The 65,445-nt window shown below is 35.7% G+C and overlaps 7 protein-coding genes across 10 annotated transcripts; 3 read left to right on the plus strand and 4 right to left on the minus strand.

The window, feature by feature from the left end:
- Positions 1-788: 788 nt before the first annotated feature.
- Positions 789-2,376, minus strand: LOC111472962 (auxin-responsive protein IAA14-like). Its single transcript, XM_023118557.1, has 5 exons — positions 2,031-2,376; positions 1,724-1,953; positions 1,496-1,631; positions 1,289-1,350; positions 789-1,206 (listed from the first exon to the last, which is right to left on the minus strand). The coding sequence occupies exons 1-5, from the start codon at positions 2,291-2,293 to the stop codon at positions 1,169-1,171; spliced, it is 729 nt and encodes a 242-aa protein (XP_022974325.1). The 5' UTR covers positions 2,294-2,376; the 3' UTR covers positions 789-1,168.
- A 5,449-nt stretch (positions 2,377-7,825) lies between these two features.
- Positions 7,826-13,594, minus strand: LOC111472948. The gene is made up of 3 exons (XM_023118540.1): positions 13,419-13,594; positions 7,993-8,110; positions 7,826-7,906 (listed from the first exon to the last, which is right to left on the minus strand). The coding sequence occupies exons 1-3, from the start codon at positions 13,592-13,594 to the stop codon at positions 7,826-7,828; spliced, it is 375 nt and encodes a 124-aa protein (XP_022974308.1).
- Positions 13,595-15,088: 1,494 nt separating this feature from the next.
- LOC111472949 (auxin-induced protein 22B-like) lies at positions 15,089-15,756 on the plus strand. Its single transcript, XM_023118541.1, has 2 exons — positions 15,089-15,383; positions 15,462-15,756. Exons 1-2 carry the CDS (start codon positions 15,232-15,234, stop codon positions 15,754-15,756), a joined length of 447 nt encoding a protein of 148 aa, XP_022974309.1. The 5' UTR covers positions 15,089-15,231.
- Positions 15,757-48,187: 32,431 nt separating this feature from the next.
- On the plus strand, positions 48,188-49,915 carry LOC111472950 (annexin D8-like). The gene is made up of 5 exons (XM_023118542.1): positions 48,188-48,583; positions 48,651-48,782; positions 49,096-49,314; positions 49,448-49,537; positions 49,669-49,915. The coding sequence occupies exons 1-5, from the start codon at positions 48,188-48,190 to the stop codon at positions 49,876-49,878; spliced, it is 1,047 nt and encodes a 348-aa protein (XP_022974310.1). The 3' UTR covers positions 49,879-49,915.
- A 53-nt stretch (positions 49,916-49,968) lies between these two features.
- LOC111472955 lies at positions 49,969-52,121 on the minus strand. The gene is made up of 10 exons (XM_023118549.1): positions 52,014-52,121; positions 51,761-51,862; positions 51,522-51,638; positions 51,368-51,433; positions 51,218-51,284; positions 51,035-51,088; positions 50,859-50,948; positions 50,622-50,681; positions 50,477-50,503; positions 49,969-50,381 (listed from the first exon to the last, which is right to left on the minus strand). The coding sequence occupies exons 1-10, from the start codon at positions 52,106-52,108 to the stop codon at positions 50,286-50,288; spliced, it is 774 nt and encodes a 257-aa protein (XP_022974317.1). The 5' UTR covers positions 52,109-52,121; the 3' UTR covers positions 49,969-50,285.
- LOC111472951 lies at positions 52,119-53,857 on the minus strand. The gene is made up of 7 exons (XM_023118543.1): positions 53,817-53,857; positions 53,435-53,501; positions 53,327-53,367; positions 52,766-52,825; positions 52,557-52,658; positions 52,282-52,365; positions 52,119-52,199 (listed from the first exon to the last, which is right to left on the minus strand). The coding sequence occupies exons 1-7, from the start codon at positions 53,835-53,837 to the stop codon at positions 52,119-52,121; spliced, it is 456 nt and encodes a 151-aa protein (XP_022974311.1). The 5' UTR covers positions 53,838-53,857.
- Positions 53,858-58,963: 5,106 nt separating this feature from the next.
- LOC111472938 (protein FAR1-RELATED SEQUENCE 11-like) lies at positions 58,964-64,453 on the plus strand. Of its 4 annotated transcripts, XM_023118530.1 has the most exons (5): positions 58,964-59,262; positions 59,443-59,519; positions 59,699-60,713; positions 60,910-61,353; positions 63,502-64,453. In XM_023118530.1, the coding sequence occupies exons 3-5, from the start codon at positions 59,733-59,735 to the stop codon at positions 64,117-64,119; spliced, it is 2,043 nt and encodes a 680-aa protein (XP_022974298.1). In that variant the 5' UTR covers positions 58,964-59,262; positions 59,443-59,519; positions 59,699-59,732; the 3' UTR covers positions 64,120-64,453. The 4 variants fall into 4 exon arrangements, with proteins under 4 accessions (XP_022974298.1, XP_022974295.1, XP_022974296.1 ...); XM_023118527.1 differs by having other exon boundaries at positions 58,964-59,519; XM_023118528.1 differs by having other exon boundaries at positions 59,443-60,713.
- The last annotated feature ends 992 nt before the right edge of the window (positions 64,454-65,445 follow it).

A 65,445-nucleotide genomic window follows, 5' to 3' on the forward strand; every position in this document is an offset into this window, starting at 1 on the left:
TATTGTACAACACATCATGTCATACCACATTTCATATCATGCAACGTATCATATCTTATCATCCAATATATCATATTCTATTGTTCAACATATCATATTATAAACATAATACACATATAAAAAATATGACACGTGCAGGGCCACTAGGCATGTGTCATCATACATAACACAAATCTTTTAATTATATCGACAGTAAGGCCACTTATTTGGTTAGCCTCAACCAACTACCTATCCTATTTTCGAGATTGGCTTGACTTGTCTCTCCAAGTTTGTAATGATCAAAATATGGGGAGTTGACCAAAGAAACCATCTTTTGTTTATTTTATTTATTTATTTATTTTCACTATCGTTACTATTAGCTACCACATAACCATTCCATTAGTTAAATTAACGTCAATTTGTATTAAGGACCTCATAAAAAGCCGCTAGTTATGAACAAAGCAAGGAAAGATCATACCACAGACAGTTTTAGTATATTAATGTCAGATCCAAGAAAATCCCTAATACAATATTAATTTAATACATTGATCCACAGATTAAGTAAAATTTTCATGGGATAGTTTATGATATTCATGTTATTTGATTATAATTATTCCCACCATAGACTATATTATAAAATTAAATTTCCATTAATCAATGCCCCATTAACATGCTAGCACATGCCCTTGTTCCCTCTCAATGGGGTCCCTAAATATTTATACCCTTTTCTTTCTCCTTAGCCTCAAAAAAATGAGTACACAAATACCATAAATTAAGGTATGAAATAATAAAACCAAAAAAGAATCTTCTTTTTCCCTAAATAATACAATTTCATAGAATAAAATACCATTTGACAACCAAACAATGAAATGGGTGTGATTATTAAGCAAAAATAAAAACCCATTTTTGGGAAAATTAATTGGTTGTAATAATAATTAAACATCACAAACAAACCAACCAGACAGACAGTAGGTGAAGGTTTACAGCTTTCCATGTCTCATCCATTACAAATATTGTCCCCAACAGCACATTATTTTGGGGTTTTTTTTTTTTTTTTTTTTTTTTTNTATATACTAATAATTAAAATTTAAAAAAAAAAACATTAAAGAGTGAAAAATACACAGAAAACAACGTGCATGTTTCCAAGCTGGAACCACTCTTCACAAACACTTCTCAATTGCCTTCTCTTCTAGCTTCTGCTTTTGCATTTCTCCATGGCTCTTGGGGCTGTAAAATCAATTTTAATGTAAACAAGTTTTTGTTTTCTTTATAATAATTTCACGATGTTATAAAGTGGAGCGTGAATTACCTAGTCCGATAGCTTCCGAACCTTTCATGATTCTCAAACGCTTGCATGATTCTACAAACATCCTGTACGAAAATATGATTTGGTTAGAATGAAAGGAAACGAAACACAACTGTGAAAGGAATGGAAGAATTGAAACTTACTCCCATGGAACATCACCAACAAGCATCCAATCACCATTGTGAAAGGAATGGAAGAATTGAAACTTACTCCCATGGAACATCACCAACAAGCATCCAATCACCATCTTTATCTTCATAAGTTGGAACAAACTCAGAGCTATTGAGAAGATCCATCAACTTTCTTTCATTCATGAAGTCGATCGTTCCTTCGGTACCATAATCACCTTTAAATAATAATAAAAAACGTACCAAGTGTTAGAAAAAAGAAATTTTTTATTTCAGTTGTGGGTTCGAGTTGTTTTTTTTTTTTTTTTACCCATTGCGAATGAGCTGAACATCTTGGCCAAGGCATCTGAAAGTTCTTGATAGCTTTGGTACATTTTCAAGTCCACCTTGCGAAGATATGGAGCTCCATCCATGCAAACCTTTACGAATGCAGCGGCACTGCCACCGCTCGCTTTCTTCGTTCCTTCTCCGCTCGTGTTCTTCTGCGCCATGGCATTCTTCCGGTACGATCGCACCGGAGGCCAACCCACAGCCTGTGCCCTACAAACCCCACAAATTATTGATGAGAAAAATCATTCAACCTAACCCTTAGTTACGTCTTGGAAGAAGAAATTTACTTGACAGGAGGCTTAGCCGGATCCTTGGAGCCGAGGCTCTTCTGACCGCCAACGTTCGCTGGAATATTCTTAATATTCTCGTTGACATCGACTCCACCGCCAACCTTGCTCTGAATGTTAAGCTTCAGATCAACAGTTTCAGAGAAACCCCTCTTGCCGAAAGCTTTAAGGGTGAGATCTCCGGCGCCGGGTAAGCCGAGGCAGAGCTCAGTCTCCTTCAAGTTTGCAAACTGGTTCGCCATATTCCGGCCGACAGCTTCCATATAGAGAACGAAAAAAAAAAGGTTGTCGTTTTGGGCTTTCTTCTTGTGGTGTCGCCTTCTTGTTGTAATGACTTTAGGCTTTGGTTTAAATTAATAATAGAGACCGCTACCCAATAATATTTAAAACCAAACAAAAATTCACCCTCTTTTATCGGATAGAGTGGTAAAATCAATTTTAACCCCCAACCATATTATTTTATCAAATAATTAATATTTGGTCCCTACTATAAAGTTTTGATTTATTTATTATATATTTAATGCAATACACCATATGATATGTCAATTTGTTTTCTTTCTTTTATACATTACTACGTTACTTATGAATATTGAATTACTTCTAACAGTAAAGACACTATTTCTATAAACCAACACGAATCTTTTTTAAAATTATTCTAAGTATTAGTAAATATGAATTAAATAATATTTTATTATAAATTCGGAAAATTTTATAATAGTTTTTCGAGGAATACCCATGCAAGAGAAATGGTAATTTTAGCATGTGGGGGGATCAATAAGCAATAATAATTTTTATATTGCCAATGTGAAAATTGGAATTTGAAGAGGGTGCCTGATAGTTAGAGTCAGCCATCACATGCAACACACTAATCAACCTTTATTATACACTAAATCACTTAATTAAAGTTATTAATCTTGGATTAAAATTTTCTAATTATATTCATTTTTTAACTACTTTTCAATAATCTAACATTATTACAGATATTGAAGGTAGAAATTCAAAACTAGTAATTAATAAAATATAATTTTGAAATTTATATAATAATAATAATAATAATAATTAAACTAATTTTTTTTCTCTACTAATAATAATAATGTAATATTGAAAAATTATTGAATTCTTTCCCATAACATGTTTCAATAATTATACGAAATAAAAATAAAATTCAATAATTCATTTATAATGATAATAATACATGTTAAATAATTAATGTATTAAATTACTCACATATTCACATCCATATTGTTGTATATTGTAATTTTCAATCTAAAAATGCACTTAATATTTATTTTACTAATTAAACCACAATTGAGCCATTTGGCATTCGATCTTGTGGATCGATGAAAATTATTATTTTAATTATTTTCTTTTAATAAAAAAAGGAAAATGGATTCTTCCATGAACCTTCCTTATGAGCATATATGCACATGAAAATTACATTTTATAATATATCCATAAATAGAGATAATTCCATTATGGTTTGTCTATTGCTTTTTTTTTTATTTATTTATTTATTTTAAAGAAGGATTCGTGATAATCGAGCTCGAAGTTTGTTTTTTTAGGAGGGAAAGACGTCCTCTTGTCAGGCTGATATCAACAAATGATCTACTCAAAGATTATAAAAAAAAAAAAAACTAATATAAAATAGACAAACTATTATTTGGGAGGAGGACTCTGAGTGTTTATTATCATATCCACTCTAACTATTTAAGTCTATAATCGTGTAAATACTTAATAAATGTTCAAGTAATATTCCAGTAAATGTCCTATTCACCCGAATTAAAAAACATTTAAAAATAAAGTAGAGATGCTAAATACATAAGAACATGAAGCAAATGCTATGAGCATCATTAGTTCTAGGAAATAAGATGACATGGTGGTGACTAACAGACAAGTCACATCTAAAGAAGAGGGAGACATTTCTAACCCTAGCTGTGCCCTTGGTGTGTCACAGTCCCCAAAACCCTAACCCTCTATCTCATTCAGAATCACATAGGCTTACAAGAAAACAAATTTATTTTGGCTTTCAATGCCCATACAAACAACTCACTTATCTTCTCTTGAAAGTGACACAACCCACTTGCTTCTCCTATCCATGAAATTTCACAGCTTTGGTGTAGAGCCATTCATGTTCATTCTTTTGTGAATCAAATTGATTGGTTAACTCGACATTACTTTAGAATACGTAGGAACTTCAAATTTTTATATTAAGAAAATTTTAAGGTTTTTTTTTAGTCAAATTAGGGTAAATCTGATTTAAAATGTTACGTAGCTAACCGTAGCTAGATAAGAGAAAAATCGTCGGTACATAACTGAAAGATATTATCTCTAATAGTATTAGACTTTTGAGTGAAACAAAAAATAAAATCACAAGTAAAGATATCCATTTAAACTGTAGGGTCAAGATCGTGTGAGGTTAGAGAAAAGAATTTTGGTTTAAACAGAGAATGGGGTTGGAAGTGGAACGAGAGGATTTTCGTTTAAAGAGAGAATGGGGTTGGAAGTAGGAAAAGATTTGTTTCTCTTAGTTTAATGGGGCTAGAGACCGATTATATTTACGGTCTCCTCCTTGCCCACACATACATAAATCTTTTTAATTATTAGATTTATTAAAACATTTTATACTTTTTTTACGCTCCTATTTTTCACTAAACGCATGCCTTAAATACATATGCAGAAACTCAAAACAAATATTTTTAAAACGCATGCCTTAAATACATATGCAGAAACTCAAAACAAATATTTTTAAAATAAAGACATGAACTTACTGTATTGACTCTAGATTTCTACTAACCTAAAATCATTATCGTTATCATAACATACTATATTATGTGGAAATTAATATTTAAAACTTTATTATAAAACACAGTCATGGACTTACATGTTTAAAACCATTTTTAAAGCAACATAACTAAATACTAAATAAAACAAATAAAACATTAAAATTAAAAACATCTTATACTAACCAAAAGTCTAATAAATGAAGTACTACTATCATATGCATGTGTCAGTCTTTACTTGCTATGTCTTTGTCAACTATATAGAGGTGTCTTGCCCTTTACCTGAAATAGAAGTAGTATGCGGCTTGACTATTTTAAGAAATATTAAGTGAGTGACACCATATAGTACTTTCCTACAGTTTGGACAAAATTGGATGTGCAGTACTTCCCTACACAACCCACACATGCAAGCGTGGATCCCCAGGTGGTTCGCACTCCCCTCGACCCATCATAGTCAAGCTAGCTTTCAGGAGGTCAACAAACCCCTGAGTGTCATACGAGGCATGATCATCATCGTCATAGTGTGCGTCCGTACTCATCATCATAAATGGGGAGGTAACTCGATGTATATGCACGCACAAAATGCATAAGGTCCCTATAGTTTTTATCTTTAAATAATCTTTATGACACAACCCTATACATCTTTTAGATATTACCAAGGTAACATGCATGCATTGGTTTTCGAACGTTCATCATCATTAACCTCATTTAGGGTTATGTCTTAGAAAACTCATTATCATAATACTTCATGACATTTAATACATGCACATAATCTTAATATGAAATATCATCATCTTATATCATCATATCATCATATCATGTCATCATTTCATATCATCATATACATCTTCACGTTATAATATAATGCCACTACATCATCATATAACATTACTACATCATCATATAACGTCATCACATCATCACATAACATAAAGCCTAAATGACACGTGCAAGGGCTATTGGGCACACATCGTCATACATAAGACAAGTCTTTCGTCCGAGCCGATAGTAAGGCAACTTACTTGGTTGGCCTAGGTCATAGCTACTACGACTCCTTGATGCTAGCTTAATGCTGCTCTCTGAAATTTAATTCTATGGGGAATCCAACAATCATAATTAGAATTCTACCATAAGAATTGACTCACTAATTTTTCATACAATAATTTAAACTAACTAAGCCTGATTTCTACTATAGGAATTGACTCACCTAATTTTGCATACAATAATTTAAACTAAGCCTGATTTTACATAAAATAATTTACTTACTGCTAATAATTTAAACTGTTATGCATAAATAATTTAAATTTGACCTCAAAATTTTAAACTAGTTAAAAGGTAGTAATACTAACCTTAAACGTTCCCGAAAAGTTGAAACAAGAAGAAAATGATATGAGCATATCAGACCCAAGTCAGATAAGCCAAAATGTCAATCTTGAGCCATCAAAAAGTGTATTTTTCGACTATCTTAACCTATCTTGATGCATGGATGACGGTGAATGATGCTACCCTTATATTTTCAAATAAAGATAAAACTCTCATGCATGGATGATGGTGAATGGTGCTGCCATGGAAGTCGAGATTGGTCAAAATAGCGCACTGGAATTATTTTAAGTACTAACACTCAAAAATATGAATAAATCTGAAATTATTATTACTCAAAAAAGGCAAAAATATGGAAGACAATACACATAAAAATGAAATATGGAGTGTTGTAAGCTGTATTTTACATACAACAAGACTTCTATTTTAATTGAAATAACTCCAATAAAGACTCACTCCTTTGCACATAACTACTAAAATTGCAACTAATTCAAACCCTTAATAAAAATGAATAACTGGACTAATTCAAACTAGTAATAAGTTGTACTAATTCATTAGTATGTATTTTCTGCAATTCAACATCCTGTGATAACTCTTTTTCTCGAACAAAATGATAATGAGTTTCAATATGTTTCAAACGAGTATGAAACACCGGATTTTCAGCCAGTTTTATTGCACTTTCATTATCACAATTAATTTGAATTGGCTGATTGAAAGTAGTCACCATTTCTTAAATAAGCCTCTTGAGCCACAAACATTCTTGAGTAGTGATTGTAGTAGCTACATATTCTGCTTCACAACTGGACAAATCAATAGTGTTTTGCTTTTATTGCACCCTAAAATTGCAGTAGAGCCTGCTATAAAACAAAAACCTATTGTGGAGCGTCTGTCATTCACGTCACCAACCCAATTAGCATCCACAAAACCACTCAAAAAAATGACTTTGATTTCTCATACATTAATCTATAATTTAAATTGTCTTTGATGTAACAAAGAATCCTTTTTGCTGCAATTAAATGATTCTCATGTGGCTGATCCATAATTAAGGCACAACTCCTATTGCAATGTTGCTTGTGATAGTTAAATAAAATAAACTACCAACAAGTTTTAATAAACTACCAACAAGTTGATGAAAGAATGTAGCATCTTCTAATGACTTCCCTTCATTCCTAGCTAATTTGAGATTTGGTTCTGAGTCATTTTATCTCTTGAATTCTCTATACGTAAAGGATACAATAAACTTATTGCATATCCTTTTTTTAGAGAGAAAATAATTATCACATTCTTAATTTCCAAATCTAGAAAACAATTAGCTTCCCCTAAATCTTTTCATTTCAAAACGAACAGATAAGGCATCTTGGAGACTACTGATTTCAATAATATCATCACCGGTAATAATCATGTCATCAACATAAAGTAAGAGTAGGGTGCATACAGTTGCTGTTTTCTTAACAAATAAGCTCGGATCAGCACATGAAAACTTAAAACCACAAAAATTAAGATATTGAGCAATCTTACTAAACCAAGCACGAGGGGCTTGCTTGAGTCCGTACAATGCCTTTATTAAGATATTGAGCAATCTTACTAAACCAAGCACGAGGGGCTTGCTTGAGTCCGTACAATGCCTTTTTAAGTCTACACACATAATCAAGATATTTTTTAGAGGTAAATCCTTGTGGTTGCTCCATAAAAATATCACATCCAACTCTCATAATCAAGATATTTTTTAGAGGTAAATCCTTGTGGTTGCTCCATAAAAATATCACATCCAACTCTCTGCAAAGGAAAACATTTTTCATATCAAGTTGTCATAATTTCTAGCCTTTACTAGCAGCTAAAGAGATGATTGTCCATAATGTTACCATCCTTGCGACCGGACTAAAAGTCTCATCATAGTCTTGACCATATTGCTGAGAGAACCCACGAGCAACAAGACAAGCTTTGTATCTATCAATTCTACCATCAGCTTTTTTCTTCAACCTGTAAACCCACTTACAAGTAATTAAATCGGCATCATGAGGCTTTGGTACAAGCTCCCAGGAGTCATTTTTTTCAAGTGTTGAAATTTCTTCCATCATTGCATTTTCCCATTCTCAAATACATTTAGCTTTGTTGTACCTCATTTACACTTGTATCTCCCATAAAAAACAAAAAAAAAAAAACAAGATAGAATAGAAAATTGATTAATGTGAACTACAAAATCAGACAACTTCAGCTCAAAAGTGTGAATAAATATGAAATTATTATTACTGACATAGATAAAACTGAAATATGAAGTGTTGTACTGTAACCGAAACTCCTAATAAAAATTAATAACTTGACTAATTCAAACTAGGAATAAGTGTGCACTAAACCTCATATACTCTAATTTACATTTTTCAATAGAATTACATTATCCATTTAAATTTTCTTTTAAAGCAAATATTTTTTTTTAGAAAAATATTAAATAAATTATAAAAAAAAAAAATTCCTTATGAGAACCCAATTATATAAAGAATACTTGGGGAATACTTAGGGAGGTCATGTAAAGAATTTCATAGAGAAGATAGTTGAAATAAGAGATAGAGACAAGGATGGGGATCCGAGGTCATGTAAAGAATTTCATAGAGAAGATAGTTGAAATAAGAGATAGAGACAAGGATGGGGATCCACTCCTCATATCTACCTCACTTTGTTGATATCTCCAATAAGAAGAGCTAGTATCCAAGGTTGCCAATCCCATACCAACAACAATATAATTATGCTAAATGAAGTGATTCTTTGAAAATATTCACTTTTGCAACAGCATAATTATGCTAAATTCTAAATTAAGTGATTGTTTAAAAATATTCACTTTTATTAATTTAACTTTAAAGTTTTATTTTCATTGTATTAAATTTTAACGATGAGCTTATTTAGATGTATTTCTAAATATAGTTCAAGAAATTATTTTTTTTTATTAAATTTTAACGATGAGCTTATTTAGATGTATTTCTAAATATAGTTCAAGAAATTATTTTTTTTGTATGGTTTAGGTATAGATATATTCTCGTATAGGTATGAATCAAAACTTTAACAATCATGGATAGAATCATTACAATGTTAGCTTCCCCAAATAATAATCGGTTTAAGATATTTTCTTTAAAGACATTAATAAATTGTTAGTCCATAAACACAAATAATTTTTTTTTTTTTTGACTTAAATTAGATATTTAAAATTAACAACAAATCAAATCTTCTATGATAGTGATGATCCCCAATTTTGATATTTTTCAAAAGAGCAATTTTATAATATAGTTTTAAAAGTAAAAATTAGGTACCAATAAGACCGTAGTTTATTTGCAGCCATCTCCATAATATTCCAGATGTTCCTTTAATTTAGGACATGGTGGGGACTGCCCTATTCTTTTTACCTAGGAATGTCCAAAAAAAAAAAAAAAAAGACAAGGTATTTCCTTATCCCTAACTATATAATTGCCCATTTATTATTATTTTGTTACAATATTATTATTATTATTACCTAGGTTTACCTTTACATTTGTGAAAGCTTGCAAAAAGAGACCATTTTTGCTTCTCATCTTCAAAGAATATTAATGAAATGTGTATAAACAATGTCAACCATATGGTGGGAGATATCATGTGTCACCTTCTCATTTTTTTTTTAAATTATTATTTGGTATATTCAATTTGATGGTTTGCCAATCTGAACATATCTTAGTAGATAAAATATCAATTATCTTCTTAAACGTTTTATATCAAATAATTATTTTTCTTTTTAAATATCTAAATGAAATAAGTTATACATTAATTAAAATATAATAATATTAAACGGGTGTGATATAGGTTGTTTATATCAATTAAAATTATAACTTAATATTTACGGTTTAGATTGATAATCATCTTGTGCTCGTATCATTATTTAAAATAATAAAACACAAATAAATCATTAAAAAAAAACATGTAAAAGTGTGGTTTTTTATTTGGTAGTTTAATGTCATTGGTATGGAGAAAACGTGATAGTGGGAGTGATCTCAAATCAAAATTAAAACAATTTGGTATCAGTTAGTGGGTGACAAAAGAATCTCAATCTTTTCATTATAAAAATAATAAATTTTCTTTTTTTATATTTAGGGTTTGTCTTTTAAATTATTTCTATTCTCTCCGTAATTAAAAAAATTAAAACACACAGGTATAATATTTTAATATAAGTTTGGATATTATTTTAATCATTATTTAATATTAATATATCAACATACAAATATAAATCTTGAGTTCAAATCCTCTCCTCCATATATTTTAGATAATAAATTTTTAAAAGTTTCAAAAATATTTTTTTTAAAAAATAACTTTTATCATGAAATTTTTGTTTCAATTACCCTTTACTTAAAAAAATAAATAAATAATAAAACACTCCCACTAAAAAAGATTTATTATTTCTCTTAATAAAAATAATAATAAAATTTTTAACCATAATCTTCACTCGTAGTTCTCAACGAAAAAATTAAATTGATATTCGAAAAATCGTATAGATATTATTTAATTTTTCGAATTTAAAAATTAATTTGTTGTGATATAAATATGTAGCTTGAATTTATTTAGCTTATTAGGTTAAAATACAATGACTTGGGAGAAAATTTTAATATAATGTAACCGTAAATAAATTAGAAAACTTTATTTAAAAAAAAAAAAGAAATAGAAAGATAAATAATATGGAAATAAAATAGGAATTTGAGATCAATTATATATTTCATGGCCCACCCAAAGGAGGAAGTCAAATTGGACACGCAACGGAACGCGGTTGCAAAGGGGTAAAACGGCGTCGGACCCAAAGGAGGAAGTCAAATTGGACACGCAACGGAACGCGGTTGCAAAGGGGTAAAACGGCGTCGGCGAGTGGTAAAAAATAAAACCTTTTTTTAAAAAAACAAAATATAATAAAAATATATATACGAATGGTAATGGGTGCAGATACGTGGCACAGCGTTTAAGGCAACAGGTGGCGTGTTTGGCAGGTGAGGACTTTGAATGCCGCTGACAACGCAATCCAACTAAACAGCCTCTTACATCCTCTGGACAGTGGACAGGGCCCCACGTTTCCGCGTCAGCTGTACCACACGTGGACGATGGTCCATAATTACCTCAATTTTACAAATTAAATACAAATTATTTCATTTTTAATTCATTTCATATTATACTCAATACATTAGTTTTTTTAATGTATTAAACTAAAATTTTTCATTTTTAATTCATTTCATATTATACTCAATACATTAGTTTTTTTAATGTATTAAACTAAAATTGAAAGTAGACAAAATTTAAATACATATTAGATATATTTTACGTCAGTAATGATATGTAATATTTTTTAAAATTAAAAAATGAAAAACGAAATGTTAGTAGATAGAGGTGGAGTGACGAGATTCACCAATTATTTTTTTATAATGGAGTATAAGGACGATTCAAAAGTAGGCGATGAATCATGTGGACGCAATGGTGAGAACCATAATTGAAAGATATTTGTTTTAAGTTATAAAGTTATAAGACACTACAAAAATTTAATGAGAGGATACCCATGGATATTAATGCACCCAAGACAAAGTTTCCCACTTAATTTTTTTGTCTCTATGTTGTGTTGTTTTCACTTCCTTAGCTTATTTCATTTATAAGCCCAGCTGTTTGTTTTTTGTCTCTATGTTGTGTTGTTTTCACTTCCTTAGCTTATTTCATTTATAAGCCCAGCTGTTTGTTTTTGTTTATTATTATTATTGATGATGATATTAATTTTGATGGGTGGAATGTCGTCATATGTGCAGGTAGCCGAAGTTTTGGCATTGATTTTGTGTAAGAAAGTGGCTGAGGTCTTGTATGAGTTAAATGCAGGTAGCCGAAGTTTTGGCATTGATTTTGTGTAAGAAAGTGGCTGAGGTCTTGTATGAGTTAAATTATTTGGAAATAATGTGTGTATATGGCGTCCGGATAAGTTTGATATCACTTTGGGATGGATGAAAAATGTGATTTTCAAAGTTGGAAATGCATGAACGTGGTAAATTTGTTAAATGAGACAAACACCTAACCTTGTAAAATACTTAAATTTGTCATACTCGTTTTGATCTCAACGTTTGAGATCAAGAAAATGTGTAAAAAACTTGAACTTAACTCTGTCATAATTATCCATTTATACGAATTTATGTCTCACTTTCTCTTTTAGATTAGACCGAAAGGAGTTGAACCAAACTGGTGGAGATCTACTTTGAGTAAGGAGACGTTAATGGGTTAGGTTGTATTGCCTTTTGGTTCAAGAATTTATTAATGAAGTTTGACAACGACTTATAGAAAAATAAATATATTTTTTTAATATAGTTTTGAATATACTCTTAAATTTTGAAGTTTTATCCATTGTATTTAATATTATAGTATATATTTTTTCTTAAAGAAATATATGTTGATTAGATTTTCTAATAGAAATTATATTGCATAATGGAAATCTTTTATATAAATACATAATAATAATAATAATAATAAAATCTATGTGGAACTCAAGATAGATACACCGAGAGTTTTTTCATCTTACGTCTCATTGTATATATATCTCTAACTATACGTCGTCCTAATCTCTTGAACTTTTGGGCCAAGATATGTATAGGATCTGGTCAATTGGGCACGAAGCTAGGTCAACTTTTTCTCCATTTTGGCCTAGGTCCATGTTTCCATTTTGGTCCTCTCACACTAGTTTTAGTTAGTTCAAAATAATTAATTATTTCCAATTTTCTATACAACATATTATAATCTCTTGATTATATAATATCGGTAGAAATAATTAATTATTTCCAATTTTCTATACAACATATTATAATCTCTTGATTATATAATATCGGTAGATAATATAATAATATAGCATTTAGGCTCGTGTGCCTGATTTAGTAGCCTTACAGAGACAAAAGAGTTAGGCACCGCCCTATGTACTCACCATTAAAGAGTTAGGACAACAATAGCTCATTTATATCTCAGAGTTAGGCACCGCCCTATGTACTCACCATTAAAGAGTTAGGACAACAATAGCTCATTTATATCTCGCTATGTTCTACTCACTTTTATAAAGATAGTTTCACATTAAAAAAAATTATTTTTTAATCGAAAAGTGATTAATTAATGTTAGTAGATATTCAAAATACAATTATTAATGCATAGATAGCTCAGGTACCTAACACAATTTATAGGAAAAAAGATGTAGGAATTCAAAGGAATCCCAGAAAGAACATGAAAAAGAAGCCAAACAGGAAAGGAGTGTTATTATTATGATTCAAGGTACTGAATTGAAGAGCTGTCATATCGGAACCAAGCTGGAAATTCCAGCACGGTGGGGAAGGAGCTGAACGACAGGCAGCTCCATTGACCAAATCTTGATTCCATTGGTTCTGCATCGCTATCTTTCTCATTATTTTTCTTCTTCTTCTTCTTCTTCTTCTTCCATTCATAGATCGCCATGCCTTTGCCCTTTCCACCACAACTTTGTTTCTTTACCTTCTTCTTCCCTTCGTTATCCGTTCGAGTTTAGAATTACGTGTAATAAGTTCATAAATTTTTTTTGAAAAATAGATTTTTAGAATTACGTGTAATAGGTTAGATTTGGGTGTGACATTTTTTTGATCAGTTAATTTGATAAGAGTATTATAAGAATAGTAACATTTGACATGATGTTACCTTAAGGTTTAAAAGAGTATTATTAGATTAAAAATATTTGATATTGGTAACTGATGTTAGTTGTGAATGTTTGATATTTGAAGTTTTAGTTATTAATATAATATGTATTATAAATAAGTAAAATTTTTAAAAAATAATTAAAAAAACAATTTTTCTATGATGTGAATCTCTATCATGATTATTTGAATCACCAACTCAATAACTTGGAAATTTACCGTTCACCTAAAAGAATTTTTTAATACAATTTATGTACATCCTAAAAAAAAGTTATTTTATTTGTGGCTTGAAAATAATGTTAAAATAGTTAAAAGTCACTTTTATCGAATTTAAATTAAAGTTCTAAATCAAACGTCAAGTTGATTTAAAAAAATAAAAAATATAATTCAAAACAATCTTATGTATTCTAAACATGTTTTAATTAAGAATCTTTTTTTTACTTGATTTTTGAAAGTTTGAAATAAAAAAATAATAAGTTGTTTAATAAAAAAGTTGTGAATTTTATATTATAAGTGTCACCCGAATAAAAGAGATATACATAAAAGAACCAATACTACATTTAACAAGAGTAACCGTGACAATAAAATGACTAAAAAAGACTTACAAGAATTGCAAGTCACTATTTACACGAACAAATAAAATGTCGGTGTCTTTGCTTTAGGCTTTCCAAAAGGAATTGCAAGTCACTATTTACACGAACAAATAAAATGTCGGTGTCTTTGCTTTAGGCTTTCCAAAAGAGCTCGGACCCATAGAGATAGTATTCATTAGCCGATGAGAGTTTCATTCAACAATAATAAGTCGGTGGAGATTTGAAAGCAGTAACGAGAAAGAAAGGAAGAGGAAAAGAAAGAAGGAAAAATGAGATGGAAGAGGCACACGAGGTGGGGGAGGATGGGTCCTTTGGTTCATGGGTTTTGGTACACTCTATTCATTTTGATTTACTAGCCAACCAATTGACACCGTGGGACTCAACCACCCCACGCCCACACCAACAACCAAATAAGAAACAAGAAATTAAAATATTATTCAAAATTTAACTTTTTATTTATTTATTTATTTTAATATCTTGGCTAATTTTTGAAGCATAACTCAACTTTGACTTAGTCAACTAATCTTTCCCATGTAATTACAAATTAACTCCTTCTAGAAAGAATATAAATGTTTAAAATTAAATTATTAATAGGCACCCGGATTGCAAAGGGTATGGCCCCCACTTCACATGCCAATGCTTTGTCCCTTAAACGCATCTTCAGCCTTCAATTTCTGTTCCATTTGGGCGGCTCTTCCTGTCCCCTCCTCTGTCCCCTCTCCCCTTTCCCTTTGCCGCTCTCTGCCCCCATTCCCACCGACATCTCCTTCTTCATCTTATCTATAAAACCACCCTTCCATTTCCAGCCTTTTCTGCTCTCACAAACCAAAAAATGGATTCCCAGCTTTCATTTCAGAACCATCTCAATCTCGAAGCCACCCAGCTTCGCCTCGGCCTCCCAGGAATCGACGGCTCTGCAGACAACTCTTGTGGGGTTCGAACTAACAAGAGAAATTTACAGAATCACTCTGCCCCTCCACCCAAGTAAGTGCCGTGTTTCGATTTTGACTCTTGTAATGGTTTTTGGGGCTCTGTTTTGATTCTCAATTTGTGTTTTTGTAGGTCTCAGGTTGTTGGGTGGCCGCCGATTAGATCGTTTAGGAAAAACACTCTCTTACCCAAGAAAACGGAGGCAACGACGGCGGCGGAGGGCGGAGGGATTTATGTGAAAGTGAGTATGGATGGAGCTCCTTATTTGAGGAAGGTTGATTTGGGTGTGTACAAGGGGTACNTCAGGCAAAGCGTCGAAATTCTCGCACTTCACTCGAACACATGCTTCCCGAACCCCTACGCTGCACCTAATGACCTCTGCTCCTTCAGCCAAACTTCCAAATCGATCTGTAAGAAAGAAATGTAAAGAAAGAACGAGAGGGAGGGAGGGAGATCAAATTTCCGATGAGTACATTAACGACACATTATTCCCTGGTAACGTTCAACAGAGAGCTATTCTAGTGTGGGAATCAATGGCCATCAAGTACGTGTCCATAAAGTGTAAGTAAACTATCCTTCACACGACCATGTTTATGATATGATATCTTATGTGACTATTATGATTTATGATATGATGTGATATGTGCATGATGTGGAGTGTTATGTCAGAAAGCATGGAAACGTTATGATATGATATATGTGCAACATGAATGACATGATTCGATTGACATGCAAAATGACGAACTAACATGAAATACAACCCCGACATATGTATGAAAAATATAATAAATGATATGATAAATGATTTGAGAAATGATATGACAAAATAATATGATATGAAGGAAGACGCTAGCGGGGTTGTATTAAATGATAATGAAAATGGAAAAAAGTTGGGACCTCATGCATTATTGTGTGTTTATGCATCGGGAGATATCTCTTCTCCTTCATGATAGTATCGACGTGTACACTATGAGGCAGTTGCTATTTCTAATGGGTGTCATAATGTTGTTGTGACAGTTGCTATTTCTAATGAGTGTCCGACATCAACAGCTATCAGAGAATGCTCGCTCGACCAGAAAGAGGTCCAAAACGTGTGCGAACTAACCGGTGGGTCCATACTCGCACATATGAACCGTGTGTAGGGAAATTAAGTACACATCCAAGTTGCCCGTTTAGGATAGCCACAGTAGGAAAATAAACTGTTATGATAGGTCCCATTCATGAAATTGTATGTGTTTGCATTTAACTCCGATAGATGAAATTGTATTTATTAAAATACTCAAGCCATGTGCTATTTTTATTTTTCAGATAAAGGCAAGGTCACTTGCACGACGGTGACATCGCAATTAGGAGACTATGACACATGTTAGGGTAATTTTGTAATTTGAATTATTAGACTATAGGCATGTATAGGTTAATATAGGCCAGTTGCATTTTCATTTAGTAGCATATAAATTAGTATATGATATTTTTACTTTATGTTATTTCCTGTTATTTTGGTACGCATTGTTTTAATTCAAAAACCATAGAATAAGAACAAGGTCAGGTTTTGTTATAGATTTTCCAATGAGGTATTCTGCATTAAATGTTCATGATATAGATAAAGTAGCGACCTTAGATTAAATAAAAAATTTCTAGCCTACAAAATTTACTTTGAGACAAATTTTAATTTAATAATAAGATATTAGACCCAATAAAAATAATTTAGAAAACTCGACCTCTACGTATTACATCAATATAACATTTTTTTTTCTCTCTAGGCTATACGCATCCACATCCTCACCTTTTGTGTGACTTTATTGGTGACTTGGACAAACTACAAAATGTTCCTCGTTTAAAATGGTTTACTAGACAAATTCTATAACATTCAGTGTCCAAAGGAAACATTTTTGTTCACCAAAGACTCATACCATTAGAGTTTTGTGTAACTGAACATTAAGCTCACTTAATGGTTTATCTTGTTACTCTCTTTAGAATTTGTTTGGACTAGTACAAATTAGGAAGTGTCGTCTTTTTTGTCCCCTATACTTGTGAGAATTTTTGTTTTCTTGAAGTGTACCTCTTGTTCATTTCGATCTTGATCAGTTTCGTATATTCAATAAATACCTACAAGACTAGATCATATCCTCTTATCAAAACTAATGCGCTCAATAGAAGACACTAAAGTGTCAATAATAGTGCTAGAAAACCTCGAATACTTAATTCAGCTTGAATTCCAACTTTTCCCCTTCCGAAAAGATGACTTGTTTTCTTCTTTTAACATTTTTTTTTATAAGGTTAACCCATTTTGGTACCTAGTTTTGTAGTGAAGACCTTAGTTCTGCGTTTTGAGTTCTTATGCCTTAGACACTACCCCCGAGAGACTCTATGGTCCTATGATTAATGAACAACTAATACTGACTACTTAAAAATTATTGATTAATTAAAAATCAAGTGCTATTCTAAACCTTACCATAAGATAGCATTATGATTACTTAAAATTTAAGAGCTTACCTCGGACTTAGGGTAGCAACCTAATTACTTAAAAATCAAGAGCTATCCTAAAACTTATCATGTGATACCATCCTAATTACTTAAAAATAAAGAGCCAACCCAGAGCTCGTCGTAATTTTAGGTAATAACCTGATTACTTAAAAATAAGAGCTAACGTGTAGCTTATCTTGACTTAGAGTAGTCTCATGTTTACTTGAAAATCAAGGACTAACCCTCTCGTGAATCCAAGCCAAGTTTATATGTCAGATCCCAAGTTGTTTAGAAAGTATAGAACTTTAGCTCATGCCATTGACACGATTAAGAAACTATAAATAGGCTACTTAGTGAGCCTTTATACTCGCTCAATGTTTTCTATGTTTTTGATAGAGACATATAAAAACCACCTCCGCCTCCAACACTCTTTTTGTTTTAAATATTTTGAGTCCATTCATTGTTTTGGGTTGAAACTATGTATATGTATTTTATGCTGTAATGTCTTTGTTTCATTTCACACAAAATTTCACCACATTTTCAAGTTAGGATTAATACTTCGAAAATCAGGTAGTGACAGATTGGTATAAGAGAAAAGGTTTATCTATGGCTAAGCTTCAGAGGAAGTCCCACTACGTCTAGGTAAGTAAGTCTATAAAACTCTAAGTTTAAGTAGGCCGAAGGTTTTATGTTAAAAGCTGTATGATTCTAGAACAACTGGTTAAGACAAGATTTAAGACAACCTTAAGATCCCTAATGAATAAGTGAGTAATCTAAAGAATTCTTTTAGGATTTATAACATGTCACCCAAGAAAATAGTAGCTACTAAACGAGGAAGCCAAAGGTTTTCTTTTGAAAACTACACGAAGGGGTGCCGAAAGTAGATATGAAAACCCATCACCGCTAGAAACCATGTAGTCCTTCATAAGGCAACTTTGGAGACATAAGCAAGTTAAGTAGTAGAAGCCATCACTGCAGCCCATGGCACACAGGCACCCATGACTTTCAAGGGATCACAGAAAAGTCTCAATAACTCAAGGACTCCCAAAAGTTTGATCCACCCACGTTAGGTGGATCCCGTGACAGAGGAGGCATGGCTGGAAGCAATAGAGACAACCTTCTAGTATATGAACTACCCTGAATGTGGGGAACATTCCTTAGACCTGGTTTAGGTTGAGAAGTACTATCTCGCTGTGGCAAAGTTGAAGGATAAAGAGACATTTTTTAGCTTCAAACAAGAGGAGAAAACCGTGAAGGAATATGATTTAGAGTTCACGAAGTTACCTAAGTTTGCTCTCGAGTGTTGAAATAAAATTTGCTCTGATACTAATTTGTAGAAAATAACAATCCGCTCTGATACCAATTTGTAGAAATAAATGCTCGCTCTGATATTAACTTGTTAAAATAATACTCACAAGGGTGTGAAGGAGATGTCGAAAGGGGAGAGACAAGGAGACAAAAGAAATTCTGAAAAACTCTTTTTCTATTATACCGTACTTAACTCTTTTAATTCTTCCTATGCTCTTGCTCTACTTTATTACAATGAAAAATCTATTAATATATAGGTTTTCTAAAATCTAAAATTGGCTATCCATACCAGCTCCCTCCTAAAATGATTATTGGCCTTCATTCTTTTGTTTGTCCTTTCCTTCTTACCACCCAAATTTTAAAAACCTTACTAAAATTAATAGAATTAAAAACTACCTTTTATAAATTTAAGTTTATTCCAAAAAAACTCCCCAATAAACTTAAATGCTATTCAATGATTTCACTTGCACCACTTTCTAAATCGTGTGTCGTAAATTCACTGCCTCTTGTTGCACTTGATTTAGGTGAGTCAGCATCTCTATATTTTTCTCCTCACTCACTAGCTCGCCCACTATAGTATCAATCTCCATTAAAAGTCCATTCTCTTTCTTCACACCTTCTTTAACTTTCTTCAGAAGTTCACAGATTACCTGCCCATTCTCTTCCTTCTCTTATTTGAGATAGGGAGGAACTCTCAAAACAGCTCACCAATTTTCTTCTTTGACCTTTCAACCTTTATTTCTAAATCTTCTTTTTTTTCTTCCATTTTTATCCTCTTTCTTCTTTCTTCCTTGAATTACTTTTCCGTCCATTGGAGCTCTCTCTCTTCGAGCTCGGGTTCTCTATTATTCAGTTGTTCATCTCTATTCGATTTTCTCGTCTCCGCTATCAGGATTTCCCACATCCGCGCGCATCACCTCATTTTCAACAGTTTCCATTGTCTCACAACTATCGCCATCGTCTTTCGCACTGCCGTGTTCTTTTGTTTTCAGCTCTTCATTTTGGGCCATCAAGAGAATGCCTCTGTTTGTTGCGTCATCCAAGGCTAGGTTGATCGTTTCTTCCACCTTTTCCTCAGCTCGACAATCTCTTGCATAGTGACCCATTCTGCCACAATTGTAACATTTGTCGGAGTTACAATTATTTACATAGTGGCCATATTTTTGACATTTGTAACATTGGACGTTGGAATTATATCCTTGACCACGTACTTGATTGCATCCTCTTCCACGCCAATTTGCTTGGCTTGATAGTCTCTTCTCCTTGTAATTTTCTTCATAATTGTTGTCTTGACTACCTCGACCATTCTCGCGACTTCCTCGACCTCTACCATGAGTATTTTGAGGGTAGAGTACCTTTTCATCATTTATTGATGCCTTAGTCTGAAGCGCTCGATCGAATGCCTTCTTCTTTTTCTTACATTGCTCATGTGCCTCGAGAGAATCGGTGACCTCATCGACCGTGAACGTCGCTAGGTCCTTTGACTCTTCTATGACACATACAACATCATTCTCTATGTTGTATGTTAACGACCGTCGCTAGGTCCTTTGACTCTTCTATGACACATACAACATCATTCTCTATGTTGTATGTTAACGACCTCAAGATCTTCTCCACAATCCGCGTCTCGAGTAACACTTCTCCCTTTCGATTTAGTTGATTTGCCACGGTCTATACGCGCGTAATGTAGTCAGATACATTTTATGACTCCTTCATCTTCATGCTCTCCAACTTGCCACGCAGAGTTTGGAGACGCACCTGCTTGACTCGGTTGGTTCCTTAGAACACTTTTTCTAAAATGTCCCACGCTTCTTTTGAAGTAGTTGCCATTGCAATCTTCTCAAATCCCGACTCAACAACAGCCCGGAACAACATGTATAATGCTGTCTTATCCTTTGATCGTAATTCTTTTAGCGCTTTGTTTTGCGTCGACGTATAACCTGTGGTATCCTTCGGTTCTTCGAAACCTTCTTTGATCACCTCCCATGCGTCTTGAGAACCGAGAAGAGCTTTCATTTGGATGCTCCAATTCTCGTAGTTCGTCTTCGTCAATCGTGGTAGCGACATTTGTCCCATCATGTTCACCATCGACTGCTGATACCAATTTGTTGAAATAAAATTCGCTCTGATACCAATGTGTAGAAAATAACAATCCGCTCCAATACCAATTTGTAGAAATAAAAGCTAGCTCTGAAACTAACTGGTTAAAATAACACTCACGAGGCTGTGAAAAAGATGTCGAGAGGAGAGAGACAAGAAGACAAAAAAAAATTGTGAAAAGCTCTTTTTCTATTACATTGTACTTCAACTTTTTAACTGTTGCTCTCCAATTTATAGGTTTACCCTCTCTTAAAATGATTTTCTCACTTCATTTTTTTCTTTGACATTATTACTCAAATTTCAAAAATTTTACTAAAATTAACAGGATTAAAAACTACATTTTTCTCATTTAAGTTTATTCCCAACATCTGAGGGCAGACATGGAAATGAAGAAAACTCTCCACTTTATTATGGGCCTTTGGTAAGACATTCAAAGGTTAGTGACTTGCCAATGCCTCAAGTGGCTACACTGTTGTGCGCCGAAAGCGGAACAAATGTACTCACAACACCAAATTTAATTGCACACAAAGCTTGATGATTTCAACAGCAGAAAGAATGACATTATATAGCCTTCTGCTAAACCTAAATATAAACTAACAGGCCTAAAAAATATTAGCTAAGACCTTGAGAATAGGTCTTGGTCCTAGAGAATAGGGCTTATGAAAGTGCTTAACAATCTTCACCTTGTCATAAGATTTCCAAGTTGATAGCGAATTTGGTTGCTACCACATCAACACACTACTCCTTCCTTCCGACGTTGATGAGATCCAAACAATGGCAGAACTTTTCACGAGCGACCACCTTTGTCAACATATCAGCAGGGTTATCAGCAGTTCCAATTTTTAGTAAACGAATATCCCCTTTGCTAATGATTTCTCGAATAAAGTGAAAATGGACATCAATGTGTTTTGTACGAGCATGATGGACTTGATTTTTTGACAAGCAAATAGCGCTCTGGCTATCACAAAATACATCTATATGTCCCTGCAAAATACCCAAGTCATTGATCAAACCATACATCCAAATAGCTTCTTTAAAAGCTTCCGTTACCGCCATATACTCTGCTTCAGTGGTAGACAATGCAACAGTAGATTGCAATGTTGAGCGCCAACACACAGGTCCACCGGCCATAGTAAATAAATAACCCGTGGTAGATCGTCGCTTATCCAAGTCACCAGCATAATCAGAATCCACAAAACCAGCTACACGATTGTCAAGATTAAACATTTCTTGTTTTTGAAACTTAATACCAACATCAATAGTGCCAAGAATGTACCTAAGAATCCATTTTACAGCCTGCCAATGCTCTTTACCAGGATTATGCATATAACGACTCACCATGCTTACTGCGTGTGAAAGATCAGGTCGAGTACACACCATAGCATACATCAACGCACCAACAATATTTGTATAAGGAATGTTCTCCATATATCTTTTGTCATCGTCAGAACTTGGACACATGGAAGCACTAAGCTTGAAATGAGGAGCAAGTGGAGTACTAACAGGTTTGGTTGAATTATTCAAACTAAATCTTGACAATACCTTGCGTAGATATTGAGACTGAGTCAACCAGACTGTACCTTTTTTTCGATCTCGCTCTATCTCCATTCCAAGTATTTTCTTTGCATTGCCTAAGTCTTTCATTTCAAATGTTTTAGAAAGCTCATCTTTGAGTTTATCAATCTCCACCTGTCTCTTTGAAGCAATTAACATATCATCAACATATAAGAGCAAGTAGATAAACGATCCATCATCGAGACATCGATAATACACACAATGGTCAAATTGACTATGAGTATACATATGCTCTACCATGAAATGATCAAACCTTTTATACCATTGGCGAGGGGATTGCTTCAGCCCATACAAAGATTTCTTCAATCTGCATACTAAATGTTGCTGTCCAACTACTCGGAAACCAACTGGTTGCGTCATATATATTTCTTCTTCCAAATCTCCATGCAAAAAAGCAGTTTTTACATCGAGTTGTGCAAGCTCAAGATTAAATTGAGCAACCAAAGCCAACCAAATTCGAATCGAAGAATGTTTTACCACAGGTGAGAAAATTTCATTGTAATCAATACCTTCCTTTTGTGCGTAGCCTTTAGCCACAAGTCGAGCCTTATAACGTATACCAAAAGGGTCTTCCTTTTTTGCAAAAACCCATTTACAACCAATTTCCTTCTTACCTTTTGAAAGTTGTACCAAATCCCAAGTTTGATTTATCTCCAATGATGCTATCTCCTGATTCACAGCTTCTTGCCAGTGTAAGCTATCCGGGCTCTGAATAGCATCTTTGTAACTGTTAGAAACTCCATCAATCAAAGAGAAAGCATATGCTATCGTATCATCAAACCTTGCAGGTTTTCGAATTACCCTTCGTGGTCTATTCTTGGCGATTGACTCAGGTTCCTCCACTCTTTCATTTACAAGGCTTTGCTCCTCAAGACTTTGCTCTTTCTGTTCTAAGACATCAAAGTTATTATTTACCTGGTCAATAGGTTCTTCAGTAGGAGCAACCACATCAGAAGAGAACACCACCTTCTCCACCTGCTTCAATGCCTCGTCATTATTTTCAATTTTCTGCAAAAACATTCTAGACTCATCGAATGTCACATCTCGACTATTAACAATCTTACTTGTTTCTGGACACCATAACCTATAGCCATTCACACCTTTGCTAAAGCCCATAAACTTGGCTTTTTTTTCTCTAGGATCCAGCTTTGAGTCTGTCACATGATAATAAGCAGGACACCCAAACACATGCAATTTATCATAATTACTAACAGGACTACCTGACCATACCTCAAGCGGAGTTCTCCCACCGTTTCCAGAAACAGGTAAACGATTCACCAAGTAAACTGCATAACTGAGAGCCTCAGCCCAAAATGCCTTACTCAATCCTGCTTGAGACAATATGCATCGAACCTTCTCTATTAATGTCTGGTTCATTCTCTCAGCAACTCCATTTTGTTGTGGCTTACCAGGAACAGTGAAGTGTCGAACGATCCCTTCATCTCGGCATACTTTAAGGAATGGATCATAAGTATATTCTCCCCCGTTGTCTGATCTCAGCCTTTTGATTTTCCTGTCCGTCTGATTCTCTACCATTTTCTTCCACTCTAGGAAGATTTGGAGAACCTCGTTTTTGTGCCTCATGGGATACATCCAAACTCTCTTCGAGTAGTCATCAATAAAGGTGGCGAACCACCTCTTTCCTCCCAATGAGACATTCTTTGTGGGACCCCATACATCAGTGTGAACATAATCCAAAATGCCCTTTGTTTGGTGTATAGCTGTACCAAACTTCACATTTTTTTGTTTGCCAAATATACAATGTTCACATAAATCAATTCTTCCAGTTGTGGCACCCTTAAGGACTCCTTGTTTCACCAGTGTCTGAAGCGCCTTCTCACCAGCATGCCCGAGTCGCATGTGCCATAATTTTGATATGTCTTGTTCTTTCGAACTTGCCACAGCAGCATGCCCAATTATTGTGGTTCCGTTGAGGTAGTATATGCTACCTCTTCTAGTTCCTGTAATTGCCACCAAAGCTCCACGAGCTACTTTCAAATTCCCTCCTTCCAAAATGATGCGATAACCACTCGTATCCAAAACGCCAAGTGAAATCAAATTTTTCTTCAAGTCAGGGACATACCTCACATCTTTGAGTTTTCGAATAGCCCCATCAAACATCTTGATTTGTACTGAGCCGATTCCCATTATCTTAGAAGTACTATCATTTCCCATATAGACAACTCCACCATTGAACTCTTTGAAGTCCAAAAACATCTCTTTGTTGGGACACATATGATAGGAGCACCCAGAATCAAGAATCCATTCACTGGTTTGGCTGACTGATAGGGAGATTGTCAAGGCATCATCTGTATCAGTGTCGTCATCTCTAACCACATTGGACTTCGACCCCTTCTCTTTTAAGATCGAACAATCTTTTTTTCAATGGCCTTTCTGTCGACAATATGCACACTCATTTTTATCAAGTTTTCTCCAATTATCAGATCTACCTCTTGACTTTAATCGAGACTCTCCACATTCGTTCTTTTTCTAATTGGAAGTCCTTCCATGAGCAGTGAGAACATTTGAGCTAGAGCTTTGATACGTCTCCTTTTCCTTCTTTCGCATCTCATTGTTTATTAAGGCATTTGAAACATCTTCAAAATCAATATTAGTGATTCCATGTAGTAGGGTCGTTACTAAAAACTCGTAGGATTCCGGCAAAGAGTTTAATAACAACAACGCCTTGTCCTCGTCATCAATCTTAACATCAAGATTGAGCAAATCAGTGATGATTTTGTTAAAATCATCCAAATGCTCAGCCATTGAGATGCCTTCCTTGTAATCAAAACGGAAGAGTTTCTTCTTCAAATAGAGTTTATTTTCCACACTCTTCTTCATATATTTCGCTTCAAGCTTGTCCCATAATTCTTTCGCCATGGTAACCTTCATAAATGGATATTTCTGATCCTTGCCAAGACAGGATCGAATAATTCCACAGGCTTGCCGATTTAATTTCGTCCATTCTGCTTCTGTCATATCTTCAGGCATTTCCTCTTGGAGAGAGACATCGAGGTCTTGCATGACCAACAAATCGCTAACTTCGCCTCGCCAAACACCAAAATTATTGGTTCCATCGAATTTCTCTACTTCGAGATTGGAACTCCACACTCTCGATCCACGTCGTGATGGTTCTGCCATTTGCAATAATTAATCTGGATGAAACTCAAAACCACAATTCTTGAAAATTGATTTTCAAGAGAATAAACACGATTGTGAGCACGTCTAATGGTCGATGAGGCCCAAGCTTTCACAATACCCCAAAATACCACAACTTGGCTCTGATACCACTTGTTGTGCGCCGAAAGCGGAACAAATGTACTCACAACACCAAATTTACTCAAGGCATACAATATTGCACACAAAGCTTGATGATTTCAACAGCAGAAAGAATGACATTATATAGCCTTCTGCTAAACCTAAATATAAACTAACAGGCCTAAAAAATATTAGCTAAGACCTTGAGAATAGGTCTTGGGTCTAGAGAATATGGCTTATGACAGTGCTTAACATACGCTATTACCCTAAATGTCGTCACTCTATTGGACATACATAGACGATAAGTCAAGAAGATGAAGCAAGCCTTATAGGACAAAATAGGAGATTTGACAAGAATCAATAGTCCAATCACCAGCGAAGTAGAGGAGCATCACCACGAACATGAGCTATTGCACATGCTACCACGGGTAGGAGGGTCAATGACCCTGACCTCCTACCCTAACGAGTATTCACAGATACTCTCCTCCATCATTAAGAAATTGAATTTCAATTATTTGTGGAAGGCTACTATGCTCATGTCTTATTTGACTTAGGCTCTACCAGCTAAGTTTGAGTTAGAGTCTTTAGAAATACCCCTCATGATTTTCACACCGGTTGGGAAAGATTTATTACTCACTCAGAAAGCAAGGACCGACAAGGTTGTGATCTTAGGAAGAAACTTAAAAGGTGACATTAGCTACCTTAGACAAAAACTAATTCGACGTCATCTTAGGAATGGACTTACTCGTCGACAACAGTGACTACATAATTTTTTGAGCAAAAATGGGAATGTTCAGACACCTATCAAGGGAAAGCTTCAAGTATATGGGGGTGTATTCAAAAGACACTCCCAGCGTAATTTCAGCCATGAAAGCTAAAATGGGAGCATGGGCATGTCATCCGTAGCAGTAGTCAAGAAGTTTCAGAACGTTTTTCGAAAGAACTATCAGGCTTACTCCCTATAAAGAAGATAGACTTTGGAATCTAGCAAGAACCAGGAACCAAGGTGATATCCACTATGTCTTAACCCAATTTCATCTCGAGTCACGACTGACTTAGAAACTTAAAAACATACGGTAGTTTTTTTTTTTGGTTTGTTTAAAACAAGTTATAAATACATTTTATTTACAAATTCAAAGTAGAGCTTAAATACATTGGACTCGATAACAAAATAACTTAAAGATTTAAACAAATAAAATACGGTGTGACGTTCTATAGAACCTACTCCAATTTAATGTTCATTCTCGACCAGCTCCTTCTTGTCATCTGAAAAATATGAGAGAACTTGATTGATACAAAAACTCAATAAATAGTTTATTGTCGACTCTAAATCGTATCTTTAAGGTGTGTTTGGGTACCACACTATTTCTTGTAGCGTTCTTGTTCTTATCTTGAGAACTTAGATCCTTAAGTTCTGTTCTTGAGTTCTTGTCCTTGTCAGGGTTATGATCTAAGGACTTTAATTCCAAAGTTATGTGATCTTGGCTTTAAGAATTTGGATTCTGACCTTCTTTTAGTTCTTATCCTTGATTTTTAACTCTTGTTCTTGATTCTTATCTCTATCTCTATGAAATGTCACGCACATTTATTTTTCTTTTGAGAGTGGAGAAACAAATAACACTGAGTTTATCTGGAAAAACCCTCCTTTATTACTCTCCTAAAACTAATTATAGCCATAAGAATGCCAGTGTCAGTGTCCAGTGTCCACTGAGCCATAAAACAGACACTATTTCCTACCAAGACTCCTGCCCTTTTCCTCTACCACTAACTTTTGAATTTAAAACCTACTAAAAATTACATTTAAGGTTTATTCAACAAAACTTTCCCATAAAATTAAATGCTCCTGCCATCTGTCATGCCAATTATTCTTGTATTTGTCGAAAAGTACTTTCAGTAGCGGTTTTGTAAAGATATCCGCAACTTGATCTTGACTTGTCACATGCAGCAATTCCATACTTCCTTCACATGATCTCGGATAAAGTGAAAACGAACGTCAATGTGTTTACTTCTTTCATGGTTCACTAGGTTCTTTGTCAACTCCATTGTTGATTTGTTGTCAACTTGAATCACAGTTGCACCTAGTTGTTTTAGTTCCGTCTTGCTCAACAAATTTCTAAGTCATATCGCGTGACACACACACCAAGATGCTGCCACATATTCATCTTCACACGTCGAGAGTGTCACGATCAGTTGTTTCTTTGAAAACCAAGTAAATGTTGTGTTGCCCATAAAAAATACATAACCCGATGTACTTTTTCGATCGTCTATGTCTCCGCACCAATCACTGTCAGAATAACCTACCAACTTGTAATGTTCTGTTTTCAAGTAGAATAACCCAAGTGATACCGTTCCTTGGATGTACCGTAGGACTCGCTTCATTGTCTTCCAATGTGAATAAATCGGCTCCTCCATGAACCGGCTTATAATTGCAACACTTAATGAAAGTTCTGGCCTTGTGCATGTAAGATAGCGAAGGCTTCCTACCAAACTTCAATACCTATTTGCATCTACTCGTTCTCTTTCATCAAACTTCGAGAGTTTTTGTTGACTTCTGTCAATTGAGAGGATATCGTCGACGGAGTAAAAACTGCCGAAGGAAATTTGTTGGAAGAAAACGAAAAAGAGAAAATAAAAGAGGGAGAAATCTTGGGATTTGATTTACGGGGAAAAATAGTGTATTGTTTTTGATTCACCTTTTTAAATAATTATCTTATCCTAAAAAGGGCTTAAAGTGGCTAACTAAATTGGTGACACTTCCTAAAAAATTGGTAATTCTTTGTCAAATGGTAAAAAAATGGAGTAAATGTAAAAGCTAAATAAGGAAACCTCAAAGCTTTTATCTAGTTACATGGGTATTAATAACAGGTTGCAATTTTTGATCTTGTACTTCTTCAAAATTTCCTTTTCATATGTCTCCTGCGATATAAAAATACCTGTCTCTCCTTGTGTAAAACTTCAACAAGCCCAAATCTGTCATCTCAAATTCTCGTGTCATTGTGCTTTTAAACTTTTCTATCATCTCATCATTGTTACCTAAAAAAATGAGGTCATCGACATAAAGAGAAACAAGTATCACATTACCTCCACTCTTCTTTGTGTAAAGTGCATGCTCGTGGGGATATTGCTTGTACCCGTTCTCCTTGAAATATGTATTGATACGAGTATTCCATGCTCACAGTGCTTGCTTCAACCCGTAAAGCGCCTTCTTCAATTTTAGTACCTTCTTTTCTTCTCCAATTTTTATGTACCTGGGTGGTTGTTCGAGGTAGACTTCTTCTTCAAGCACAACATTCAAGAATGCCGACTTGACATCCATTTGAAAAATCGGCCATTTGAATTGAGCCACTTGAGAAATGAGCAATCAGATTGTCTCCATTCTTGCAACGGGAGCAAACACGTCGTCATAGTCAATTCCAGCCTTTTGCTTGTATCCCTTTGCAACAATGTTGCGCCTTGTACCGCTCTATCTTGCCTTGAGCATTCATCTTTTTCTTGAACACCCACTTCACACCAATGGGCTGACTTTCTTCCGTAATTCTATTAAATCTCATGTATTATTGTGATGAATCGTTTTAATCTCCTCATCCATGGCAGTTTGCCACTTCTTGTCTCGCACCGCCTCTTCAAAGCCGATATTTTCAGCATCTGTCAGAAGATATACAAGTTGTACCTCATTTCTTGAATCATACAAGTCTCGCAAACTTCGCATTTTGGGTTGTCGTGGTTCATCTTCATCATCAAAAAATTTTGAGTTTGTTGGTATACTTGTTGGTGCAATGACCGATGGTTCTCCAACTTCGATATTAACTTCCATCAAATTGTTCCAGTCCCCTTCGCTTGCTTCATTTACTCTCACAACACGACTCGCCTCACCATCTTGCTTATCGGGTCAAGTAGCTTGTATCCTTTTGTCTTTTCATCATACCCAATAAAAATATACCTTTTGCTTTTGTCTTCAAGCTGCGTTCTTCGTTGATCTGGTACGTGAGCATAAGTCACATTACCGAACACTTTGAGATGAGAAACTGTAGGCTTTTGTCTGCTCCAAGCCTCTTGTGGTGTTTGATCATCTAACTTCGCATGTGAACATCGATTTTACACATAGATGGCACATTGCACGGCTTCAGCCCAAAATTCTTTTGGCATCCTTTTGCTTTTGAGCATTGACTGAACCATGTCGAGAATGGTCCAGTTTTTTCTCTCGGCTACACCATTTTGTTGAGGAGTGTACGGTACGGTTAGAAATCGGCTAATATCTTGCTCCTCACAATACTCCATGAAAGTCGTCGAAGTATACTAGCCACCTCTATCGGATCATACAGCTTTGATGTGTCTACTAGTTGCCTTCACCATCACTTTGAACTTTTTGAACACCTCGAATGCCTCGGATTTTTCTTTCAGAAAGTAAACCTAACTTTTTCTTGAGTAATCATCAATAAAGGAAATGAAATACCTTTTACCGCTGAAAGACTCGGGGGTAATTGGTCCACATATATTTGTATGAATCAACTCGAGAGGTTGTTTAGCCCAAAATTCAGCCTTCTTTTGAATTGAGGTTCTCGTATGCTTGTTGAGCATGCATTCTTCACAAAATTTTCCTTTCTAGTCCATGTTGGGTAGCCCATGCACCATATTCTTCTTTACTAACTCTTTTAGGCTGTCATGATGTAGGTGACCAAAGCGGAGATGCCACAGTAATGCCTTGTCTTCTACGTCGACTCGCAAACAATTTTCTCGTATGCTTCTTAAATTCAGTTGGTACATCAGATTTCTTCCTATCTCGACTCGAGCAACCAACCTCCATTGCTTGTCCTTCAGGTGTAGCAGGTAATCTTTTAAGTATATTGAGTAACCTTTCTCTGTGAGTTGCCCCATACTCAATATGTTGGTCTTGAGGTCTGGTACGTAATAAACATCTTGGCTTGACCCTATTAAACCATCCTTTTGCAATAAATGTATCGTACCTCCGCCTTTGACCTCCACCTTTGACGCATCTCCAAATGACACATGACCATCTTTAATGTTTTGTATCTCTTTAAATAGGTACTCGTGACCACGCATATGGTTGCTTGCCCTTGAGTCGAGGTTGTTGGGTTTTATATCCTAAAACTCATAGTTTGTAAACAAAAAACATATTCTATTTTCAATAAAGTTATTATTGTTGTTTATTCAGTAAAGATTGTTATTGAATAAAGTGAACTTTACGATCATTAATCTAAATCCAATAAACTAAGAACACTCTAGCTATAGTATGATTACTTGAACTATATGTAGAGACATAAGAGTTGATCCAGTTCACGTATATAGTCAAAATGATCTATAGTATAAGGATAAGGTTGAGTACCTTATTCTGAGAACACTATGAATGCGGCCCACTTTTGTATATGATATAAACAATGTGATCACTAAATTGTACATGGGTGACATGTGAGTGGGGGCGTCCTATGCAATGAGTATTGCATAAGATCGAACCATTAAGAAAATCACTCTCACTTTATAATGTCGTTTACTGTTGAGACTGATTTTCTTTTCATTCGATGACCTAGGTAACTCGATCTTAATCCTGAGCTAACCATGAACTCCTATTTATTCGGAATTATCCTTAGATTTGCATGGGTGAGAGTGACTCAAGTTCGCCGACTCAATAGGGCTCCCATTTCAAGGGTAAGACTAGGTAAATGGCTGGGGACGTGGGGTGCAAGATGGAATTCACTCCTACCCACTTTTAGGGATAGAAAAGAGGTAGTTCCCTTAAGTGATGACTCCAGGTCTTGAACAAGGGGCCCCACTCTCTCATTGTCCTGAGAGGGATTCGGTTTACTGGTTGGACCACAAACCAATTGTTCATTAGAGGATCAATGAGACATAAGAAACAAGAAGTAACTTTTGGGGCAAAACGGTAAATTGGCCCAGCTCTAGTTACGAACAACCTGTGAAGGATCGACTTACTAATCATGGTTATATCAAATAGACAGAAATATATCTATAGTGAGGGGAGTGCAACTACTAGGCTATAGTGGAATGTCCTAGTAGTTAACGAATGTTGGTTAACAAGGTTAATGAGTTTAACCGGTTAATCTTGGATCGTTGGAGCCCATGATCTATAGGTCCATTAGGTTCCTCTGCTAGCTCATAACGAACTAAACCATAGAACAGTGTGACGAGTGAGTTCGAAGTGTTCGAATTCAAATTAGGGAGAATGCGCTACATATGTACTATATATTTAATCGCATTTTTGTTTTATTTACGAATTAAACAAAAAGAGAGAATCTGAGATATTTTGAAATATCTTAATCAAATATGTGTCGGAATTAATTGGGATTGACATTTGAATTAATATTAAATATTAATTAAATAGTTTAATTAATTATTTAATATTACTTTAATTTGAAATTAATAATTCAAATTGATTGTTGAATCAAAATGAAGAAAGTCAAAATGTTGACTTCATTTAATGAAAAAATTCATGTTAGTGGAATTTTGAGGTGTCAAAATTTGATTTAACCAAACGTGCATGTTTGCCAAATAAACCCCACAAATTTGAGTGAAATTTTGAGTGTCAAAATTTGGTTAACTCAAGCATACATGTTTGCCGCATAATCTCAAACATTTGAGTGGAATTTTGAGTGTCAAAATTTGGTGATCTCAAATTTACATGAACATGCAAACATGACTCTATAAATAGAGTGATCATGGTACATGAAAAGTGGTTCTTGTTGATGAAAAACCTTGAGAAAAACCTCTCACAAACACTCTCTTCATATATACAAAATCCCTCCCAAGTTTAGTCACTCACCGAATTCCACAATCCCGTTCTAAGGCCGGAGGATAGTGGAGAAGACACTAGTGGTGGTTCGAAACCGGTTCGTGAGGAAAAAGGAATTTGAACTACAAATGGTTAGTATTCAAAGTCATTAGGTTTTAATACTTATGAACATGCTAGTTATTTACTATAATTGATGTTCTAAAAGTGCCTAAGATCCAAATTGCTTCCGCATGTGTTATATTAACACCTTCCATTGGTATTAGAGCAAGTTTTAGGCACTTTATTTACATTGATTTGATCATGGTGGGTACCATTTCATGAATGAAATTTTGTGGTTACTAAAGTTGATGGTTTTGGTTTTGGCATTTTTTTATGCTTCCATTTGATACAATTATTGTAATATGCCTAATGTGTATGGGCTTTAATGAAGAAAGGTCTGTAATTTTTATGGAGTCATTAGAGTCAATTTTATGTTGTAATTGATCGAAAATGGAAGAGATAGCAAGCTGAACCGAAGAAGATGGAAGAGGCCGTTCGGGTGTTTTTTTTGCCTTTGGAGTCCGGTTCAACGTTTTTAAGGGTTGGTTCGCCCAATTCGTGATCCTCGGGAGCGGTTCAAGTTATTTTTAATTATTAATGTAATAATTTAGTTAATTGCTTGTTTTAAAATGCCAAAACCAATCCACTAGCGTATTTAATTAATTATGCATTATGAATGTATGTTTTAATTAAATAGAAAATGTATATGCATAAAGTATGTCATATAGATTTAAAAGCTCACCATAGGCTAAGCATGTTTCATGCATTCCAAGTATGTTATAAGTGTTATAATGTATAGTATGCATGTTTAGGGTTCCATGAGTGATAGATAGAAATTGTTATATTATTGCATGGAATGGATGATTATATAATTGTTATATAAAGCATGTTAGATGCATATTATAGGTTATTTTCTACGTCATAAAACGAGATAGACGTTAAAATCTATAATAAAGATAAGTACATGCTCACTCAGGGTTAAGAACCGAGCACGATCAATTTTAATAGTTAAAATAGGTCAATGTCTTACAAAATTGCAGTTACGAGAAAGCTCACCTGGCACGATCTTGTCTAAGGCTGGAGGTACTTAAGTTGACGGTTTACGGAACACCTACTACCTGGAGATCAGACCAGTACTTGAGCTTAGTTAGCCCAGTTTTATGAGCATGCTTAAGTGATATAAGTTTTAGAAAAATCACCTACACTTAAGTTATATTTAATTAGCCGGAATATAACCAAGTAATAAATATACCCATCCGTCTAAAATACTTAGTGGGAGGAAAAAGATATATGAGATACATCGTTTTTCTTTTACGCTCTCTGGAAAATTCACACCATGAGATTTGTTCTCGGCCTTGTGTCGCCCTGGGAGCGTCCTCCATTCGGAAGGTATTTGCATGAGTCAATAACAAGGTGAATAGAGAAAGTATTTATAGTAAGTGGGAGAAGGAAGTATATCAACACCTCCTATGGTCTCCACCACTAGGTTGCACAGTGAAATTCCCATGTTCCACCTGCATGTTGCCCTAGAGCAACTACCTATTCGGGGGGTCGTAACATGGGAGTCGAAACAATGCAAACTCCAGAAATGGATAGAATTTCTTAGGTTCGTTCCCAACTTTGGCTTTTTCATTCGATAGCATTGTTGGGACCGATCTCTGAGGTATGAAAATGGTGGGTCACACTTACGAAGAATTACTAAGAGTTAGTATATTCTTAACCAAAATAGAAATAACTAAAAACACTATAGGAAAAGAGTTATTCTGGGATTAGTGTTTAAAGTCAAGAATGTCTTGGTTTAGTGAATGAGTGATTGACTGTCCCTCGGTAGTAGTTGCTACAACTCACTAAAGTCTCGTTGCAAATTAATAATTTTTGGGTACATTATTACATTTGCTAAAACCGATTGGATTAAACAAGATTAAGTCAAATCATTAATAGAATTTTCTTTATATCACAGCATGACAAACTCAATAGTACAATTACTCGCTTCTGAGAAATTAAACTGCGACAATTACGCAACTTGGAAATCAAACCTAAACACAATACTGGTAATTGATGATTTAAGGTTTGTTTTAACTGAGGAATGTCCTCCAAACCCCAGCCCAAATGCAAACCGAACAGTTCGAGATGCATATGACAGATAGATAAAGGCAAATGACAAATCCCGAGTGTACATTCTAGTCAGCATATCTGATGTTTTGGCTAAGAAACACAATGTTATGGGTACTGCTAAAGAGATTATAGAATCTCTAAAAGGGATGTTTGGACAACCGTCCTTCTCCCTTAGATATGAAGCCATAAAATACATTTACAACTACCGTATGAAAGAAGGGACCTCAGTTAGAGAACATGTCCTGGACATGATGGTCCATTTCAATGTGGCAGAAGAAAATGAAGCTGTCATTGATGAGAAGAGTCAAGTCAGTTTTATCATGATGTCTCTTCCGAAGAGCTTCTTCCAGTTTCGCACAAATGTGGTAATGAACAAAATAGAATATAACTTGACTGCTCTTCTCAATGAGCTACAGACTTATCAGTCCCTCTTAACGAACAAGGAACAAACAGGAGAAGCAAATGTTGCTATCTCCAAGAAATTACTACGAGAATCGTCCTCCAAAAATAAGTCTTGACCTTCAACTTCTAAAAGTGTTTTGATGAAGAAGAAGGGTAAAGGGAAAAATAAGATTCCTACTAACCGCAACAACAAGGTTCAAAAAGCAGATAAAGAAAAATGTTTTCATTGCAACGAAAACGGGCACTAGAAGAGAAACTGCCCAAAATACCTTGTAAAGAAGAAAGCCGAAAAGACACAACAAGGTAAATATGATTTACTCGTTGTAGAAATATGTTTAGTAGAGTATGACAACTCAACTTGGATACTAGATTCAGGGGCGACTAATCATATTTGTTCTTTTTGCAAGGAAACTAGCTCCTGGAGAATGCTTGCGGACGGCGAGATAACACTCAGGGTTGGAACAGGAGAGGTTGTCTCATCAAGATCAGTAGGAAATTTAAAGTTGTTTTTTGGAGATAGATTCGTTATATTAGATAATGTACTTTTTGTTCCTGAAATGAAAAGAAATCTAATATCTATCTCTTGTTTATTAGAACAATTGTATAAAGTATCTTTTGAAATCAATGAAGTGTTCATTTGCAAAAGAGGTATTCATATTTGTTCTGCAAAACTAGAAAACAACTTATATATGTTAAAACCGAGCGAAATAAAAGCCATTTTAAATACCGAGATGTTTAAAATAGCTAAAACTCAAAATAAACGACAAAAGATTTCTCCTAATACTTATCTTGGGCACTTAAGACTAGGCCACATTAATCTCAATAGGATTGAGATATTGGTTTTAAAAGAGAACTTCTAAATGAGTTAGAAGACAACTCTTTATCTCCATGTGAGTCTTGTCTTGAGGGTAAAATGACTAAACGATCGTTTTCCAAAAAAGATTATAGAGCCAAAGAAACCTTAGAACTCGTTCATACATATCTCTGTGGTCCAATGAATGTCAAAGCACGAGGAAGGTATGAATATTTCATCAGTTTTATTGATGATTATTCAAGGTATGGCTATCTTTACCTAATGCGTCACAAGTTCGAAGCTCTTGAAAAATTCAGAGAGTATAAGACTGAGGTTGAGAATCTATTAGGTAAAACTATTAAAACACTTCGATCAGATCGAGAAGAAGAGTACATGGACTTAAGATTTCAAGACTATATGATAGAATATGGAATAAGGTCTCAACTCTCAGCCCCGGGTATGCCTCAACAAAATGGTGTATCAGAAAGAAGAAATAGAACTTTGTTAGACATGACTCGGTCTATGATGAGTTTCGCTCAATTACCCAATCCGTTTTGGGGATATGTAGTGGAGACTGCTACATACATTTTGAACATGGTTCCTAATAAGAGTGTTTCAGAAACACCTTATGAGTTATGGAAAGGGCGTAAAGGTAGTTTACATCACTTCAGAATTCGAGGATGTTCAGCACATGTGTTGTTGCAAAACCCCAAGAAATTAGAACGTCGTTCAAAATTATGACTATTCGTAGGATACCCCAAAGAGACGAAAGATGGTTTGTTTTATGACCCTCAAGAAAATAGAGTGTTTGTATCAAAAAACGCTACATTCTTAGTGGAAGACCACGCAAGAAATCATCAACCTCGCAGCAAACTAGTATTAAGTGAGATTTCTAAAGAAGTTACTGATAAAACAACAAGAGTTGTTGATCAAGCTGGTTCTTCAACAAGAGTTGTTGATGGAGCTGACACTTCTGGTCAATCACATCTTTCTCAAGAGTTGAGAATGCCTCGACGTAGTGGGAGGGTTATAACTCAACCCGATCGTTACTTGGGTTTGGCAGAAACTCAAGTCATCATACCTGATGATGACATTGAGGATCCATTGACCTATAAACAAGCAATGAATGATGAAGATAGAGATCAGTGGATTAAAGCCATGAATCTTGAAATGGAATCAATGTACTTCAATTCAGTCTGGGAACTTGTAGATCAACTAGATGGGGTAAAACCTATTGGTTGCAAATGGATAGAAAATGAGACCAAACAAGTAAGGTACAGACCATGAACTCCTGTTTATTCGGAATTATCCTTAGATTTGCATGGGTGAGAGTGGCTCAAGTTCGCCGACTCAATAGGCCTCCCATTTCAGAGGTAAGACTGGGTAAATGGCTGGGGACGTGGGGTGCAAGATGGAATTCACTCCTACTCACTTTTAGGGATAGAAGAGAGGTAGTTCCCTTAAGTGATGACTCCAGGTCTTGAACAAGAAGCCCCACCCTCTCACTGGCATGAGAGGGATTCGGTTTACTGGTTGGACCACAAACCAATTGTTCATTAGAGGATCAATGAGACATAAGAAACAAGAAGTAACTTTAGAGGTGTTGGGTTTTATGTCCTAAAACTCATAGTTTGTAAACAAAAACATATTCTATTTTCAATAAAGTTATTATTGTTGTTTATTCAGTAAAGATTGTTATTGAATAAAGTGAACTTTGCGATCATTAATCTAAATCCAATAAACTAAGAACACTCTGGCTAAAGTATGATTACTTGAACTATATGTAGAGACATAAGAGTTGATCAAGTTCAAGTATATAGTCAAAATGATCTATAGTATAAGGCTGAGTACCTTATTCTAGAGACACTATGGATGCGGCCCAATTTTGTGTATGATATAAACAATGTGATCACTAAAATTGTACATGTGAAGACATGAGAGTGGGGGCGTCCTATGCAATGAGTATTGCATAAGATCGGACCATGAAGCAAATCACTCTCACTTTATAATGTCGTTTACTGTTGAGACTGATTTTCTTTTCATTCGATGATATGGGTAACTCAATCTTAATCCTGAGCTAACCATGAACTCATGTTTATTCGGAATTATCCTTAGATTTTCATGGGTGAGAGTGGCTCAAGTTCGCCAACTCAATAGGCCTCCCATTTCAAGGGTAAGACTGGGTAAATGGCTGGGGACGTGAGGTGCAAGATAGAATTCTTTCCTACCCACTTTTAGGGATAGAAGAGAGGTAGTTCCCTTAAGTGATGACTCTAGGTCTTGAACAAGAAGCCCACCCTCTCACTGGCATGAGAGGGATTCGGTTTACTGGTTGGACCACAAACCAATTTTTCATTAGATGATCAATAAGGCATAAGAAACAAGAAGTAACTTTAGGGGTAAAACAGTAAATTGACCCAGCTCTAGTTACGAACAACCTGTGAAGGATCGACTTACTAAGCATGGTTATATCAAATGGACAGAAATATATCTATAGTGAGGGGAGTGCAACTACTAGGCTATAGTGGAATGTCCTAGTAGTTAACGAATGGTGGTTAACAAGGTTAATGAGTTTAATCGGTTAATCTTGGATTGATGGAGCCCATGATCTATAGGTCCATTAGGTTCCTTTGCTAGCTCATAACGGACTAAACCATAGAACAGTGTGACGAGTGAGTTCGAAGTGTTCAAATTCAAATTAGAGAGAATGTGCTACATATATACGATATATTTAACCGCATTTTTGTTTTATTTACGAATTAAACAAAAGGAGAGAATCTGAGATATTTAAATAAGATTTAAAAATATCTTAATCAAATATGTGCCGAAATTAATTGGGATTGACATTTGAATTAATATTAAATATTAATTAAATAGTTTAATTAATCATTTAATATTACTTTAATTTGAAATTAATAATTCAAATTGATTGTTGAATCAAAATGAAGAAAGTCAAAAGGTTGACTTCATTTAATGGAAAAATCCATGTTGGTGGAATTTTGAGGTGTCAAAATTTGGTTTAACCAAACGTGCATGTTTGCCAAATAAACTCCACAAATTTGAGTGGAATTTTGAGTGTCAAAATTTGGTTAACTCAAGCATACATGTTTGCCGCATAATCCCAAACATTTGAGTGGAATTTTGAGTGTTAAAATTTGGTGATCTCAAATTTACATGAACATGCAAACATGACTCTATAAATAGAGTGATCATGGTACATGGAAGGTGGTTCTTGTTGGTAAAAAACCTTGAGAAAAACCTCTCACAAACACTCTCTTCATATATACAAAATCCCTCTCAAGTTTAGACACTCACCGGATTCCACAATCCCGTTCTAAGACCGGAGGATAGTGGAGAAGACCCTAGTGGTAGTTCGAAACCAGTTCATGAAGAAAAAGGAATTTGAACTACAAAAGGTTAGTATTCAAACTCTTTAAGTTTTAATACTTATGAACATGCTAGTTATTTATTATAATTGATGTTCTAAAAGTGCCTAAGATCCAAATTGCTTCTGCATGTGTTATATTTTCAGCGGTACCACAGACTGTCGTTGTTGATATTGTTTTCATTTTGAGCCATCAAGAGAAGACCTTCATTTGTTACGTCTTACAAGGCTAGGTCGGTTGTTCCTTCCACCTTTTTATTGGCTCGATAATATTTTGCAAAATGCCCCACTCTGCCACAATTGTAACATTTTTTGGAGTTACAATCATTCGTATAGTGACCATATTTGTGACATTTGTAGCATTGGACGTTGGAATAAATTGATTAGCCGCCTCTTCCTCGACTACGTCCTCTTCCACACGAATTTTCTTGGCTCAACTGTCCCTTCTCCTTATAGTATCCTTCATGACTGCTACCTTGATCACAATGACCATTTCCACGACTTCCACAGCCACGACCTTTACCTTGAAATTTTTTAGAGTAGAGTACCTTTTCATCTTTGATTGACGCCTTGGTTTGAAGTACTTGATCGAGTGTTTCCTCATTCTTCTTCTTACGTTGTTTGTGTGCCTCGAGAGAACCGGCGAGCTCATCGACCATGAACGTCATTAGGTCCTTTGACTCTTCTATCGCGCATACAACATTCTCAAAGTTGTTGGTTAAAGATCTCAAAATTTTCTCCACAACTCGTGTCTCGACTAACATTTCTCCATTTCGATTGAGTTGGTTGTTAAATAAAACCTATGGTTTCCTTAGATTTTGTTATTGTTTTTTACTTTTCAAAAGTCAGAATTAACTATAACCGTTGAATGGAAGAGCGTAATTTTTGCTGGCCATTTTGGCCAACTTTGGGCGCAAGTGTTTGCCCACTACTTTCCATTTTTAGGATTAGAGTTATTTAAACTATTCAAACTGAATGGAAATCAGATCATCGATTCTTCAGCAAATCTCTCTTCTTTTACTTTCCGTTATTTTTCCTTCGAAGAAATCTTCCTTCGGCCAGTTTTTTCGACGCTTTCCTCCCAATTGCTAGAGTCAGCAAGTGGTATCAGAGCCTGGTTGAAGCCATTGGTGGTATATCATTACGGAGGAGCCAACTTTATCAACAGTTAAATTGAATAGCTCAAGTGGTTAGAGCGTCGACCTAACAACACACAGGTCTTAGGTTTTAGTAGAAGAAAATGAAAAGCGCGAAAATACACACATCGTGGGGTCCATCTCGGGCAGGCTCTCACTCCTCCATGCCGCTGGCGTCTCTCTCCACCAAGCGCACTGCACAATCGGCCTGGGAGGGAATCAAATCTCGTCAGGTTGGTGTGCAGCGAGTGTGTGGGAATCCAACATCGAGCAGCTGCGGAAGGAGCTCTCGGAGATTTTCTTTAAGGACGACGAATCCGTCGATGATTTTTTAATGCGGATCACGCATCACCACTCTCGGTGGTAGGGGCTAGATCGAAGTGCGTGGCACCATTCTGTTCATTAGCAAGGGAGGCGAGCACCACAAACTGACCGACATCTATTTCATCCCGAGGCTCAAGGCTAACCTTGTGAGCCTGGGTCAACTACAGAAGGAGGAGATGGTGTCGCGGTTTGCCGGCAATCAAAGACGTGAACAAGCTGTGCGACGGGTGCCTCATCGGCAAACAGAGGCGATTAAGCGCATCTAGGTGCTAGCGGAGGCCGAATGCGGGAAGAAGATGTAAGTGCTGTGAACAGATCGAGGTGGAGAATTCACCTCAACAAGTTTCGATAAGTGCATCCAGGTGTGAGCGGAGAACGAATGTAGGTAGAAGATGTGAGTGCTGCGCAGAGACCGAGGCGGAGAATTCACCTCAACAAGTTTCGGTAAGTACTGTGATGAGTTCGGCATACAACAGCAACTAACGGTGTCGTACTCCCCCCAGCAGAACGGAAAAGTGAGGTAGTAGAGGCTATTAAGCGCATTCAGGTGCGAGCGGAGGCCGAATGAGGGAAGAAGATGCGAGTGCTGCGCACAGATCAAGGTGGAGAATTCACCTCAACAAGTTTCGATAAGTACTGCGATGATTTTGGCATACAACAGCAACTAACGGCGCCCTACTCCCCCCAGTAGAACGGAAAAGTGAGGCGGTAGAGGCGATTAAGTGCATCCAGGTGCGAGCGGAGGCCGAATGCGGGAAGAAGATGCGAGTGCTGCGCACAGACCGAGGTAGAGAATTCACCTCAACAAGTTTCGATAAGTACTACGATGAGTTCGGCATACAACAGCAACTAACGGCGTCCTACTCTCCCCAGCAAAACGGAGTGGTGGAACGTCAAAATCAGACCATCGTCGGGACAACAAGGTCTTTGCTGATGACGGTCGGGATGCCTGGGAAATTCTAGGGAGAGGCGGTAATGACGGCCATCTATCTCCTCAATCGGTCGCCAACTCGAAGCCTCGATGGGAACATGCCATATGAGGCCTGGTACAACAAAAAGCTAGCGATACATAATTTTCGAGTGTTCAACTACATCGCATACATGAAGGTAGCCCGTCTCCACCTCGCCAAGCTCGATCCTAAGGGGCTGAAGGTCGTCTTCATCGGCTATGAACTTGGGAGCAAGGTGTACAGACTCTATGATCCTACAAGGGGGCGAGCTCACGTGTCTCGCAACGTCATCTTTGACGAAAGCACCTTCTGGCAGTGGAACGACGTGATCGAGGTAGACCATAACCCAAATCAATTCACAGTAGAATACCTCGTCACTAAGCCAGGAGAAGGAGGAGCGTAGCATTAGGAACCGTCACCGCCACCAGCAGCTGCACCCCTTGAACAATACTTAATGGTCATAATTAACCATTCCAAGAGTTGTAACATTCATACTTAATGGTCATAATTAACCATTATGTAATTGTAAAATAAAAAGTTCTAAAAACTCTAAATTACTCTAAATTGTAACCCACCCAAAATTTATAACAATCAAACTTCATTCTTCTTCAATGTGGCATGAATTGAAACATCTTTTGATAATTTTGACAACCTTTTCCTCACATCTTCATTGAAGTATATTGTATGATTGATGTTTTTTGGTTCATATCATTAGGAATATATTTGACATCATTTAATGTCCACTGATTTCCTGCCAGAGTTTTTATGCAGACATCCTTTTTTCCTTAGATCTTCAAATCTTTGTTTTTGGCAAGATACACCTTCTCGAAATTTTCAGACTTGAAATTTCTAAACAACTCTTTATTTGGAGATGAATGAAAAGATGTACCTAAATCCAAAATCCAAGATTCAATAGAACAGTCCACGCTAAGGATTAAAGCATCCCCAATGTCTTATGCTGAATTTACCGAATCATCGTCATCTTCTGATTTGTGATTCTACTTCCTCTTTGTACAATCTGCTCGAAAGCGACCTTTTTCTCCACAACTCCAACACTTCACATTTGGTTTGTTTGGAGATTTTCCTCAGTTCCTTGATTTTGATCGCCCATTGTTTGGGCCCTTCGATATACTTCTTCCCCTTCGATCAACACTGAGAGCATTGCCTGATGAATCTTCGATTTCCCATTTGTGAATACTTTCGCTGAGAACTACATCTCGAATTTCATTGAACTTTAGTTTATCAAATTCTCATGAACTACTGAATTGCAGCAACAACAGTATCCTACGACTCAGGTAAAGATGACATCAAAATCAATGTTCTAATTTCATCCTCGAAATTAATTTCCATCGAACTCAGTTGACTTACAATCATATTGAATTCATTTATATGATCAGCAATAGATCTACCTTCAGACATTTGTAGATTAAATAGCCTCCGCATCAAATACACCTTCTTCTTAGCCGACAGTTTCTTGTACATATTCGACAGTGCCTTCAACAGATTTGACGTTGTCTTCTTGTTGATGATATTGAACGCCATGTTTCTAGAAAGTATCAATCGGATCAACCCTTAGGTCTGACGATCCTTGAGCTTCCACTGCTCCGTGGTCATAGCATCCGGCTTCACCCCCAACATGGGTTCGTGAAGACCTTTCTGGTACAGAAAGTCTTTAATCTGCATCTTCTAGAAACTTAAATCGAATCCATCAAACTTTTCAATTCCAATCATTGAAATTTTTGTCTTCACAGATCGTGGTGAATCTCGTCTCGCTCCGATACCAGTTGTTAGCTTTGATACCAGGTGTTATGATCTCTCAACAACACACACAATCGATCAAGGTGAACACAAAGAACAAGAGAGAGAAAATACAAGGAGAAATATTGGCTAAAGTTTTATTGATGACTTCAGAACAAGAGAATACAGAAAATGAAGAAAAGTACATTTTGGAAGCACTGCCTAATCAAGTATATATAGGGTTTCAATTTACTAAATATAGCTTTCAAAGATTTAAACTAGATATAATCTACCAAATATATCTCTATCCAATCTTTACTAAATATCTGTCATATATATATCTTTACTAAATATCCTCCAAATATATCTCTTTACTAAATATCCTCCAAATATATCTGTGCCAGATTTAGGCATCAGGCTTCATATTTCAACAGATCTCAATTCTTGCTCAGGATTCTTGAATTTCTTAGGAGTGCCTAGAAGTGTTCATATATTAGAGGACATGGGGCTTATATAGTGCTACTTTAGTACATGGATGTGGGGTAAACTTATCTTGATTACTTAAGAATCAAAAGCTTATCATGAGCTAGCATCTTGATTACTTAAAAATTCAATGCTAAACTTGAGCTCATCTTCAATTAGGGTACCCTCGTAGTTACTTAAAAACCAAGAGATATCCTAAAGCTTATTATGAGATAGCATCCGAAATACTTAAAAATCAAGTGCTAACTTTGAGCTCATGTTAAGTTATGGTAGTCTACTTGTTACTTAAAAACCAAGGGTCAACTCTAAGCATAACATGAAGTTTATAACACACTCCGATCATGATATTTAATAACATTCATTGCCCCTAAAGGGAGTACAAGTCATTAAACTTCTAGGCCCATTGCAGTAATTTACATGCATAAATCTTAGTGCTAACCCTTAGGGGCATTTTAGTCGTTAACTTGGATTAGGTTCTAAATTTGGTCCAAAATTCTCAAAATCTTTGATAAATCTTCATGTCCTTACTTCAATTTTGAGTAATTTGGAGGGTGTTTGAACCTTGAAATATCTTAAAGAAACTTTAGGGTTATTATGGTCATCTTCCATCCTAAACCGTATTTGATCTTTAAATATGTTCCAATAGTTCTAGAACTTTATATAATCCTTAAACATCATAAAATAAGGTATCTTGTAAAGTGTCATGACATTGGGAGGTCATTTGAGTTACAAACCGAAAGGTAAGTTACCTTAGAGGCATTATGGTTGGTTTACCTCTTACTTGAATTAGATACTTATTCTTATTCAATGACCACAAAATTTCATATATATCTTTAACATGCCATATTTTTCCTAGAACTAAAATTTAATGAACACCATTGTTCATATATTGGGTTATTTTAATGTTATTTAATTCTCAAGAAAAATGCTTGGTTGAGGTTTTTAGCTCACATTTCTTGATTTATTTTTTCCATACTCCATTCGTTCTTAACTTAAGGTTGTTGTTCAATACCAAGTGATTCCTATAAGTATTTCTTAAGAAATTTCTACCTTGACTACTTATGATATGAACCAAGACCAAATAATTTTCATATCTCAAGGTCCAATTACAAGGACGAGAGATAAGAAGTTACAACGAGTTTTAGTCACTTATATTCAAGCTATGATGAACTCGTCAAAGAGAATTCTAAAAGATGTGGAATCATTCCCACATATTGAGCAATGTTGAACTTCAAGATGAAGATGCATTAAATGCATTTTAATTTGTATTTAATGAACTCATGGTTGAATTTATGGTACTCTAATGCCTTCCTTATAATAATTCATGAGGACTCCATGAATCCAACAGCTATGTTATGGTATGTATGACATTATGCTCATGAGTGTGATGTGTTGTCACAATTAGATATATATGCTTACTTTAGGGCCATGAATTCTAAACATGTCTTGAAGTTAGGGTATGTTACAAGTATGCATTATCTTAGGGCTACCTCATGATGTTATGCCAAAGATTTCTCCCTTAAAGACATGAATAAGTTAAGTAGACTCTAGTTTGACACTAGGATGGGGTAAGGAGTTGAAGAAAAGCTACAAGTGGCATGACACAAAGATCACACTTGTGAGTAATTACAACAAGCTCGAGATGAGTTGACTAGGAGTATGTAAGATTGGGTTTTGTGCAAGAGTGCTTAGCACATGAAGAAAGTTGTGTGTAAGGCATTTGTTACGAGTTAGCTAACAAAAATGAGGAAGAAGCCTAAGGCGCGTTGAGGAAGCAATACTGGGCATCAATAACATAGTTGCGAGAGTGCTTGGTCAAATGATGGGAGAAGGCAGCAAAGTAGAGTTAATTAATTTATTCCTCAAGTGAAAGCATAGGAGGATCCAAAGATGGTGAACCAAAGAATTTTTGTTTTATCTCTGAAATTTATGTAGATACATATGAAGAAGAATTAGATCTCCACAAATTAGTGTTGTGCACGATCGAGGAGTTGATAACCTACCGTGAGGTAGCTATTGAGACGACATGGTAGGAGGCCATGCAAAAGGAGCTTGAAGTCATTAAGAAGAAAAATAGTGATAAAAATGTTATCAAGCACAAAACAACACTCATGGCAAAGGGATATGTGCAACAATAAGGAGTTCTTTGTGCTTTTTGCTAGACTCGACAATGTTTGGTTGATTATCGCCCTCACAACTCAACACCAGTGGGAGGTCCACCACTTGAACGTCAAATCATTGTCCCCAATTGGTGACCTCCAAGAAGAAGTGTATGTTGCCCAAAGTGTACAAGTTATTAAAGAGTTTAAGTTTCATTAAGTGCTTGCAAGAACAAGCAATATATACAAGAAATAATGGAGTTGAAACACTTATAGTTGGCGTGTACATTGATGACATGATCATCATTAGTATATGCGTGGAAGGCATTAAAGAGTTCAAGCAACAAATGATGAAAGAATTTGAGATGGTTGATCTTGGGTTACTCACGTACTACCTCGATATTGAAGTGAACCAAAGGAAAGATTGCATCATGCTAAAGCCATCGACCTATTGCTAAGAAGATTTTGCACCTTACTCTCTAGTACTATGTAAGGATAACTAGATTGCAACCCCTAACCGTAAACTCGCATCACTAGTGAGAATCTGCTTAGCATATAGGAATATGAAGCCACCCACTTAGGGAATGTGGTACATTAGAGGGTACTACTAAGGGAGTTCTGGTTGTGTTTAGTGGAGAGTCTATCTTGCACCATCTAAAAGCCTAGAATGACATGAGAATGAGGAGCTTGTTAGGAATCTATGGAACTTTTGGCTTTGAAGTTGACATGTATGAAGTTATAGAGGGAGACTTTGAAGTTACTTGTAACAAGTAGAGACTCCTCTATACATGTTAGACTCACCCTAAAGCCAGAGATAAAGAGGAGATTTCAACTTATGTGGAGGAAGTGTGATGGCTATATGGACCATGGAGAGTAGGAATTGGGAGGCTAGGTGCACGTAGAAAACCGCAATAAATCTCTATGGGTGACTTACCTCACAGGGCTAGAAAGAACTCAAGTCATGGAATTGGCTAAGTCAACTACTTATTGAATATTTTTATACTTGTTTGATCGATCGATAGTAAGAATTCATTAACGGGAGCGAATAGAGCTATATAGTTGTAGGAAGGACCCCTAGATCGAATGTTACTTTTAAATTTTATTTTAATGTCGCTTTCTTCAAACTTGTATCATTTTGTTAATAGTAAAAACACCTGCATGCTTGTATGGTTTATCTCTTTTATTGCAAGTTTTTATTATTTATATTGAGATATTTTATGATATTTAAAAATAATTTAATTAAGATACTTAATTTATTACATATTTAAATATATGACTCTCAAGAAATAATACTTTCTTCTCTAGGGAAAATTGAGAATTTTAAGAGACTCTCATAGGCCTTGATCTTAGGTTCAGTTATAGTAAAAAAAAAAAAAAAAAAAAAAGATTTCAAACCATATGAAGTAAAAGCTAGGAAGAAGCATCAGATCTTGTTGAAGAAGTTTTATGTCATTGAAACACGTTCAAGAGACTTACTCTTAATCCATTAATCTAAAACTTTATAACGCTATATGTCCAAATATTTTCGAATATATTAGCTATCAATCGAAAGTTTAGAGTTCATAAATTTAAATCTCATTTCTATAATACAGATCTATTAAATACAAAATTAATAGTCGAAGAAAAGAAAGAGTGGCAAGTAAAATGAGAAGAAAGGGGAAATGGTGGAAAAAGTAGGAGAGAGTTGAAGAAAAGATGTGAAAAAAGGGTTGAATACTGAGTATCTACTGGGAAACCCAACAACCATTAGCTACAAAACAAAGCTCTCTCACTCACATGCCACAAACTTTTAACATCACTGCTTTCTTCAAAAGACATAAGAAAAGGCGCAGAAACTTCCTTCTTTTCTTCTTTCAAACACACTCATAATCCAATGGTACACATAAGAAACCAACTCACTTTCCCTTTGCTTCTCTTCCCTATATATGCCACTCAATGCCTCTCTTTACATAAGAAACCAACTCACTTTCCCTTTGCTTCTCTTCCCTATATATGCCACTCAATGCCTCTCTTTCGCTATCCAACTGCGAAATATGTCGATCAACACCGATCTCGAAAAAGATTGTATTGAAATTCACGATTCCTGGGATCGTAGAAGCAATAATCTCGTTCGAGTTCTCGCCACTCGAAACCTGATGGAAAGACAGCAAATGAGGAAGATTTACAAGGCAATCTATGGGGAAGAGTTGGTGGAAAGACTAGGGACAACCAATGTGAAAGAGTTAGTACCTCAAGCTTTGTCGTTGTGGATGCTTGATCCTCATGAACGCGACGCGGTTCTCGCACGGGAAGCACTCGAACAAGGAGACACTAATTACAAGGCTCTTATTGAAATATTTGTGGGGAGAAAATCAAGAAGCACTCGAACAAGGAGACACTAATTACAAGGCTCTTATTGAAATATTTGTGGGGAGAAAATCAAGTCAAATCTTTCTCATTAAACAATCTTATCAAGCAAGATATCAAAACAAATTGGAACAAGATATCATCAACATAGACCCTCCCCACTCATACCAAAAGGTAAAGTTAGCAAAACAAATTGGAACAAGATATCATCAACATAGACCCTCCCCACTCATACCAAAAGGTAAAGTTAGCTCAGGCTCACCGCCAATAGATATCGTCTTCTTTAGGCTTTCCCTTTCGTTCTCCTCTTTGGTTGGAAAAGCTCAAAGAGGATAATATCGGCTAACGGTGAGCCTAAGCCATTACAAGTTCGAATTTTTTTTTTCGTGTGTATACAAAATTGACATAAATTTGCAACAGATTCTTGTAGCACAAGTTCGAATTTTTTTTTTCGTGTGTATACAAAATTGACATAAATTTGCAACAGATTCTTGTAGCATTGGCTGCCTCACACAAAGCCCATAACGCAGATGTTAGCCAACATATTGCAAAGTGTGATGCTAGAAGGCTGTATGAAACAGTAAAGGACAGTTTAGCAGCCATAGAAGAAGAAGCTGTTCTTGAAATGCTCACTAAAAGAAGCATTCCACAGCTAAAGCTTACTTTTTCATGCTACCAACACATATTTGGACATAACTTCACCAAGGTATTAAAAAATTTTACGTAATCAACTATTTTCCTACCAACACATATTTGGACATAACTTCACCAAGGTATTAAAAAATTTTACGTAATCAACTATTTTCGCATATCATATCGTTTGAGCTATACTCTTGCAGGCTCTCAAGTTACGAAATTGCGGAGAATTCGAGAACGTCCTGCGTACCATCGTCAAGTGTATATGTAATCCTCCAAAGTATTACGCCAAGGTATACACACAATAATCATTTTATTTTGAAAAGATTTGTATTTGAATATGGTTGAATGTACGCCAAGGTATACACACAATAATCATTTTATTTTGAAAAGATTTGTATTTGAATATGGTTGAATGAATCAGGTGGTTTACAAAAGCATAAAGGGTGAAGAAAATGATAATGGAGCATTGAGGAGAGTATTGGTGAGCAGAGCTGAGGTTGATTTGGATGAAATTCAAAGGGCTTTTAAAGGGAAATATGGGATTCAATTAAGAGGAGCAATACATGAGAGTATTTTTTGTGAAGATTATAGAGATTTTCTTGTTGCGTTGGCTATTAAAACAACCTACTGATTATACCATACAACCAAATAGTGTTATTTTGATTCAATGGCTTTGGAATATTAGATATCAAGATCGATCACATTCACATTCACATTCAAATACGTAGACGAAAATAGATTAAAACTTAAATTACAACCAACAAAATGCTACTTAAATTTAAAATTTTACAAACACCTCACATTTTCAAAACTATAATGTATTTACAACCCGAAAAAAAAAAAAAAAAGACAAGAACAAGACGTGAACTTTTATACAGTAAGAAAAAAATGAAGAGACTCGTTGTGGTGATTTGAATCTGTTGGGTATAAGATGTACGCTGCGCTCTGTTAATGAAGACTAGAACACCTTCATTTCCCAGTTTTATTTCATAAAAATGAATATAAAACAATTGTAATCGCATTCGTGAACGTCGGTAATTATCGATACGGGTCAATCCAACATCTATCCTCCTTTGCAGCGTTCGTCCATCGTTCTTTGAAAATCTGCATTTCTAATGAAGATTGAATCCTCACCTACACATGATACAATGGAAACCTCCAATGAATCAAATTTAATCATCAAGCCAAAAAAAAACATAAACTACTTGGATGGATTGTCCATGACTTACTTTAACTCTATTATCAACTTTGGGTTCCTGCAAAAAATGGAAAGGCTTGAGGGGAGTTTGACATAAGTTCAAGTGATTCTTGGTTAATCACTTAGCTGAAGAATAAAGAACATAAAAGTTGACGAAATATTTTCAGCACACAAACCGATTCGTTGAAGTTTGACAATTCTTTTTTCTGCAAACGAGCTGGAGCATCGGCATTCAGCTGCATAAATGTGAGGGTCGTTTGACAATTCTTTTTTCTGCAAACGAGCTGGAGCATCGGCATTCAGCTGCATAAATGTGAGGGTCGTTTGGCGTCGTTTTGGATAATCTAATGCCATCTTAGTGAAAATTGGTAATGAAAGTTTGAAGAGATTGCATCAGAACAAGCATGGCATACCACATTGCGGTTGGAGGCACCGAGCGTAGGCAGACCTAAATGAACTATGTATTCTGCATCGACGACACCGACTTTCTGTGTTCTGTCACCCTAGAAGAGAATCCATATTCACAAACGCTACAAGAAAACGGTAGCTTCCAAGCGTAGTAAAAGTAATGATAAAGTGTGGAAATTACTTGTGCACAATAGCCAAGTTGTCTGTCCAAGCCCCATGCATGGATCAAGTCATTCTGTAAAGCAAAGGGAAAAACAAAAATAGGTTTAAGCTTTTGAATATTAGTAGTGACGTTCAAGCAGGACGTTTTGAACTCGTTCACGAGAAAAATGATATCGTTCCAATAGGATTCCTATTGATTTACCTGAATCATATACCACGTGCATCTCCATGCTGCTCTTGAGAACACAGGAGCCATCATTTCTACCCATCTACATGAAATTTTGAAATATTTATCTGAGGTAACACCAGTAGAAAATTTTGAAAAACCTATTTTGTTGCAGTAAATTTTTACCCCGTGCATGGAGGACCCGTGCTATTAGCATCACACCGTGCAGAGCCTTTGGAGTTGTAAAACCTTCTGTTTTAAAAACAATTAAGAAAATTGGTCAACATTACCGGATCAAGAGCTGTGAACTTTCGAACTTTCGAGCTGGTGTAAAACTGACCTGTGAACTTTCGAGCCAGTTTTACGTGCAGTAAGAGCCTGGTGCACCTTGGACTTAACCGGATCAAGAGCTGGTTGTGATATCTCAAGCCCCTCCTCCTTAAGGATTGATATGTATCTGAAATAGTTTTAGACGAAGAAAAGACATCAACACATAGATGTGGATATCAAATTCAAATATCAAACATTGGAAAGAGATTACCGTGAATTTCGCAATAACGAAAAGTAAACCACACCTACCGTTTTGGGTCAAAATTTTCAACACCGAGGTCCTCGTCCCAAAGAAATATGTAATTATACTCCGAAACTATATCTGGATGCAAGAATCGCTTTGCAAACCACCTACGCCATGACACCGTTTAATTCCAAGTATATCTCCAATTTAACGGGTAAAATAGACAGCTAATATATACGCCATGACACCGTTTAATTCCAAGTATATCTCCAATTTAACGGGTAAAATAGACAGCTAATATATTTGAATAAACACTACCATTTAGTTTGATTCAGAGACGAGACGTGTACTGCACGAGAACTCCATGAAAAATCCCTCCATTCATCCACAACACCATCATAATGAAAAAGCATCACATCAAAATCATCTCGATGAAAAATCCCTCCATTCATCCACAACACCATCATAATGAAAAAGCATCACATCAAAATCATCTCGAGGGAACTGCAAACGAAAAATTGCGTAATAACAAACAATCGAATCACTAAAAAGAATGTAGTAAAGGATAAGGTGATCAAATCCTAACCTTTTCAACAATTTTTGACACTACGTGTCTCTGTTTGATTCCAACAGCCATAGATAACAAGTTCTTCGAATCCTTCGGCGTTTTCTAGCACACATATTATTGACACTCGTTAAGGACGATGCATAATAGACCATCAGCTTTCTCCTCAAACAATAACCAAGTTGGATTATTTATCACTGAAAAATAATGGAAACTGAGATTTTTAATTTCGATTCTTCTGATAATAAATCAGATATCGAATAAGAAAAGCTCATTTCGATCTTCACATTACTTACATTGTTTAAAGTCGACCCCCATAGAGGCTGCAATTCAAAGTTAGATGTTTTACTAACGATTCCTTCCGGCAAAAACTCACTCCCGGGAAGCCTGCATTGATTCTACATAAGACGACACAATAGAAAGGAGATTAAGAAAACGTATCAAACAAACACGAACAAAACTCAATGAGAAACCATAAAACAACACATGGTTAGACTAGACGAACCTTGCACCTGCTGGATATTACATTTCGAGTGGAATAAAACACCTCCCATCTAAAGATTTCCTGCAAGTTTGTCAAATATCCATCAATGGCTCATTTCAGTCTTTAAATTTTCTTTATAAGAAACAATTTCATCGATGAACTAACGAGAGAAAGGCTAGAAGTTCATGCTATCAAGTGGAAGGAGTTGAACAAGTCATAAAAATCATAAGCTTCCTTGTAAGGGTTGTGAGGTTTGAATGAAACTGGCCTTAATTCGAACATTTAATTAACCAGCAAGAAATCAAAGGCCAACACGAACCCATTAACCTCCAAGATATTGTTATTTTTAGATGAACACGACTATCCACAATGATATGATATTGTCCACTTTGAGCATAAGCTCTCATGGCTTTGCTTTGGGTTTCCCCAAAAGGCCTCACACCAATGGGGAGAGAGTATTCTTTGATTATAAACTCATGATCATTCCCTAAATTAGCCAACGTGGGACTTTCATCATCAAACGGTAATAACCATAGAACAGGAAGCTATAAGAACTTTGATAAGATATGCTTCAATTTCTACCTTTGTAATGAATTCACTTGCAATGAAATAGACTCCTGCACCAAGGATAACGGCGACGAAGAAAGTACTTTGTAATGAATTCACTTGCAATGAAATAGACTCCTGCACCAAGGATAACGGCGACGAAGAAAGTACAGAGGCGCAATCTATTCTTTGACTCTGGTAGTATAATATTCTGAAACTTAATGAACTGATATCAGAATCAAAGAGACCAAACCAACAAGGACCCATTTGAAAGATCAAAACAGTAACAAAGCTATTCTGAAAAATGAATATAACAGTCAATTTCACTCTGTTTGTGGCAAATAATCGCAACCCAGAAAATACAATTTCAAAGTTCAAAAGAAAAGCCTCACGATCATAAACCTCCACAGAACACACACAAGAAAAAAAGAAACATCAAATGAGAGCAACATAAACACACATAATCCAAATGGGTTACACCAGAATAAACACTAAAACTAGCACAGAAAGAGGTCAGAGAGATTACAGAAGCTAGGGCCTTCATCATTTTGCTCGAAAATCGTGGGGCATGCGAAAGAGGTCAGAGAGATTACAGAAGCTAGGGCCTTCATCATTTTGCTCGAAAATCGTGGGGCATGCGATCAAGAAAGAACACAAAATGGCGATTCTAATTTTGTTTAAGTTCTAAATCTATTTGGGTTTGGGAAGGTGAATTTCATGAATGTTGAGAGGGAGAGGAAGGAATATGAGGAAGTTTAAGAAAGGGGAAAGATGTTGAACAGAAACAGAGCAACAATTCCATAAAAAAATGGAAGAAAATCAATGTCTATTGACTTTAATCAGAGTAAAAGAGAGGTTTGATTTTACAAAAGGGACTGTAATGGGGTCCCTGATGGAAGCAAAAAGGAAGAACAGAGACCCAGTTGAGATTTACAAAAGGGACTGTAATGGGGTCCCTGATGGAAGCAAAAAGGAAGAACAGAGACCCAGTTGAGAAGGTGCAACAAGATGAGTATCAATGGAGTTTGGAGGGCTGAAATTAGCACAGAGAATCAGAAATAGAACAACGACAATTTTATTTTGTCTCTCTCTCTTTTTTTTTTTTTGGGATTATTATTATTATAACATTAATAATTAGTATTATTATAAGTTTTGTTTTTTAATTATTAATTGTAAGAACATGAATGTTTTGTCGTCGTGGGAGGCGTGCGTTATTATTGCCCCTTATTTATTTCTTTTTAAATTGGTTTAATTAGATATGCCAGTTGCATAATCGAAGCTAAAATCTCCAAAATTATTCTTCCGCATATTTGGGAGTAATTTTTAAATTATTAAAATTATTTTTATAAGATATTCTAAAATATTTGTTAGATCAATCAAAATATTTAATTTCACCGTTTCAAATTTCATTTTTTATATCATAAAATTAAAATTTAAATGCAAGAGATTTGGATTAACTCAAATTAATCATTGCAAAATTATTTTAGGATGTACTTTTAATTAACTCAAATTAAAAGATTTGGATTTATTCCATTTTGGTTTTAAATTTTTAATATTCTAAGTTTAGTTTTTGAACTTAATTTCATGAATTTTAATGTTTTTATTTGTGTTGGTGAAGTTTTAATGTTCAAACTCTTTTAAATAAATTCAACATTAATTTAACCATTACTTTTATTTTTCTTTTAAAAAAAATCATGTAAATTGAAGAGTAGTGTTGAGTGAATAAATATTATACGACAAATTAATAAATATTAAATATTAATTTCAACACTTTAAATTAAATATATTTTTTAATTTATTTAATATATCTAATATATTAAATATTAATTTTAACCTTTCAAATTAAATCTATTTTGTTTTAAGTTAAAAAATTATGTTTTTTTTTTCTTCTTATTTTAAAACTATTTAATATGAATGTTTGTGTATGTCTTCAAAGCATGTATGTAGTGACGTCACTAATTTAGGGTAAGAAAATTAGGGGTGTTACAAGAATAATTTAGGCTGCAATCCACGAGAAAATATGAAATCAATCCCTAGTTCTTTCTTGCAACACCATGAAATTTCATGATGAAATCGAGGGAAGAAACATTGTGAATGGAGCTATGGAGAACTGTTTTCAAGCGGCGGCGATGTTGGTCGCGGCCATCTTCTTCCTTCCAGAGGAAGAAGACGATGACATGGTCGTTGAATTTCTCATGAAAAACTTTATGGTTATAGAAACTAGACACTCTAAGGAATTCGTGAAAGAAAATTAAGTAATTTGAATACTGAAGGTCCCGAACGTCAACGACGAGGTAAGTAAGCATTTTGGGCTTTTCTTAAGAAATACTTGTAGGAGTCGCTTGGATTTCAATATATACCCTATGTCAAGTATGAATTAAGGGAATAGAAAGAAGACACGAAAAACCGTGAGTTAAGGCCTTGAATCGATTGAATTTCTCGAGACTTAAAGTAACGTTAAAATGACCCACTAAATGAACTTTGCTACCCATTAAATTTTAATGCGAAGCATACTATAACAGGTTAAGATTATATATGAAATTTGGTGGGCATTGGACAAAGTTAATAGCTAAACCAAATAAGGATGGAAAATAACCATAATGCCCCTAAGGTAACTTACCTTCGATCTAAATGATCTCAAAATGCTATGAAATTTTGTAGTACGTCCTATCTTATGATGATTGATGACATGATGAAGTTTAAAAGCTATTGGAACATGAGGCGAAACCAAGAATTAGGTGGTAAAATGATCAAAATGCCTCTAAAGACCTTTTAAGGTATTTCAAGATCTAAACATCCCCAAATGACTTCTTACTTCTTACAAGGTCTATTCCTAAGGATATAGTTCGAGATTCTAAATTGATTAGAGCAAGTTTTTAAACCTAAGCTAAGTTAGGGCCAAAAAAACGTTTCAGGGGATTACCTCAAGTAATTCTTTCCAAAACTCAAGAATCTTCTAGAATTATCTAAAGAACTCATTATGACTTCATGTCATTCTCAATGACTCAGGTATGTTACTAAGTTATGTAGAGCTTAAGTATGCATAATACGACTTATGCTTCCAGAAATTATATAGTGTTGAAGATGGAGAACTAAGGACTAGTTGCTTGGAACGTATGAAGCTTTGAGCGTAGGTATTCAAACTATGCCGCTTGGAACGTATGAAGCCTTGGGCATAGGTATTCAGATTGCATCACAGGGCAAGCCATGGATGCAGGTTTTCAGACTACGCTACTTGAAACATACAAAGCCTTAAACGTAAGTATTCAAACTATGTCGCTTGGAACATATGAAGGTTTTCAAACTAGGTATCCAGGTTGTATCACAGGGCAAACCCTGGATGCAGGATCAAAATACATCGCTTGGAATGTAAGAAGTCTTGGATGCTATGCGGCTTGGAACGCATGAAGTCTTGGGCATAGATTTTTCAGACTGTATCGCAGGGCATGCCTTAGATGCGAGTTCAAACTACATTGCTTGGAACACATGAAGTCTTGGACGTTGTTTCAAACTGTGTCGCTTGGAACGTATGAATCCTTGAACACAGGTTGTCAGGTTCATGAGTAGTACCGTAAATCCTAGAGGAGTGTCTTGGACAATGAACCAAAAACAAGAACAAGAACATAGAAAGTAACAAAAAACAAGACAACGATCAAAGACTAGGACAATGATCAAGATCCAAGTTCTAAAGACAAGAAACCAAAATAGTATTACTAAGGCCCTTGGATCAGAACCGTTGAGACCTTAGAATCCAAGTAGTACTTAGGCCTTTGGATCAGAACCAAGGTTGAGACCTTAAAATCCAAGGACAAAGGTTCTCCGGATAGATCATGTTAAGAACTCACAAGTCAAGAACATAACCAAAGGGCCTAAGTACTTGTAACAAGAACTAGAACAAGAAAAATAAGAGTGTGGTGCCCTAGCATATCAAGGACACGATTAAGAGCCTACAATTAGGCTACTTAGTGAGTCTTTGTACTCACTCCATGTTTTCCATATTTTTCAGGTAAATAAGGAGTTGGTCGAGGTCGAGAGCGGACTCTGAAGCAAATGCCATAGACAAGCCTCGCTCGTCGTCCTTCATCCCTTTTTATTTTAAATATTTTGTACCTGTTCCTTATTTTTTGTTTTAACTATTATTTGTTTCAACTACTTATGTATGAATACTATTTTGATATAATATAAATATAGTGTATATTATGCTTTAAATTCTATTTGTTTTAATTTCGCGAAAGATTTGCTCGTCTTTTTACACCACCGAGTCATCCAAAGTCAAAGCGTCAATCCATGCCTTACATTTGGATCAATGTTATGTGTATGGTAATATTTATATGTTGAGTTCGTGATCCTTAGCTAAGCCACGATAAAGGTCCATATTTAATTGTGTTTAGGTTGACTAATACCACATAAGGACAATTGGAGCGCTTGTGAACTTATCTCGACAAGTTAGAGTCTACTTGGTATATAGGATTATGATGTCACTCACTTTGGACCCGTGGCTAGAGAGTACTATTGGGGGAGTTTCGATTGTCCTTAGTGGGGTGCCTGCCTTGTACTATTCAATTTAGAATGACTTACGAATAAGAAGCATGTTGGGCGTCATTAAGGGAGATTCCTACTAGTTTCTAGTAGCAGACCTGCGTGAAATTATAGAGAGACTTGAGAGGTTATCGATAGAGAGCGACTCCTCCATACTTGCTACATCCACACTAAAGCTCAAGATAGATGAATGACCCCGACTTATGTACAGGAAGCACGATGACTAAATAAACCTTATGAGCTAAGTGCACCTAGATAGACTCTTGATATGTGATGTACACCCTTAGAAGTGGAGTGTGTAGGACTTAGAATTTAATAAGCTTGATAGAGCACTAATAACTTTATACCATGAAATTGCCCTAACTCTAGGAATGTGATGAACATCTAAGTTAAAAACATTGAATAGGAGATCTTCGATGAAAGCATATAAGATTGTTTATTGAGTATTTACTATTTTTTAATTTTAAATGGATCATAGATGACTAGTCGCACGAAAGAGTGTGCAGGTTTGTACGACTACAAAGGAGATCCTTAGATCAATGTTTACTGTTTATGCGTTTTTTATTGGTTAGATCCTTAGATCAATGCGTTTTTTATTGGTACACGACACAAACCTCAATTGCACATTTTCATTTGATAACGAACTTGGATTAGTCTAAAGTTTTAGAAAGTTGACGAGGTTAAATTTAAAGTTGGTTATAATTACATTAACTACCCATTATTGGTAATTTAATAAGGTAAACATCAATGAAAATATTAATAGAAATTTGCTGAAATTTCTAGAAAAATATTTTAAAAAATACTTAAAACTAAAATGAAATATGTTAAACTGGGATCTAAAAAAAAGGGCATACATGATTCCGTTATGCACGGGGGTAAGAGAAATGGTAGAGAATAAATAGGGGTGCAGAAAAAACCGAAAATTTGAACCAAACCAAACCAAACCAAACCGTCGATCTAATTGTTTGGTTTGAGTTTTTTGTTAATTCGGATATTAAAGAAATCTGGATTTTTTCGATTCAATTCAATTTTTGATTAAGACCGAACCGAACCGAATCAACAGAACCAAACCGCCGACCGAACCAAGAGTAAATACAAAACCCTACCATCACTCTCCTTCCCAGTCCCCATCCCAATCGGCTCCTTCCGCGTCATCTCCACCAGCCAGCTCTGCCTCTCGACTTGGCGTCGACGCACCCTCGGCGGCCGCCAGAACCTCTCCGTCTCCCTCCCGATACGGTCGGCACTAACCGCCACACGTCTTCCAATGACTGCCGTACGCCGTCTCCGTTGATTAGATCGCTGCAAGCGCTCGCCGCACAACGCAACCGGTTGCCACACACTTCTGTACGCCGTCTCCGTTGATTAGATCGCTGCAAGCGCTCGCCGCACAACGCAACCGGTTGCCACACACTTCCGTCAATTGGAAACGCGTAGGCCTTCTTCCTGTATCTTGTGCTTGAAAATTTTTGCCAATTTAAGAATTATGATCTGGGCACTTGACAGTTTTAGTTCATTTGCTCAATTCTGGCTGTAACTTGAATATGATGAGATAACTCTGATGTATGGAAAAACCCATGTTGTGAAAATTGAGTATCACCTTCGTTCTGCAGAATATTAGAACTCTAGGAGGGCGTTTCACTGACTTAGACGTGCTCTTCTTGGGATTGAATTGCAAATTTCTGTACTTGTAAGCCGTATATTTTCATTTGCAATGGTTTTATTGCTTCCTGAATATGAAGGGAGACGAATTTCTACAAATTTCGAAGATTATGAAGAAGAGTGATGAATATTTTGAGCTTTTCATTTTACGCATAATTTTCTCCCCATTCTCATTCTCGTTTGCTGATTTGTACGTGCTCGAGCCAGGGTATTAAATTGAACTTGAGGAGTTAGATGAGATATGATGTCTGAGGAGACTGGACAGTTGGTGGTGGTATATGATGATCCCTCTGACCAACAATCCTTGTCTTTAGATGAAACCGGCAGCACAGAGGAGTCTCCTGATGAAACCAGGCTGTCCCTGGATTCAAGTAACGATGCAATTCCATATATAGGGCAAAGATTTCCTACTCATGACTCTGCTTATGAGTTTTATAGTGAATTTGCAAAGAGGTGTGGCTTCTCAATTCGAAGACATCGAACGGAGGGAAAAGATGGTATTGGGAAAGGCCTTACTAGGCGCTATTTCGTTTGCCATCGTGCTGGAAATACACCTATTAAAATGCCGAACGAAAATAAGCCTCAAAGAAATAGAAAATCCTCTCGGTGTGGATGCCAAGCATATATGAGGATAAGCAAAACAATGGAACTAGGACCACCAGAGTGGCGTATCACTGGTTTTGCAAATCACCATAATCATGAATTATTAGAACCAAACCAAGTCCGTTTCCTTCCAGCATATCGAACAATTTCTGAGATAGACAAGGCTCGAATTGTGATGTATGCCAAATCAGGAATTTCTGTGCAGCAAATGATGAGGCTTATGGAGCTAGAAAAAGGCGTGGAGCCAGGATATTTGCCATTCACTGAGAAGGATGTAAGAAATCTACTTCAATCATTTAGAAAATTAGATCATGAAGAAGAGAGCATTGACTTATTGAGGATGTGCAGAAACATAAAGGAGAAAGATCCAAACTTCAAATTTGAGTATGTGATCGATTCAAACAACAGGTTAGAGAACATTGCCTGGTCGTATGCCTCGTCCATTCAAGCATATGAGATATTTGGTGATGCAGTTGTCTTCGATACCACACATCGATTGACTGCATTTGACTTGCCACTTGGTATATGGGTTGGAATTAATAACTATGGCATGCCTTGCTTCTTAAGTTGTGTACTTCTTCGGGAGGAGAATTTGAGATCATTTGCATGGGCTTTAAAGGTACTACAGTTTAAAATTATCTCTTCTCAATCAGTGTGTTATATTCAGCATGTAACATTTTTTGGTAACTAAATTTTTATCTTCCAACTCTAGAAAAATCAGAGTTCTCAATAGTAACACAATTAGTAGAACATCTATTTAAATAGGTCACCACTCTGATTTTATTTATTTGTTTGTTTCTACTGTGCTATGCAAGGTTTTTATAGGGTTCATGAATGGAAAGGCTCCTCAGACAATATTAACTGACCAAAATGTGTGTCTCAAAGATGCAATAGCAGTCGAATTGCCAACTACTAAGCATGCACTCTGTATTTGGATGATTGTGGCGAAGTTTCCATCGTGGTTTAATGCGGTTCTTGGAGACCGTTATAACGAGTGGAAAAGTGAATTCTGTCGACTATATAATCTGGAATCTATTGAGGATTTTGAATTAGGGTGGAGGGATATGGAGAATTCCTTTGGTTTGCATACTAACAGGCATATAGCCAACTTGTACTGCTTGCGATCACTTTGGGCATTACCATTCTTGAGAAGCCATTTTTTCGCTGGAATGACAACAATTGGCCAATCCAAAGCAATTAATGCTTTTATTCAGCGATTTTTGAGTGCACAGACTCGACTAGTACAGTTTATTGAACAGGTATGCCGATCTATCTTACTATTTTTGTTGGATTAGATCTGACTTATTTCAGTAATATTTACCCAAGCTGTTTGTTCCGTCCTCATCAAGCTTCTTGCATCTCCTTTTTGTGATTGAAGTATAGGGCCAATTTGTAGCCTGTGATCGAATGTTTTTTGCACAATCCAGGCAATTAATGGTTGATTCTAGAGCTATTATAAAAAGGATATTGAGTTTAACCTGGGGTATGCTAGATCCACCAAGTTTCGAAACACAAATGTGAGCAACGTCATTTTTGGCACCAACATACTTTAGACGCATGTTATTAGTTTTTGGAGTGTGATCAAACACTTGTAAGAATTGTCGGAGACGTTTAGTATAATGAAGGAAACAAAACAATCTTAGTCCTATAAGCGAACCTACAGGCAGATATTGTACAACAATTACACAAAACAACTGTGAAAACGAAGTCAAAGTTCTAATGGCCTTTTGGATTGTGCAAATAGCCTATCTCACTTATCCTTGAGGAAGTTTTTGCATTGCAAGACCATCTCTAAGAGGCAAGAGTTTTACATTATTAAATTTTTTGTAAAGAGACTTTAACCTAGTACCTTATAGAATCCCAAAACATCCCAAGTCTTTACCATCCCTTAGAGACGTTTAACTTTATATCTTTTCCAAAATATAATGAATCATAATAGATGAATTTCACTTGATTAGGTGATAACCATCTGTGGTAAATAACCAACTGAAGTCGTGTAAAGAGAAATGATAAATGAGATTGGATTGAATTTTTTTGTTTGAGAGATAGTTATTGTTTTCGGAATGTTTAACTTTTATTTCCTTCGTAAGTTATTACTCTCATATAAATACTTAGAAGATCCATGTTTTCAAGGTGTGAGCAAGCACGTGTTACCTTCCTTTCTTCTCAGTGGGTCATGCGCCATTTTGCGAATTGGATTGGTGCTAGCATTACCTACTTTCTGAATAAATGTTCATGTCAACCATGTCAAGCACTTTATTATAGAATTGAGCACTTGTCTTTCTCATCCATAGCAACCAAAGGACTCGTCAACCTATATATTTGAACTTCACCACCCTTGTCATTTGCTTGAGATGCGCTTTGGCACTTGTTCCTTCTGAAATTCTTTCATTGAATCCCGCAAGCTCTCTCTCCCTCCCTCCGTCCCCCAGTGTCTCTCGCTTTCCCTGGACTTTCTCTTTGTACACTCTCCCTTGCTCCCTCTTTCTTCTTCCTTGTTTTTCCCTCTAGTTATTAAAACAATGTTACTTTATGCTTAACATCACATCGTTGTTTTTGATCTTCTGCTTGTAGTCTGAAAGAATACGAAGACAATAAAAGAAATATGAAGGGTCACATAAAAAAAAGAGCCAAAGTGATCTCAAGGGCATAACCAAAAGAAGTAAACTCTTTAATTAGTGGTATAAGTGGGTTGGTTCCTGATCCTAGCGTGTTCAACTCCAAATCCATCCAAACTAAACTGGTGTTGTTTCTTAGGTTTTATACTTCTGAAAACTGAACTGACCTTTAAAAGGTGGGTATATTTTTTATAGCTTGCATTGCCAATTATGACTAACAAGAAGGAATAATGGCCATAAAATATGGTTCTGATCCTTGATTGCCTCTTCACATGGCTCACAACACTGTGAGGCTATATACAACTAGAAACCTACCTATGGATGCAATTATGGTATTGATTTCTCCTCTGTGTGCCCAGCCAAATTGAGAGTTCTCAATGTTTGAAGCTTAGAGAATAGATCCTAGAAGATATTGAGATCATTGAACAAACCATGAGAAATTACGACTTTGACTAATCCAAATTTTTCTTAGCCTAGAGAGGCCACCCTTAGGTTTAGCGATGTAGATGAAAAATTACGAAACTTCTAGTTAAATCAGGGGTCGTTAACTCATGTTAAAACCAGTCTTGATTGCTTAGCGTTGTGCAATTCATGTATATTTCATATCGCCTTGATTTGGATGGTTTCTCATTTGGCTTTCACGGTTGGCGTGGGTATTATTACATTCATCCAATCAATGGATCTCATTCAAACATACATAAGTAACTTTATTTTATGTAAAAATGGTTTAATTGTTCGGAAATGATATAAGGATAGTTTGGATAACATTGGTTAAGTGTGCTTGTTCAGGTAGCTGTTGGGGTGGATTTTAGAGATCAAGCTGGAGAACAACAAACAATGCAACAAAATCTTCAAAATATCAGTCTCAAAACAGGCGCCCCAATGGAATCGCACGCTGCCACCATCCTCACTCCCTTTGCCTTCTCGAAGCTTCAAGAACAACTCGTGTTGGCAGCCCATTATGCAACGTTTCAAATGGATGATGGCTTTCTTGTGAGACATCATACGAAAGTTGAGGGAGGTCGGAAGGTGTATTGGGTTCCTCGTGAAGGCATCATAAGTTGCAGTTGCCATCAATTTGAGTTCTCTGGAATTCTTTGCCGCCATGCCCTCCGAGTTCTCTCGACTGTGAACTGTTTCCAGATACCCGATAGCTATCTTCCCGTACGATGGAGAAGGATAAGCATGCATTCAGCAAAGCTCCTTCAAAATACTACAAATGACCATGCTGAAAAGATTCAGTTGTTGCAGAGCTTGGTGTCGACTCTTGTAACTGAATCTGCAAAGTCCCAGGAGAGGCTTGATATCGCAACCGAGCAAGTGTCTCTGCTCTTATCTCGCGTGCGGGAACATCCAACATCATTACCAGGTTCAAGGGATGTTTCTTCCCTACACAGGAACTTGTGACTCATGTTGTAGACTAAACCAGGAAAAAGAGTTCAAGGAAACATTGTACATGAAGTGAGACCGATTGCGGATCGCGGATCGGGTTTGGGAGAGGAGACGAATAGGTGAAAGACAGGTCATTTTAAAGGCCTATTAGCTTAGTTTCGTGTGCCATTACTGTATGGTATTGAGAATTAGCAAAAGAAAAGAGGTGGTGTCATATATTTGCTTAAAGAAGGATTATTTTACCTTCTCCACCATTCGAGATTGTAACGTCTCATGCCCAGGATTTAGATCGGGATATATTCCCTTACATCTCTTTAGTCATGAGTACATATATTCTCTTACATCTCTATAGTCACGAGTACATATATTCTCTTACATTTCTATGGTCATGATACTCATCGTTTCTAAGAGTGAATAATATCACATTGACTAACATTTGTTCTTTCAACATATTTTGCTCTCACTCACATGCCTTCTAAAAAAACTTATAAGAGGTTACCCAATATAAGATTAATCCAACTAAAACATATTTAACTATAGTTTCTTCTGACTCTATTCTTTGCTTTCTTTTTCTCTAGACCCTTTGATTTCTTCTTCTCTTTCTTGCCGTCAATGTCAATGAATACTTTTAAAAAATGTTGATGGTCTTTCATTAGTATTTGATTTCGCGGACGTTTTACCTTCTTCAATAGGGCTACCTTTTTGTCGAAAATCTTGAGAAATGAGTTGACTAACTCCATTCTGCTACCTTCTTCTGTCATTTGATTAGTCAATAGAAGTTGATCACCGTTCTTACATTGGAATAACATGGATCCCTTGTCTTGGATCGGTACAATTGATCCATCGAAAAGCTTCATGTTTTCAATGAACTTTTCTCGATCTCCTGTCATCAGTTGTCTAGGTACCACATGTTGGTCTCCATTTAGTCTTTATCATCAGTGAGGAGGTTCACCATAACCTTCTCTTTATTGAGCATCAACAAGTTGGACATTTCCTTGGCCAACATCGATGCAAACTCTTCATCCTTTGTGAATGTGATGTTTGCCTTCTCATCACGTTCCTTGTTACGGCACTCTACCACATAATGCCTATACTTTTCACGAGCGTAACATTTGATCATGCTCTTATCCTTACAAGGGATGACTATGTCATGGGTTTGTGAAGTATTGTCACGACCTCCTCTACTGCCACGTCTGCGGCCAAGTCCCGACCATGTTCATGACCTTTGTTTTTCTTGCTATGGCTCCCACGTTCCCTCGTACCTGAAAAAGAAGAGTCAACCACATCTTTTTTTTTTTTTTTTTTTTTTTTTTTTTTTTTTTTTTTTTTTTTTTTTTTTTT

The sequence above is a fragment of the Cucurbita maxima genome, unplaced genomic scaffold, assembly GCF_002738345.1.
Source record: "Cucurbita maxima cultivar Rimu unplaced genomic scaffold, Cmax_1.0 Cma_Scf00094, whole genome shotgun sequence".
Lineage (NCBI taxonomy): Eukaryota > Viridiplantae > Streptophyta > Magnoliopsida > Cucurbitales > Cucurbitaceae > Cucurbita > Cucurbita maxima.

Bases quoted from the DNA above. Each gene is read 5' to 3' on its own strand.
- LOC111472938 (XM_023118527.1), top strand. From the start codon at position 59,733: ATGATGTCTGAGGAGACTGGACAGTTGGTGGTGGTATATGATGATCCC. The intron at 60,714-60,909 runs GTACTACAGTTT...GTGCTATGCAAG, and splicing joins CATTTGCATGGGCTTTAAAG to GTTTTTATAGGGTTCATGAA. The intron at 61,354-63,501 runs GTATGCCGATCT...GTGCTTGTTCAG, and splicing joins TAGTACAGTTTATTGAACAG to GTAGCTGTTGGGGTGGATTT.
- LOC111472950 (XM_023118542.1), top strand. From the start codon at position 48,188: ATGCCACTCAATGCCTCTCTTTACATAAGAAACCAACTCACTTTCCCT. The intron at 48,584-48,650 runs GCTCTTATTGAA...ACTAATTACAAG, and splicing joins AAGGAGACACTAATTACAAG to GCTCTTATTGAAATATTTGT. The intron at 49,315-49,447 runs GTATTAAAAAAT...ATACTCTTGCAG, and splicing joins TTGGACATAACTTCACCAAG to GCTCTCAAGTTACGAAATTG.
- LOC111472951 (XM_023118543.1), bottom strand. From the start codon at position 53,837: ATGATGAAGGCCCTAGCTTCT. The intron at 52,826-53,326 runs GTAGAAATTGAA...ACAAACTTGCAG, and splicing joins CAAGTGAATTCATTACAAAG to GAAATCTTTAGATGGGAGGT. The intron at 52,366-52,556 runs GTAAGTAATGTG...TATGTGTGCTAG, and splicing joins GGGGGTCGACTTTAAACAAT to AAAACGCCGAAGGATTCGAA.
- LOC111472948 (XM_023118540.1), bottom strand. From the start codon at position 13,594: ATGGCGATCTATGAATGGAAGAAGAAGAAGAAGAAGAAGAAGAAAAAT. The intron at 8,111-13,418 runs GTACCTTGAATC...GTGGGTTTACAG, and splicing joins TATGACAGCTCTTCAATTCA to GTTGAAGAAAAAAGCTGATG. The intron at 7,907-7,992 runs GTAACATTATGG...TTTCCTTTGCAG, and splicing joins TTAGTCCGGTCGCAAGGATG to AGAGTTGGATGTGATATTTT.
- LOC111472955 (XM_023118549.1), bottom strand. From the start codon at position 52,108: ATGCTTTTTCATTATGATGGTGTTGTGGATGAATGGAGGGATTTTTCA. The intron at 51,639-51,760 runs GTAGGTGTGGTT...AAACTATTTCAG, and splicing joins GAAAATTTTGACCCAAAACG to ATACATATCAATCCTTAAGG. The intron at 50,382-50,476 runs GTAAGTCATGGA...TATCATGTGTAG, and splicing joins AAGTTGATAATAGAGTTAAA to GTGAGGATTCAATCTTCATT.
- LOC111472962 (XM_023118557.1), bottom strand. From the start codon at position 2,293: ATGGAAGCTGTCGGCCGGAATATGGCGAACCAGTTTGCAAACTTGAAG. The intron at 1,351-1,495 runs GTAAGTTTCAAT...ATTTTCGTACAG, and splicing joins GTTGGTGATGTTCCATGGGA to GATGTTTGTAGAATCATGCA. The intron at 1,207-1,288 runs GTAATTCACGCT...TTGATTTTACAG, and splicing joins TTCGGAAGCTATCGGACTAG to CCCCAAGAGCCATGGAGAAA.